The sequence below is a fragment of the Cibotium barometz genome, chromosome 19 (genome assembly GCF_041138505.1).
Source record: "Cibotium barometz isolate CiBa-2024 chromosome 19, ASM4113850v1, whole genome shotgun sequence".
Taxonomy (NCBI): Eukaryota; Viridiplantae; Streptophyta; class Polypodiopsida; order Cyatheales; family Cibotiaceae; genus Cibotium; species Cibotium barometz.
This window is the reverse complement of record NC_141064.1, coordinates 9,307,573-9,379,661: the sequence shown is the minus strand read 5'-3', so window position 1 is coordinate 9,379,661 and position 72,089 is coordinate 9,307,573. Positions and strand designations below refer to the sequence as shown.

The 72,089-nt window shown below is 39.6% G+C and overlaps 2 protein-coding genes across 3 annotated transcripts; both read left to right on the top strand.

The window, feature by feature from the left end:
* Nucleotides 1-16,536: 16,536 nt before the first annotated feature.
* On the top strand, nucleotides 16,537-35,951 carry LOC147628204 (acetyl-CoA carboxylase 1-like). 2 transcript variants are annotated; one of them, XM_086813257.1, is made up of 31 exons: nucleotides 16,537-16,916; nucleotides 17,002-17,208; nucleotides 17,335-17,496; nucleotides 20,047-20,139; nucleotides 23,970-24,065; nucleotides 24,148-24,321; nucleotides 24,405-24,498; nucleotides 24,606-24,793; nucleotides 25,011-25,061; nucleotides 26,645-26,684; nucleotides 26,777-26,901; nucleotides 26,988-27,104; nucleotides 27,224-27,298; nucleotides 27,397-27,453; nucleotides 27,541-27,645; nucleotides 27,767-27,850; nucleotides 28,036-28,227; nucleotides 28,309-28,497; nucleotides 28,681-28,791; nucleotides 29,181-29,273; nucleotides 29,368-29,544; nucleotides 29,741-29,818; nucleotides 29,900-30,022; nucleotides 30,894-31,145; nucleotides 31,233-31,582; nucleotides 31,767-32,004; nucleotides 32,097-32,413; nucleotides 32,507-32,726; nucleotides 32,815-32,997; nucleotides 33,083-35,191; nucleotides 35,446-35,951. In XM_086813257.1, exons 1-31 carry the CDS (start codon nucleotides 16,569-16,571, stop codon nucleotides 35,518-35,520), a joined length of 6,723 nt encoding a protein of 2,240 aa, XP_086669383.1. In that variant the 5' UTR covers nucleotides 16,537-16,568; the 3' UTR covers nucleotides 35,521-35,951. The 2 variants fall into 2 exon arrangements, with proteins under 2 accessions (XP_086669383.1, XP_086669384.1); XM_086813258.1 differs by lacking the exons at nucleotides 16,537-16,916; nucleotides 17,002-17,208; nucleotides 17,335-17,496; ... (4 more) ...; nucleotides 24,606-24,793; nucleotides 25,011-25,061 and adding an exon at nucleotides 26,355-26,551.
* Nucleotides 35,952-50,970: 15,019 nt separating this feature from the next.
* Nucleotides 50,971-53,628, top strand: LOC147628203 (GroES-like zinc-binding alcohol dehydrogenase family protein). The gene is made up of 6 exons (XM_086813256.1): nucleotides 50,971-51,185; nucleotides 51,543-51,610; nucleotides 51,953-52,189; nucleotides 52,314-52,604; nucleotides 52,797-52,984; nucleotides 53,148-53,628. The coding sequence occupies exons 1-6, from the start codon at nucleotides 51,074-51,076 to the stop codon at nucleotides 53,338-53,340; spliced, it is 1,089 nt and encodes a 362-aa protein (XP_086669382.1). The 5' UTR covers nucleotides 50,971-51,073; the 3' UTR covers nucleotides 53,341-53,628.
* The last annotated feature ends 18,461 nt before the right edge of the window (nucleotides 53,629-72,089 follow it).

Genomic DNA, 72,089 nt, shown 5'->3' with positions numbered 1-72,089 from the left:
AGCGTACAAATTGGACTTCCTTTACCCACTTTTGGGATATTGCTTTACACATTTTTAACCATATGAGGTCTCCTAAAGTTTATACATATAAAAACCTTTGCCCAAATAAAATTACTAGTGGGCCTTGTTACATAAAATGACTATGTGCACATTTACACCTATACATTAATCTCGTCCCCACTTGTATATTCCATTAAATTGAATCCTATATAAATTAATTTAAAAATATTTTGTAAGATTATTAATTCATCAAAAATATGAATAAATAATACTTGTAATAGCGGTCAACCTCTACCAAAGTTTACACTAAGAGTTCATGTGTTTAAGTCAAGAGATGAAATCCCTCATTGATTCATGCTCTTGTTGCTTGATATTATGGAGCAGTGCCTCTAGGCGAGTTATCACCACTTCCTATAAAACTTGGCATGAACACATTTTAAAGCCAAGTGAAGTTAGCTTTATCCTCAGGATTCAAGGTTCTACACCATTAGTGAGCCTTCCCATATAACATTAGGAAAAATGAACGAATCTTTGTTAGGTCATCTCATCCCACATGTCTCACAAATAGCCTCAAGGATTTCAATATGTTAATTAAGTCTTCGTCCACCCATAAATCTTTGCATTAGCTTTTCTATGTGATGTGGCTTTATCTATGTTGGCCTTAGTGCATGGGTTGTGCAAAATTCCATAGCACCCCTTCTTATTTAAGTAGCCATTCTTAACACATCAGCTGGGGTTGTGGCTATTAGCAAGTTTAGCCATATTGGCGGGTTCAGCCTTGGAAGAACTATCGTGTTAATTACTCATCTTCCTCTTCCTCTTCCCCTTCCTAGTTCATGCACATACAACGGTGGATGTCCCCAATTGAGCATGATAAGAGTGTGGCATTTAGGTTCTTGGACTTTCTCAACCTAAGCTCTTGCTTAATTTTAAGTCAACACTGCATGTATGTGTGCATGAAACTCTAGGTCAAACAACAGTTTGTTGAAGTCTTCTTTTGAGAGTAACTCGTCAGTTAGTCCTCTCATTGTGCCAAGACTAAGTTGGTTCAAATGATTGATCTCTTCTTTTATGTAAAATTGATCGGTTAGTCCTCTCTTTGTGTCAAGATTAGGCTCCACAATGTCATGTTGTATATCTGTCTCCCAACCCTCCCTAGAGCCTTCTAAAACTAGCTCTAAGAGGAACATTCCCTCTTTTAGAACTTGAGCAAGTTCCTAGTTTTGTGTAGTCACATGTTCTTGAAGTTTTCTCAAAGTTTTAGCTGGAACCTTGCTGGCTCTAGAGATTGTATTCTCTCATTGTTTCTTCATTCCCATTAACTCATCGTGCATCCATTCGTCGCATTCATAGTTGTGCCTCTCTCATTTCACCTTCTAACTCCATTTCCTCCATGGTAGGGTTGTATGTCTTATGTGCTTATAAAACTATTGCCAACACACAAAAAGTCTTATGAGCTTATAGAAGCACTTTGAGAACTCATATCTTTATGAGCTCACATGAAATAATAGGATGTGATGCGCTCTTAGCTTGTAAGTGGCCACTAGAGCTCACATGAGCTTTAGTGCTGATTATAGCGTATTTATGAGCTAATAGAAGGCATTACGAGGTTAAAGGAGATTTTTTGAGGCCAACATAACATTTATAAGCTCTTCTAATATTTTAAGACTTTGTAGAGTTCGTGCACACTTGAAAACCAAGTTGGAAGGTGGAATAGGGTGTGTAGAAATATATTATACCCATGGCTTTAGCATAATCTAGGTACTAATTAGGATTAATAAAATGATTAAAAATAATAACAAGAGGCAAGAGTAGACTTAACACATAAATTTTGCATTAGATAATGTGTAGAAATAAATTACACCCATGGCTTTAGCATAATCTAAGTATTAATTAAGATTAAGAAAATGATTAGCAATAGTGGCAATGCAAGAGTAGACTCAACACACTGATGCCTCTTAAGGAAATGATTAGGGTGTGTAGAAATATGTTACACCCATGGCTTTAGCATAATCTAGGTACTAATTAGTATTAAGAAAAATATTAGAAATAATGACAAGAGGTAAGAGTAGACTCAACACACTGATTTTGCATTAGATGGATGCCTCTTCAATAGACAAGTAATACATAGGCCACTAATTTGGCTCCATAATCAAGCTCCCACTAATCAAGGGACACCTTCCCCCACTTTTAGGTGTATTAAATACTGATTGTTGACCACTTTTAGGTGTATTAAATACTGATTGTATTAAATACTAATTGTTGACCACAACAGCCACTAGCCCACTTGAAGGAGGTGCCTACTTTTGAGCTAGTTTGGGATTGATTCTTGTCCATATTGCACTCCGTTTTATGCATACAAGCTACATCAAATCACCCTTCATCGTTTGTATTCCCAACACCCCACCTCAAGTACTGAATTCCTACCTCTATCATGTGCTAGAGTCTACACCCTAAGATACATACCAATGGACCACTCTAGCTGCCTTTATATAGTAGTAGGCACACTCTTTCTTCTTTGGTGCAATTTGATGAATGTATGCTTCTCTCGATAGTAATGTATGCTTCTCTTGATAGTAATGTAATTAAGGCTAAAACCTTCTCATCCTTACTCTTTCAAACATGACAACAAGATCAAACTTATCTTGGAACTACCACTCCTAATGAATTATAAGGAAGTTCAAAGATTTATAGGCCATGTTGGTATTATCGAAGTTTTACTATATTCAGTGTATTAAAATTGCAAGGCCACTATGCCGGCTATTAATAGTATGTCCTTGTCAAATGTATTATCCCATATAGGCCCTTTCACATTGATAAGTATTTAATCTTGACTTCCCATATGTGAAAACTTCTACAGCTATTTATATGGTAGTGGTGTGTGGAAGTAGACTAATAATGGGTTGGGGTACTTTTTTCCTCCTTATGAGGTTTTTTCCCCGAGCGCATGTACACACTCTTTTATGAGTGTGTGTAAGTAACCTTATCATGTCACTTCACTTATACTTCACTCGTTCTTAATCTACTTTGAGTTTTGTGCTTATCTTTGTCTCTCCTTGCTTATTGTGTTGCATTTGTGCTCGGGGGGTTCACTATATGTAAACTCTCTATAACACGTACGTTCTCAAGGCCTAATTTAAAAACTCCTTATCTATAATTTTTTCATGAATAAGACACAACCTATCTAGATAGTTCATTGGTGTCTTCTCATTGCCTTACTCGATTCTTACTAGGGTTTTGCATCCACACTTTAGCTCATGATGAAGGGTAACCTCAATGCTCTTCTATGTTGACGAGTTAGTTCATTGCAAGAAGATAAATCTTTTAAAAAAATGAACTAGTATGTGTGTGGGAGATCATGTTTTTTCTCCCAGTAAAAAAGGTAAAGGCAAAGCCTTTTCTCAGGGGTGGCTATAAACCAAAGGTAGAACCAATGTTCTAGCAAGGATGCCGAGAAGCCCTGGGGGTGATAAGCCTAAGAAGAAATGAAAATGCAACTATTGTCGAAAAACCAAGCCATTATATCAATGAATGTAGAAAAAGGCTAGAGAAGGAGAAGAAGAAAGAGTCAGGCATGATTGTGGCTGATGCATCAGCACCGAGTGCTAAAAAAAGGAGTTAGTAAACTATGATTGGGCATTCATTGTGCAGTGTAGTTATGACCCTTTCATGATGTATGCATGTTAGTGATAGATCAACATGTTTGGAATTTTGATAATGGTGCTAGTAAGAATATTACTTCTTAACGTGATTTGTTTTCCTCCCTTGAGTCTATAGTCACATGTGTAAAAAAACTCCTCTTATCCAGTGAAAGGAGTTGGGAAGGTTATTCTCACTACTGCAAATTAGTAAGATAATCATTCTCTCAAAAGTCTTGTTTGTGCAAAGCATTAAATTTTCAACCTCTGCCATTGTTAAGGTAGACCTAGTAGTTATATTTATTAATGATAGGTGTACTCATGAACAAAAGAGTGATGGAGACATCACTATGGTATTGGGTACTCTAAGCCATGGGCTTCATATTGTAGACATGTATGAGAGATTAGCACATATGTTTGTTTAATTATTGCCACACATGCTATGAGTGACGCAGAGCTATGGCATGCCCGCTTTGATCACTTAAATTTTTGTAGTTTGTCACACCTTAAAAGGTAAAGTAATCCTTGTCTAAGTGATTAATTTTACCACATAATATGCAATCTTTACCTTTGGCTTGTCCTCTATATGAGTTCTTGGACTTTATAGAAAAACCTTATTTTGTGACAGCTTCTATTGATCTTTGTTTCTTCTTTCTTTCTTCTTCCTGAAAAGAATAGGTCAAATGCTTTCACAAAGCCATATCCTACCACTCCAAATGTACCCAAATTTCCTAATGTCTATGGTAGTGGTGGAAAACCATATAATGCGGGTGCTTTCAAAGGTGGAAATACTTCTTAAAAGTTTTTACAAACGGGTGCAAAGCCAACTAATGATGGGGTCACCAAGATCAAATTTGTGAAGGAAGACCGCATAAATGAGACGAGGGACAAAAATCTATGCTACAAATGTGGTGGGAAGTATAGCAAGGAACATTGAAAGGAGTGCAAGGCCCACAATGTCAAGATTAATATGGTTTAGTCGGAGAGGTGGTAGAGTCATGACACTAATGATAAAGAATTGGAGCCATTTGAAGAGCCATGTGAGTTTGTGGATGCCGACTATTCTTTAGATCCAAATGGGGAGTTTCCTTTTGACCCCGATGGCTCTCTTAGTGATTCATGATTATGATGATGGCTTACCTCATACTTTGGGTGCTACAAATGCATATGAACACAATACATCTCTTTGTTCCATATCCAATAAATCCTATGCCGGTTGCAAAGGGGCACATACATTGAGATTCAAGGCTAAGGTCAAGGGAAGACATGCATTTGTGTTGGTGGACAGCGGTAGTACACATGGTTTTGTGAACTACAAGTCATTGGAAAATCTAAAATTGTACCCGGATGCATTGGCAATGAAGAGAAAAGTGGAAGTAGCAAATGGGGATAGCATGTATTACACAATGATTTGCAAAATGTGGAATTGATGCTCTCAAAAAAATACAATTGCAAAGCTGAATTGTTAGTACTTGATATGGGGCCCATTGATATGGTTTTGGGGTGTGATTGGCTATCAACTCTTGGAACCTTTTCCATGAATTTGAAACAATGCTTTTTAAGGTTTATGCATGGGAAGGAGACCATTACATTGCATGGTTTTGGCACCTCAAAGTTAACCTTGATCAATAGCACACAACTCAAGAGGGAATTGAAGAAGAGTGGCTATATGTATGTTTTGCAACTTTGTAAGGATGAAGACAATGAAAAAGAGAGCAAAGTTACACATGAGGGCATGAAGAAGTTACTTAAAGATTATGAAGATGTGTTTCATATGCCCAAGTGCTGCTACCAATGAGAGGTGTTGATCATGCAATTGAGTTGGAGCTAAATGCAAGGCCGGTCAACAAACCTCCATATAGGTTGTCAAAAGTGGAAAAAGATGAAGTGGCAAAGCAAGTTAAAGAGCTCATTGATATTGGTTAGGTGTAACCGAGTCAATCGCCATTTGCATCACCCTTTTTATCGGTGAAGAAGAAGGATGAGACTTTTAGAATGTGCATCAAGAATAGGTACCAATCCCAAGAATTGATGATCTTTTAGATGAATTGAAGGGTGCCAAGTTCTTCACCAAGATTGACTTACTGTCTGGCTATCACCAAATAAGAATGAAAAGTGAGAATGAGCAAAAGATGACATTTCGTACCGAAAGAGGTCTCTATCATTTCATGGTGATGCCGTTTGGTTTATGTAACATGCACCGGCCAATTTTCAAGCATTGATGAACAAAGTGCTACAGCCATTCCTCTTCAAGTTTGTATTGGTGTTTTTTGATGATATCTTGGTGTACAGCAAGAGTGAAGAGAAGCACTTGGTTCATGTGAAGGAGGTATTTGATGCATTGAGAACCAACCACTTGTATGCCAAAGAAACCAAGTGTACCTTCATGGAAAAAAAGGTGGAATACCTTGGTCACATTGTGAGAATTGATGACATAAAGGTGCACCCCAAGAAGGTGGAATGTGTGAAGAATTAACCTACTCCCACCAATCTCACTCAAGTAAGGGGATTCTTAGGTCTCTTATCATTCTATCACCGGTTCATTGAGAGATATGCACATATAGCAGCTCCTTTGACAGATAAGTTGAAGAAAGAGGCATTCTTTTGGGATGCAATGGCACAAAAGAGTTTTGATGAGCTGAAAAGAATGCTTACTTTAGCACCTATCTTGGTATGCCCGGATTTCTGCAAGCCCTTCACTATTAGAGAGCAGATGTATATGGAAGAGGCATTGGTGTAGTGTTGTATCAAGACCATGGACTCATTGCTTAGAAAGCCGCAAACTTGATGACAAAGAGATGGAGATACATGTATATGATCAAGAGATGATTTCTATTTTGCATGCAATGAATAAATGGCATTACTATCTTTATGGAAGCAAATTCTATGTGCGAAGCGACCATAGGGTTATTCTATTGGAAGCGAATTCTATGTGCGAAGCGACCATAGGGTTCTTCAATTCTTTATGGAAGCAAATTCTATGTGCGAAGTGACCATAGGGTTCTTCAATTCTTCCTATCTCAATCAAACCTCTCACCTAAGCAAAGAATATGGTTGGCTACCCTTCAACAATATGATTTTGAGATCTATGTATGAAGGGAAAGGAGAATGTGGTGGCGGATTCACTCTCTAGAATGTGGGCATGTTCTTTATCGGCCATCATGGAAGTGTATAATGATTGGGTTGAGGAGATTCAAGAGGAATATATGCTTGATGATGAGGCTTCACAAATAGTGAAGAAATTACAACATGGTGTTTGTGATGATTTATCTTATTTTCGATTGCACAATGGTCTCCTCTATTATAAGAAAAGGGTGTATCTTTTACCCCACTCATCCTTCAAGAAAAAGGTCATGGATGAGATGCATTCTACTCCCATGGTGGGATATTTGGGTTTGTTCAAAACCTATGATACCATAAGGAAAAGTTTCCACATTGGAAAGGCCTATGGAGGGAAGTCAAAGAATATGTTGCTAAGTGTATACCTTGTCAAGTCAACAAAGATCCCACACACAAGCGCAGTGGTTTGCTTCAGCCTTTACCCATTCCGGAGGGTAAATGGATGCATATTGCTATGGATTTCATTCCTGGCTTGCCTTTTACCAAGAGGGGATGGGATAGCATCTATGTGGTGGTTGACCGATTAACAAAAGATGCCCATTTTGTACCAACAAAAGTGAGACACTTGGCATCTATGGTGTCACACCTATTCATGGAAAGTGTGTTCAAGTTTCATGGTATGCCGCAACAAATAGTGAGAAATAGAGATGTGAAGTTTATAGGCACATTTTGGCATACATTGTTTGATAGCATAAGCACTAAGTTGCCACCCTATCATCCAGAAACCGATGGTCAGACCAAAGGGGTCAATAAGTGGCTTGAGACTTACTTGAGGCATTATTGTTAATGAAACGCTACATGCATGGGATGATTAGTTGCATTTGGCAGAGTTTGCCTACAATAGCACCTATCATAATAGTATTGGAATGTTGCCTTTTGAGGCTATGTATGGATTGAGACTTACTTGAGGCATTATTGTTAATGAAACGCTACATGCATGGGATGATTAGTTGCATTTGGCAGAGTTTGCCTACAATAGCACCTATCATAATAGTATTGGAATGTTGCCTTTTGAGGCTATGTATGGCTATAAGGTGCATGTACGGATTGTAGCATTCAAGCAAGAGAATGCAAATCCACATGCAAGGGATGAAGTGGAAAGAATGCAAACTCTTTTGCAAACATGCAAAGAGAACATCAAGAAGTCTCAAGAGAAGATGAAGCATTATGAAGATGCACATCAAAGGCCATTGGAATTCAAAGAAGAAAACTTTATGTTCTTGAGGATACCTAAGACTCGATATAGATCTCTCAAAGAAGGTAGTACCAACACAAAGCTTGCACATTGATATTATGGGGCCATACAAAGTATTGAGGAGAGTTGGTGAAGTGGCTTATCAATTGCTACTTCCATCTACTACGAGAATACATAATCTCTTTCACGTATCACATTTGAAGGCATATGTTGGGACGGAGGTGCAAGTATTGGATGAGCTTCCGCCATGAGTGAAGATGGCATGGTGGAGAACATACCCGAGAAGGTGTTAGGAGAAAGAGAGAAGGTGTTACGCAACCGCACTTTGTGTGAATACCTGTCAAGTGGAAAGTTTTACCTTAAGATAAAGCAACATGGCAGCCTGCCTCTATGTTGGAGGGGATGGAACACCTTTTTGATGCATCTGAGGTGCATTCTTTAGCCAAAACAGAAAAAAACAACTTGCTGTAATTTACTGTAATGAGGCATAAAAAAGGCTCAATGGATGCAATTGACATATACACTTCTTAGCCATGATTGGCAATGTGTTGGTGAGGAGCATTTCATGAAGTTTTGGAGGTCTCAAAGGCTCAAATGATTCTCTTTTGGATAGCTTTGGCAAAGAAGTGTGAAGTGATTCATGTTGATGCTTATGCAAACCATCCATGCCATGGTTCTACTTCGAGCATGTTTCGAGGACGAAACATATTTGGGTGGGGATGATTTGTAATGAAGTGGTGGATATAAGTTGTATATATGAGGCCAAGGGCCAAGCATAACTTGTATTGGGCCAAAGGGTCAAGTATAAGTGGAGACATCGGCTTATGGGCCAAAGGCCAAGTAGGGTGGACATTAATAAGTGTGTATGAAAAGGGGGCCATGGTATATAGGCCAATGTGAATAGCTAATCACAATTAACTTATACTAATCAAATTTACAAGCTAATTATCTATCTTGCCCTTGTCCCTACTCATGGATGGTGCTCCTACACCCATGTTGTCACTCCATGCTTTGAGTGGCCATAGCTAGTTCTTTGTAGACACTCTAAACTGTTGTTGAAGGAAGAGTGGTGCGGGGATTTGAAGTGAATAGGTCTATGAGGCAAGGCTACCTTCATGCTCCCTTATTGTTTGCTATTGTATCTCATCCTCTAATAGTGACCTTGGAAGATGCCTATTCAAAAGGTAGGGTGACTAGATTGAAACTAAGAAATGGTGAGCAGTTGGTGATACAATGTTTCGCTCATGACTCATTACTTTCCTTGAAAGCAGATAATAACAATGTGAGATAAGCTTTATCTATTATTCAAGAATTTGCAGAAGGTCCAAGTGCAATATACATAAGTCTAAGATCATAAGCCTATCTTAGGATAATGATTTTGACCTAGAGAAATGGGGATGCGAGCTTATTAAGAGGGGATAAATTTTTAAAAACCTAGGGGTTCCTTTTGGGGTAGAGGTTACAGAGGTTTTGCTTGAAGTTGAAAAAATGGTAGGGCATCAGAATTCCATTTCATGGTGGCAAGATAGCTATCTACAATACTATGCTAAATGCATACATTATGTTCTTGTGTCTTGTGCCAGAGTTCAGGAAGTGTCACCTGGCAAAAGACCACAAACCCCAGAAGGGATTTCTTATGAAGGAATGGGAAACCTAATAAAAAACTTCAGCCTTGCTTGCCTGGGACAAGTTATGTTTACCCAATACTGAAGGAGGTATTGATATTTTGCATCTACCCTCTCAAATCATAGCAAGGATTTCTCTGCTCCTCCCTAAGTGTCTTCAACAAGAGGAGATATGGACCAAGATGGTAAAGGAGCTAGTGGAAGACTCTTATATCCACTCAGATGGCAGCAAGTGGCAGGGACTAGGATGGAAGGATAAGCTGCTCTCTTATGCCCCCTTGAAAGTCATGGGCTTACCTCTCAGTAGGATGCTATGCAACAAATGGAAGGAGGCTTTGGGGTTAATGATCTAGGATGGATGTTGAAGAGCATCATGGAATTCTTTGTTAAGTCTGGGGATATGGTGGAATCACAAGTTCAACCCTCCTTTAGCCCTTCACAACCCCAGATCGGCTAAAAATTTAACAATAAAGGACTAAGGAGGCTGGCAGATTGGTGGGATCCAGCAGTGGGGTGGAAGGAGCTCGAACAGTTAGAAGAGGAGTTTGGATTTTCCCCTAGGAAAGGGAAATTAGTTAGGTAGGTATACTAGATGAGGTACAAAGGGCTGGACGTCCATCTACAGCTTTTGATAAATCCTACTTGGATTAAGGATTAGGCTTGGTATAATGGTATAAAATTGGATAAAGGGGCAACCAAGGACTTGTACTAGAAGTTAAGGAAAAGTGAGATGAATGTAGACTACTATAATAAAATTTAAAGGGTAAACTGGATCCTAAATAGTTGGAGAAGGAGATGGAAAGTAATATGGGAGAGAGGTATCTCTATAAAATTTCAGGTTTTCTTATGGAGGATATGTATGTGGGACCTACCCATTGGGATCAAGTTGCTTTAGAGAAACTTTACTAGTGGATGTTGTCCTAGGTGCAAGACTGCTTTGGAAGATGGGAAACATGCCTTTTGGGATTGCCTAGCCATTAGAGGGGCATGGGATAGAATTGGGAAATGGGTATGTCATAATACAGGAATACAAGACCAGTGGGGGGACTGGATCTTAGGGAGATGGGCAGCTAGTGATGGAGCTGTTGATTTAATCTTCAACACAATCAAGTTCTGCTATCTATGGGAGATATGGAATACTAGAATCTGTATAGTCTTCCAGAAAGAAACCACTCTAGGGTTGGATGTAACAGAGTTGATGCACAAATGTATATACATGTGTTGGTCTGTATATTATGTGAACAAGCTGAATAAGGATGAGATGGTGCAACTAATTCAAGCTTTGCAAATTGGCATAGCTTGACCTCTATATCTTCTTGGGTGACTCTCATGCATACTAGGTAAACCTAATAGGTTCTCTTTATGTTTTAGGGCTATACAGGGTTGGATCTGAAATCAAAATCTATGAAGTTTGGGCCCAAGACAAAGAGGTGGTACCTTAAAGAGAAGCAAACTATCTATAACTATGTGGCCTTCATTGAGAATCCTGTGGGAACTAGACTAGTAGGTTAAAATATGGACCAAGAAAGGGGATGTTTTGAAGAGACAGTTTCCCAAAGCTTGCACAACTGAAGCTATGTGATTGAGACATGTATTCAGTTGAGTATCAGATTTCTTGGGGCAGTCCTCTTTTATGTTGGAAGATGATAGTTGGAATTTACTATGTAGTTTTCTTAACATGGTGATGTAGAGTTTGTGGATGAACTTGGAGCTGGGAGTGAATGTAGCTATATATATATATATATATATAACTGTTGTTCCCAAAAAAAAATGGAGAGGAAGAGGAGCTATCTCACCATTGGAAATGGAAAAGATAAGGCAATGCAGAAAACACCAAAAATGTGCATATACATGAAACATGGAGAGGAGAAAAATGTGGATGGGAATAAATGTATGGAGAGGACGCGTGGCAATTCAATTAACTTCAGTTACATGCATTAACTTGAACTAAACATTATGAAAAAAAACATGCGGGATAAAATAATTAGTGGGATGAGTTCCATACTATAGAGAGACAGAGTGTGTGTGTGCGTGTATCATACAAGAAGAAGTGTGACACGTAACTTGGCACATGTATCGTGTTTTAGATTGCCAAGCCTCGATTTTTCTTGACAAGGGTTGATATTAAGGCTCACATGAGTATTAGTTTCGCCAATTTTGGTATGATGGGTGCACTTGTTTGCTTGAAAAACCTAACCAATTTTGGTGGGCGAAGAAACCTCAGGGCGCTCTTGAAGAAAAAGTGCCTCATCGACGAACATCCGCTATATAACACCTTGCCTTCCACCATTCCTACTCCTTGTCTACTAGCCATCGCTGCGCTTCAGATCAGGTACCATCTTTGTTCAATTTTTGATATGTAAGGTTCCCGTTAGCTTTAATTTGATAACATTTTGCGCTGTCTACAATCTCTACCTCCTTAAGAGCTTTACGCTTTGATTCTCATCACCTTCAAGCTCAACTTGCCTTCGCTGCTTTAAGGCCTTCCACCACACAAGCTTAATGGAAACCTAACCTTTGCCTCATCACCTTAATATTGCTATTACCAAGCTAATATCCCTTTAAGCTAGTTTTTGTTTATCTTCTTAAGAAGGAATGTTGTGTCTTTATTTTAAGCTTTTCCTTGAATTGTGTATGTTAAAACTCTTATTTTTGGGGAATACATATATTTATATTAGTGTCCTATCCAACAACAGTCCGCCTTTTACATATGCCACAGGATCAATTCAGATCTCAACAAAAAACACAACTAGTATAACTCTTCACCATTTGACAGGCCATAACTAGTCCCACCTCTCATCCTCCCACACGGAAGATGATTGATCCCATCTGATATGGTATCTCGGCTGCAAACCGGCCACCAGCACATGCTTAGGGGTGAAGCCCTTGGGGTCTGCTTCTCCATGACGTCCTTCTTGTTTCATATCTTCATACCAGGCCTCTCTCGAATTGCGTTCTCTATCAATGCCAAGAAGGTGTGTACTTGTTGTTTCTCCTTCAAATACCACCTCTGTGTTTTAGGCCCAAACTTTAGCAACCCAACTCTCCTATTATTATGTGTCACCAACTCCTTCAAATCCTTCCTTGCATATACCTACTGCCACATGCCATGAATTTGTTAGGTTTCCCTAGTATGTGCAATTATCCCAACATCTTGTGAGTGGCTCATCCTATTCTAGTTTGTAATGACTACACCAACTCCACGAATGTGTTATCATTCATCTTAGACAAACCAACAATCTGAGAATACCTTTGAATTGTGTACGTTAAACCTTTATCTCGTGCTCGACTTTAATTGATTTTTAAATGGTGCCACCTTCTTGTCCTCCTTGTCCATGACCCCTTAGTCCACAGCCTACTTTTCTTTCTAAAAACTCATCTCAAATAGTAAATTGATTAGCACTCAACTTTAAGTACAAAGGTCAATGTTAGTCAACTCTAATTAGAAAAATGAACTTTGGTCAAGAGTAGTCACAATGCATCCCTATAAAAGTTCACTCTATGCACTGTGGCAGCACCCCCCCTTTCCTCTCTTCTCTTTCCTCCATATCCCCTACATTGCGAGTCATCGCTCATCCTACATAGCATCTTGGCATGCCCGAAAGCCATCGGTCATAAAGCTCCCATGTGCAAACATGTTTGGAGGAAAAACCCTCCCCTCCTTGGAGCCTTCTTGATACCCCCTACCATGCGAGCCTTCGCTCATCCTACTTGGCATCCTAGCATGCTTGAGAGTTGCCGGTTAAAGCTTCCATGTGTTAAAAAAAAACTTTTTATCCATTTTCTTGGGAGCGCACAAAACGAGGGCAACCGATTGGGTGACTACCACTAGTAGGTCAAAACACGGTCTATGGGGACCATGGATGTGAGGCCCATCTAATATATGTGTCTATGGGGATTTACTCTTATAAAACTACGTATTCACATTGAAGCTCCATTGACCCTTGCATATGCACCTTTGTATAGAATTTCTTTCTAGTCCTTATAATTGTTAGTTTATGTTCCCTTGCATCCCTCATCCAAACATAGGGAAGAACTAGAACTTGGTTCCATGGTGAAAAAGCTTCCATAATGGGCTTCTTTTGGAGGTGGGACTCCTCCTTGCACTGTGGTTATTGGTTTGTGGGTTTCTCACCCTTGATGATATTGTAAAAGACATGTCCTGATTTCCACAATTGTGGTTGTTCGACTGCATGACCATGGCCAGCTTGGGGCAAACACAATCGATACCAAACATTTGGAGCAATGTGGCAGTTGACATAGTTTAAGCACTTAGCAACACCATAATTTTGTTGGGAAAAATTTATCTTTAGCCTTATCATTGTTAACCTTGTAATTTTAGCTTATCAACAAAGGTGTACTTAGCATGGCCCATCTAGTATACGTTCTAGCAACCTATGGGGCTTTACTCTTATCTAACACATTGAAGCTCCATTCATTTTTTGAAAGTGACCCTTGTATATGCATCTTTGTATAGATTGTCTCCAAAATAAAGTTGCTTTTCTTTTTCGTGCTTTTTTGGTCATACCTTATGCAAGGTATTATGAGGGGTGGGGCAAATTTTTTTTCGTCAAAGCAATATCAGTTAACATGATTTGATCTTATCTGTCCAATGTTTTTGGTCGTTTTTTATCCAAACATTCCTACTTTTTTTGGTTATTGAAAAATGTGCAATTAAAAATTGGATTGCCATGGATTCAATGTATATTCTTATCTTGTCTACTCACTATACACAATAAAAGCTCTACAAAGTGGGTAGTGGTGGGGAGGTAAATTTTGCAAATAGTTATTTGTTTTTAATCTTTGAAGGACCCATGTGTTTATGATATGTTTTTTTCTCTTTGGACCATTATATTCTCAATGTTCTCTCTCTCTCTCTCTCTCTCTCTCTCATGGGAGAGGCCATCTTGATCGTACAGTCAAGAGACATTCTTCTCTAGAAATTGTACTGATATTCTCCACACATTAGCATGATCGAAATTCTTTCTAGAGTTGTTGATGTGGAAGTTGTAAAGACCATGGCGTGTCACATTAAAATATTGAGTTATAAAAAAGACATGCACTTCCTCATTGTTTTTAGTTCTACTCACCATGACAGACCGAGAAAGGTTATAGAGCAACCTTTCTCCCAATAAAAATTGGGTCGCCCCAAACCTAGCTCCACATTTTTTGACAAGGAAAGGGTTTTCCACAACCATTCCCTACTCTCTCTCTCTCTCTCTCTCTCTCTCTCTCTCTCTCTCTCTCTATATATATATATATATATATATATATATATATATATAAAATAGAGTTTAATTAGAATAAAAGTATTTTAATTTGATTGCCTTTTCAACTAGATTTTTTTTTTTGTAAATAGATTTTAATTACAACTAAATCTTTATTATTTATTATTTAATTCATCTACCTTATTTTTAAAAAATATAGAATCAAAAATCCTAAATTATCTAGAGAGTACCCAAATAATGGAAAAACTTGCAACTATAAAATACACAAAGAATTAACAACAATAAAATAACCCACCCACATGATGCCATGTCATTTTTTGCAAAGGCGATTTGCAACTTGTATACACTTGTTCCTCTTCTTTGATTTCCTTTCATTTTGCCACGCATTTTGGAGTCTTGCTAAATGTGGCACATACATTAAGCTACACTTATTTTAATGAAGAAACATGCATGTATATGTATCTATACTTGCCTATGTGAAAAACATACATGCATATGTATGTGTATGCCATATGTATGTGTATGCTTTTCTCATGTGGCATGCTTGTGACATTTGATGAACTCTTCACTTTCAAAGTGACATTTTACAAGGCTTACTAGTTTAATTAATGCCATCCAACGTCATGTACTTTGCTGTACTTTGTAATCAATACAGATTGCATGTGTATAATCAACATATCATTACATTGTATAACAAATTTCATGGTAAAGAAGCATGGCGCATGACAATCCACAAGTGTTTTATCACCATGCCCTAGTGTCCTTCATAGCCTTTAAAATTTTTTAAACAAGGTTGCAAATTGCCTCTGCAAATGATGTCATGTTGCTAGCAGCTTATTTGCTTCTACTTTATTTTTCTTTTGAGCTCTATTAAATTGTGACCCATTCTCCCGTTCTAGATGATAATTAATGTATGACAGTAGCTCAAGCCAACAAAATTCTATGCAAAATCATTAATTGGTCCACATAAAATAAATGAGCTTGACACCTGGGTAAAAAATTAAAATTTATAACTAGCATTTAAGAGATAAGTTCAAGAAATTAACCTTTACATAAAATTAACTAAAACTTGTACCCTACGACTCATAAAAAGTAATTTATATAAGCAATGAGTATAAAAAGAGTGTAGTAAATTACTTATAAAACTACAAAACATTATACCACCTGAAATACACTACAAAAGAGACACACACAAGTACTTTGAATATATATAACAATAATAGAATATAGTGATATTCAAGGTGGTGGTAGCAATTATGACAACAATTTCATTCTCCATCATCAATCAAAAAATCTGATAGATTTTGTACTACAATTGAAGAAATGCATTATAAGAATACATATATTGATTAGTTAAGGTTGATTTTTTATGATGATCAAGAAAAAAATAGTTATTGAATACCTCTATTATTGACAACTTAATAAATACTAATTAAATCACCTTTAAATACAATACCAAAAATTCAAAAACTACAAAGTCAAAGTCATTTGAAAAAAATTACAAAAATATTCAACAACCCATATTAAAATAGGTTAACCACCTAACTTTAACTCGCAATTTCCACCCCCCACTATATCTTGTATAAAGGAGGACCAATAAAGGACTAACTACTACTCCATCTTAAAGGTGGCCATTTGGTGGTGAGAAATTTCCACCCACTCTAACCAAAAAGATAGAGTTGATCTTTTTAAACAACCTTTATAAGATTGTGTGATTCTTCTGCAGGAGCCCAGGTGTAGAAGTGTTGGTACGTGAAGCGTGATGGGGGAATCTTTGCATATGAATGAAAACTCTAACGGCAAGGCATTCTTGAAGAATATGGCTAGCTTGTCCCCAATTGAGAAGTTTTGCAAAGATCTTGGTGGAAAAAGGCCTATATGTAGCATTTTGATAGCTAACAATGGCATGGCAGCAGTTAAATTCATGCGCAGCATCAGGTCATGGTCATATGAAACATTTGGGACAGAAAGAGCCATCTTGTTGGTGGCCATGGCAACTCCAGAAGATATATGCATAAATGCAGAACACATTCGTATTGCTGATCAATTTGTCATGGTGCCAGGAGGGACTAATAATAACAATTATGCAAATGTGCAACTTATTATTGAAGTGAGTATAGTGGTTTATGCTATTGGCTGCCATAAAATTCTTTAGATAGTCCTTAGATGATTAGATTGCCAATTGCACTTTACAGGTTGTAGAAACCATTGGAGTATCAGCTGTTTGGCCTGGATGGGGCCATGCATCTGAAAATCCTGAACTCCCAAATGCTTTGGATGCTCTTGGCATAGCTTTTTTGGGGCCACCCGCAACAGCAATGGCCGCTCTTGGAGATAAAATTGGATCTTCTTTGATTGCACAAGCTGTCGATGTATCAACGCTTCCATGGAGCGGTTCTCATGTGAGTCTTATTGGACTTGAGCTATCTTTCTTGTTTTGCCTGTGGAGCAATCTCACATGGATGGATTCTCCCTGCTTGCACAGATGGATGGATTCTCACATGGATGGATTCTCCCTGCTTGCACAGATAAAGGTACCTTTTGAGACTTGCAAGGATTCTATTCCTATTGAGTCCTACAAGGAGGCATGTGTATTCACGACAGAAGATGCAGTCAAATCTTGTCAAAGTATTGGATATCCTGTCATGATCAAAGCATCTTGGGGAGGCGGTGGTAAAGGTATACGCAAGGTAAGGGGATAGATTTCTTAGGAGAAAAAATCTAATCAATATTAAGCACACACAAAAGCTCAAAATCCATCTATCAACAAGAACACAAAATTTACATAAGCCAAGTACACCATTATATAGTTCCCAAAAATGAAACCCTCTAGATCTCATCCACCTCCTTCGCCTTCATTTACTCCAAAGTTTATCCACCCATAAGTTGCCAACCCATATGGCCCATGACCTCATCTACTACACCTCACCCATGAATCATCACTCAACTCTAACTTTTGAGTAATCAACCTTTGAGGATCAACATACACAATTTTTGAGTAATCTTTTGATCAACATACACAATTTAGCATTGCTATTTGACAACAAGTTTTAGCACTCCCCCTGAATGTCGAATTGGAGAAGTTTCTATAAACAAAAGACAACATATGCCTAAAGACACTTGTGCTTGTTTTGATGCATTTAGTTGTAAGTATCTCAAATGCATTTACTACTAAGAACTCAAGAGTCAAGTGTTATCCTCTCCCTTGTTGCCCACATCTTGCTACCTGCATCTTGCACGTTACAACAACCAACCTTGGTCTTCACACCAAGTGGATTTTGTTAGCCTAGTTTCCATTAGGCTTGGCTCACACATGTAGGAGGGATGTGTAAGGATTACATTTTGCATCCCTTTCCAAAGCCCAAAAAGCTATCGCTACATGCAAAATAACTCGAAAAGATCAAGATGACACACAAAAGATTTAAGCTATTGTTGGCAATGTTTCAAACATCAATGGTGATGCAACTCTCAAAGTTAGGGACAAATTATGAGACATTGACACATTCTAGAAAGCCATGTGAACACCCATAGATTTTATGCATTTTGCACATTTATTAACACTTAGGTTTGTACACACAACCTTAAAAGACCTCGGGGTCTCAAAGTCAAGGAAAAATTCTGAGACATTGATACACTCAAGAAAGCCATACCCTTGGGCGTGTAGTCGAACTGGTAGAACAATCGGGTCTCATGATGGGGCCCAGGTTCGATGCATGTAAGCTACACGGTGGGGGTTGCTTGTGTGAGCCGATGGGTTATTCCACCTTCCCGAGAGACTCAAGAAAGCCATATAAACACCCCCAAAACCTAAGGATTTTATGGCTGTTGCACAATTAGTAACACATAGGTTTGTAGGCACAACCTTAAGGCCTTGGGGTGGGTTTCCCAAAAAAGAGAATGACTGAAAAGAAGATAATGGTTTTAGGAGGAATAATGCGGTTGTTTCAGGTGCGATGGTGGAGGAGATTCGAGATTGGCTGATGTTAGTCTTCCGGAGGAGCACGTTGTTGGTTTTGATGGTGAGCAGCTACTGCTGCTCGTTGGAGAGAGCCGTCGCCTTTGCTAGCTGAGGGGCGAGCTTTCGCGCTTGGAGAAGAGGACGGCCAACCATTACGGGCGCAGATCAGAGTTGCTTGAAAGAGATGCACACGGCCCACTTTTGCACGTAGATTGGCCACTGTGAAAGTTGAAGTGTGCGCCTCTGAGCTACACTGTTTGCAGTGGTTACAGATCTGAGGGAGGTTCTCAACGAAGGCTGCCGTTGGGAAATTGGCAAACAATGCAGTAGAGCGGTTGAGGCTGCACAAGGCAAGACTCGCTCGAATTGCACTATCAAAGCTTGCCTTAGAAGTCTCTTGCTATGGTCGCTGAGGAGCAGAAGTGAGGGGAGCTGCTATTACCTCCATTGTGGGGTTTCACTGTCTTGTAGAGGTAAAAGACAAAGGGAAGAGAGACGAAACCCTAATGGTAAACCCTACTAGCTTGCTAACCTGGCTAAATCATCTGGTGAGCTGCACTGTTTGTAAGGTTACGTACCCGAGGAAGGTGTTCAACGAAGGCTTCAATGATTCAATCACCCGCTGGGAAGAATCTCCTATCCGTAGCAGATGCCGTTGGGTTGACAGGAGTGACATTGCGGCGACGGCGGCAATGCTATATATATATATGTGTGTGTGGGTGTGGGTGTATTTGAAGAGCTATGCATTGCAGGGTTGATCTTCTCTCTTTCTGTGTTTGCAGGAAGGGCTGATGCTTCTCTCGTTCTTACTATAGACAATGGGAAGATGGAGAAGCAGAAGAACCCTAATGGAAGAAACCGTTAGCAAATATACAACCCTAATCTCCCATTAGGGGGCTATGATATCAAGATAAAATCTTGGATTTAAGCAGGGTCAAACACTAATTGCAACTAGAGTGACTCACGCACCTCAAATTACACAAGCCAAATACATAAATTACATAACACTATTTTATAATCCCTAATGGAACTTTCTCGATCCCATCCACCTCCTTGACCTTCATTTATCTACCACTAACCAACCCATGTGGCCCATGACCTCATCTATGACATCATTCAAAATCTACACATTCAGGATCATCATACAACTCTAACCTTTGAACACACAACCTTAATATTAATTTGACACAATTTTTAACATTATGGATGTTAGCATTTCTTTCCCTTCAAATTAATGTATGGTTTGATGTCTTATCTATGTGTTCTCTATTTTGCGAGGCAGGTGCACAATGATGAGGAGGCCAAAGCTATGTTTGAACAAGTTCAGGTGGAGGTTCCTGGTTCTCCGATATTTACCATGAAAGTGGCATCCCAGGTCTTCCGCCCCTTTGTGTCTCATTGTTGGTGTTGAAGTTGTTGATTTATTTGCACAATCGCATAGGAAATTTGGTTCATATAGGATCGAATATACTTTTTTTGCTTGTCAATGTGTGTGTGTGTGGGGGGGGGGGGCATGTGCATGCATGAATGTATGCACAGGCACACACGTGGAGAACTAAAGCGATTAGCAATGATTTATGCATTGGGCTATTAATGGAGAGAGCCAGAGTTAGTCTGGTTCCTTGCACTTCACTGCAAACATATGGATCATACATGGTCCATTTGCTATGACCTTAAAAGACTTATCTTTGAGCTTCGGATATACTTTTTTTACTTGTCAATGTGTGTGTGTGTGTGTGTGTGTGTGTGTGTGTGTGTGTGTGTGTGTGTGGGCATGTGCATGCATGCATGTATGCGTGGACATACACGTGGAGAACTAAAGCAATTAGCAACGATTTATGTAGGCTATTAATGGGGAGAGCTAGAGATAGTCTGGTTCCTTGCACTTTCGGTGCAAACATATGGATCATACATGGTCCATTACCTACTATGACCTTAAAAGACTTATCTTTGAGTTACACCCCATTAGGCTTTAGAGGACTTCACATATCTTGGTATCTTTATCCAAATGTGTAGTACATTTTAAACAGTGCACCTAGAAAAGTTTTAGATTGTGCCAACACAACTTAAGAGATTTGGTGACATTTGATTGATGCTCTTCTCGAAATCCATGGAGAATTGCTGAAAGAGGTAAGGGTTTCAAAAGGGCTTGCAATAATAATTGGGAGTACTCAATTCAAGCCAATAGGACATTGAAATTGTTTTTTTGGATTAATTTATATGGAAGATGCCCTTTTGATTAAGGTTTTAGAGGTTAAAATATAGAAGATTTAGGAGATTTTTTTGATCATGATGATGTGACATTTGACACATGTTTTTGACACCTTGCAAAAGTTTTTTTTGGATACCATTGGGGGGGAAGGTCAATTAATTTTCTTTTAGGGAGAGATCTCCTAGTCGGTAACAAATTCTTTTTGCAAATATTTTTCTTCCCTGCTCTCTCAGTTGTTGGCTCCTCTCTCTCTCTCTCTCTCTCTCTCTCTCTCTCTCTCTCTCTCTCTCTCTCTCTCTCTCTCTCTCTCTCTCTCTCTCTCTCTCTCTCTCGTTGGTGCCTATGTCCCTCGCTTGCAAAGCACGAGCAAGAGAGGCGAAAGAGGACGACATATAGAGGGAGGTAGCATGAACGGGTAGGGCAAAACTATGTGTGTGTGTGTGGGGGGGAGGGGGGTTGTACCTTCCCCTCTCTCTTTGGATACATGGGAGGCCAGGGAGGAGGGTGGGCGGGAGTGAGAAGAGGCAAACTGAGCGTTGTTTGGAGAAGGCCGATGAGAGAGAGGGGCTATCAAAACCTTACACACAAAAAAAAGTACTTTTTTCACGTTTACTCGGGTTAACATCTAAACCCCCCTTACACATGATGAAAAATATTCAGTTTACTCAACTTGGGTAACTTGATGTCTTGCATCCCATCACAAGTTTACAAGGGGGTTTAGACCCCTCTCTCTCCATGCATATCAACCTTCAACCTTAGCGTTAGCTAAGGTTGAACCTTAACATTAAAAAAATAGACACCTCCAACAATTAATTAACTTATAGAAATACCGAATAGGAGAGTGCCAATAGGCTTATAATTCTGATGTTATGCTGAGGTATAGCTAGTTCGACTAAAGTAGAAGCCTCTTAGGGTATTTTTCCCATGAGCACTATTGAGAAAATCTCTCCTCAACTAGGCCCTTCACTTCTTGGATTCTCTCCAATCTTCATGCTTCTTCTTTTTTAAGGGAACATAATTATATTTATAACCAGAGTAGAAACATATACATTGATCTACTTTTCACTATGGCTACTCAATTTTTATTATAGACTGCTATTAAGTAGGGTGCAAATCTGATCCCACCTCTCCTCTTCCCAAACAAAGTATAAATGTTCCCAAGAAAAGTGATACCCTGCCACAACCAAAGACCCAGTAGTGCATCCTTTAGGAGTCTATTCCTCCACGATCTCTTTCTTGGACCAGATCTTCACATCAATTCCAATTTGTATACTTCATTCGCACGTTGGGAAACTATTGTCATCACCACCAACCATTACAAGCCACGAGGTAGAATCTAACTTCAACCCATAGAAGGTTAGACTCAATTAATTGCCTCGTGTGAGAATGTCATCTAAGGGCCTTTTCTCACCCCCAAGGGTCCAATTAGCTAGGTTGTGTGGTGTTTAACACTAAAATTATGTTGGCATTCCCATGAGGTGAATAAGTATTTGGCCAAGTTTAAGAAAAATTTGCTAGCATGTAGCAAAAGCCAAGGCCAAGTTTGAGAAAAATGTAGAGAAGGCAATATATGAATGTTTTTTTTGCATTTCCATTAAATATATTATGTGAGATTTTCAAGAATAAGAGTGTCTTTCTAAGGTTTCATTTTAGTATATAATGATCAATGGTTGAAAAAGTCAGTGAAATGATGACCCCCATATCCTCTGTATTATTTAAGGTAATAAAATGATGACCCCCATATCGTTTCTATTTGCATACATTGACCCATGTGCTTTCTATTTGCATGCATTCACCCATATCTTATAAATATATATACTTATTGTTCCCAAAAAAAAAGGCTCACTCAACAAGTAGAGGGAGGGAGAGAGACAAGGAGGAGAGGGAGAGGGTGGGGGAACTCATGTTCTAAGGTTGTATTAATTAAATGCCATGTTAGTGGTATTTAATTAATACATATCAAATAATTGTCTGAATATGGTTGCCAAATTTTAAAACGCATTGATTATTGGCTGAGGCAAGAGCGACCTTAGGCTTAGGTTTATTACTGTCAGGGTTTCAAACCTTAGGCGGGTGACGTCTCGAGATTTTCGTGAATCTTCTCATAAAGTGACATTTAATTAATACATATCAAATAATTGTCTGAATATGGGTGCTAAATTTTAAAACACATTGATTAATTGGCTGAGGCAAAGCGACCTTAGGCTTAGGTTTAGTAATTCCTTAGGCTTAGGTTTATTAATGTCAATGTTTCAAACCTTAGGCGGGTGACGTCTGGAGATTTTGCCTCTCACGACGGATATAAAAGCTGTTCGAGTCCTTTTTTCTTCTGGGTGAGAGACACACACAGAGAGAGAGAGAGAGAGAGAGAGAGAGACTGTAGGGTGACGTAGAGAGACTGAGAGACGACGCCGAGCTACCTTAGTGTTGGGCAGTGTTGGGCACTAATTAATTAATATGTCAAATAAATATATATACATATGAAATTATATATATGTCTAATAAATATATATATACATATGAAATTATTTGTCTGAATGTAGAGAAGGCAATATATATTCTGGTCGAATTCGGCTCTTAGTGTGTGCGTGCATGGGAGTACGTGAGAGATCCGCGGAAAAGACCAATCTGTGCCCTTGGGGAGTGGTTTACGCAGCGGGCTCCTACGCTGTCCTATTATATGCACATCCTGATATGGATCATATGAGGTCCGCTGGCTTGGCTATGAGGATTGTGTCATCTTCCTGTCTCTCCGTGAACCCTAGAGTCCTGTGTGGACCAGAGATGGGAGCTCATCGGCAACATCGCGGCCCGCCCTGGCATATTGGGCGGGCCAAAGGCAGGGAGATTCCGTCATCGGAGTCGAGCCTAGAAGCCAATTTACTTTGAAGATGGGTGTTTCGTGATAACCCTGTTTGTTTGTCTGTAATGGGTTGGTTTCCCTCGATCTCGGCCATAGCCTGTTTGCTTACATTGCGTCCGCACTGAAGCAGAGCCGGCATTTGGAGGTCCAGCTTCTTTGTGACCAATATGGAAACGTTGCTGCTCTGCATAGTCGTGATTGCAGTGTGCAAAGACGGCACCAGAAGGTATGTACTTAGAGATTTCTATTTCACGCCTTGTTTGATGAAGCGTCACTTCAAAGCTCCAACTTTTATCTGTTTGCTGCAGATTATTGAGGAAGGGCCCATTACAATCGCTTCTCTGGAAACTATACACCACCTAGAACAAGCAGCACGCCGCCTAGCTAAGTGCGTTAACTATGTGGGAGCTGCAACAGTGGAGTATCTTTACAGCATGGATACAGGAGAGTTCTACTTCTTGGAACTCAACCCTCGTCTACAGGTCATACACTATATGCTTTTTTATGTCCACATTATCAACTTAATTAAGATGCAATCATACCGACAGACTCTGCATTTGCATAGGTCGAGCATCCTGTCACTGAGTGGATAGCTGAGGTGAATCTACCTGCATCACAATTGTGTGTTGCCATGGGGATACCCTTATGGAGGATTCCTGGTATATTTGTTTTCGCTTCAAATCTCACCTATTCTTTTTAGTTTCATACACTGGGGCATTACTATTTTTGTATATCTGAAGAAACTTACACTGTATATATATCACAGAGATCAGGCGCTTCTATGGTAAGGATTTTGGGGGAAGCTTTGATACATGGCAAAAAACAGCAGAACTTGCCACCGAGTTTGACTTTGATAGAGCAGTGCCAGTAAAGCCGAAAGGACATTGTGTGGCGGTGCGAGTAACCAGTGAAGACCCAGATGATGGTTTCAAACCGACAAGCGGCAAAATTCAAGTAGGTCATTGTCTTTGTATATATTTAGTGTGCTATAAGAGGTACTTTTTTTTGGGATGCAAGAGAGGGTAGTGAATATATGCCACTTGGGTAGATTTGAACCCTATACCTCCCTTTTCAGAGGCAAGGGCGCTACCACTGGGCTAAATCCCAGGAGGCATGCCATAAGAGGTACTTGACAATAAGGTTTAATGAGTTGATTGCGATATCTGTACAGGAAATCAGTTTTAGGAGCAAGCCAAATGTGTGGGCATATTTTTCAGTGAAGGTATGTTTGTTTTGGATACAAGTTTACAACTCTTATTTTTTTTTGGGTGAATCGGTTCCATTTTTTGACACTATATGATTCACTGCAGTACACTTTCCATGTGTCATTCTTTTGTAAGACAGGCATATATGGACATGTGCACCCAAACAAAGCTTTTTCAAAACATCGATATATGGCATAGGAGAATGTAAAAGGGTTTATGCAGTTGATACCAAGATTAATACATGGTGATTAGTAGTATTGTGATTGAAGATGCATATGGCATTTCCACCTACTAGAAATTGTAGAAATCGAGAACGATAGCTCCAGTGAGACGAGGGAATCTGTTTTTCATCAGAGACCGATTGGGTTACGTAGTCATGAAATAATCTCCTCTGGAGACCCAAAGAGATCTAACAGTGTCCTCTTGTGCTGGTGGGCATGTCTGACTCTCTTTGGGATGTCTGATAGTGGTCTCCTCAGCTGGGTCTTAGGTCTCTAACATGCAATGCCAGTCACATGTGGGGGCCTATGCAGCAAGCCATCTGGATGTCGCAATGAGGGTTCCATGTGGTTGTGGTTTCTCTACCTGCACCCTGGTTGAACGACTTTGTGATATTCTCATCCTCCTCTGTGCTGACTTGGGCTCTGGAAAAAGGATGTAAGAAGTGTCTTCAATATGAACCTCTCGTCCCCTAGTTTCTCTCTATATTTCTGTATCTTATGTAAGCACAGGGCCAGACATCTTTGACGATGACTTTGGGGAAGGGGCCAAATACCTCATGGAACAAGCCATGACATCTCCCTCGAATTTCATAGGATGCCAGGCATCGCAGGATGGCATGCTGCTCCATCTGTACCTGGAGCATGTCGATCTCTTACATTGGGCATGTTATAGCTCACGGTTTTCAAGCAATACATTGATCTTTCTTTCTCTCTCAATGTGGTCCTTGTGTGATGATATCCTAAGCTGCCCCATTGAGATCATTTAGTGCATGTGACAATTAAGCTGGCATGTGAAGAAAGCCTTCCTCAGCTACTGAGGAAGTGGTTACGGTAGATGGCAGAGCACCTTTGGCTCAATCTATGTCGTTTTAGAGAGAGAAAGAAATAAACATTCTAAACCGATCATAAACATAAACATGGCAACATAAAAAAAAACTCAAAAGGAAAAATAGGTCACATACTATGCGGGCCCCATGAATACAAGGTCAGTTAACGCTGGAGGATGTCCCGTATCTGGAATTGATAGGATCTCGGAGGGCAGGAGCATCTGGATCTTTGAAGGGACTGTGCACGATCCCTGATGACTCCACGTATACGAGGAGCAGCAGATCTCGATGATGAGCTTGGGTGTCTCGTTTAGGGTGTCTGTGTCCATTTGATGTCATGCGAGCTGAGTGTGCCACAATCACCAGGGTGTCCCAAAGATGTCTGTGATGGATTGTGTGGTGTGTCCTGCCTCTTGGCCTGCTGCCTCAGTCACTTATCTCTTTGATGTCTCAGCTCTAGTGAGTAAAATCCCAGACATCTTTGATCTCTGTAGCACATGAGAGAGAGAGAGAGAGAGAGATTTTCTTATTATATGTGATATTATTGGGCAGTCTGATGGTGGAATACATGAGTTCTCAGATTCACAGTTTGGTGAGTGGCAAATGTAGTTATGCTCTACAAAAGTGACTTGATTTTATTGCACATTAATTAGAAAAGTTAACAAACCGGTGGCTTGTTTGCAGGACATGTCTTTGCTTTTGGAGAGAACAGACGCCTTGCCATTGCCAACATGGTCCTTGGTTTAAAAGAACTCCAAATTCGGGGCGAGATTCGGACCAATGTTGAGTATACAGTTGATCTTCTCCATGTAAGAAACCAATCCTATATTACTTACTATGGCTTGGCCGCGGCACCCTTACAAGCTTTCTGATCATGCTCTTCTGATGGTAACAGGCACAAGAATATAGGGAAAACAAGATCCACACTGGTTGGCTAGACAGCAGGATTGCCATGCGAATACATGCAGAAAGGCCTCCTTGGTACCTTTCAATCATCGGAGGGGCTCTCTATGTATGGTGAATCAGCTCTTAAATCATGACTTTCACCATGAGTTCATCTTTTTGTGACTCAATCTGTGAAGTGTCTATTAGGTTTGAAGAGTTGCTCTTGATGCTTGTTTTGCTGTGTAGAAAGCCACATCACTCACATCAGCACGAGTTTCGGAATACATTGGGCACCTTGAGAAAGGTCAAATTCCACCAAAGGTTTGTGGATCTCCCGAGCTGCAGGGTTTTGGTACCTTCTCGATTTCATGTGCCATGCCAAGATCATGTTGAAAGTGCTTGTGCGGTGTTTGTGGCAGAATATCTCACTGGTCAACTTCCAGACGTCTCTCAACATTGAAGGCAGAAAGTATACTGTATGTTCTTCTGCTAACCTTAAACAGCCCTTTCTCTCTGCTTTCTGCTCTTGTAGATTGATTCTGATAACGCTTGTGTGGAGCCAGATTGACATGATACGGGGTGCACCAGGCAACTACAGACTAAGGCTAAACAACTCTGAGGCTGAAGCCAATATACACACTCTTAGAGATGGAGGGCTTCTGATCCAAGTGACTCCCTTAATGGCTTTTATCAACAAAATTTACAGGAAACTGATGCTAGTAGTGTTAAGAGTATTTAGCATGATTTTTCTGCCTTTAAAATACTTAAGTATATGGAACCATTTTGCAGCTGGATGGAAATAGTCATGTGGTTTATGCAGAAGATGAAGGGTGTACCCGTCTCTTGATTGATGGAAAAACATGTTTACTCCAGGTTTTTCTCACTATGAAACCTTTCTTTAACTACTGGATACAGAACAATGCCAGGAGAGACCCAGCCAGGGGGATGGAGGGACAATTCTGCTCATCCTACTCCCTGCCCTAGGGAGTGTCTTGTATCCAGTCGAAATCCTGTCACAGTGGTTTTTTAGTAGTAACTTGTTTCGGGTGCTTTTGCAGAATGATCGTGACTTATCACGGCTTACTGCAGAAACTCCTTGCAAGCTACTCCGCTTTTTGGTCCCAGATGGCAGCCATATTGACACAGATATGCCATATGCTGAAGTGGAAGTCATGAAGATGTGCATGCCTCTCCTGTCTCCGGCTTCTGGAACCATCCATTTCACAATATTAGAGGGCCAAGCAATGCTGGTAAAAGTTGTATTGCAAATTGTGTTACATTCTGTACAGAAGAGCAGTCATCTAATTTTTCTCGTTAAATCACTGCAATAGGCAGGCGACTTGATAGCAGGACTTGATCTGGATGATCCTTCTGGTGTACGGAAAGCAGTTCCATTCGAAGGAGGGTTTCCACCTCTTGGACCCCCCACTCCGGTAGCAAGGAGGGTTCACCAGTGTTGTGCTGACAGTATACAGGCTGCTCAAAGGGTGCTTGCTGGCTATGAACATAACATCGAGGATGTGAGTTTGTGTTCTTATTGTGGAGTTACAAGCTTTGTCACAGTGCATCTTGTAACCATGTGCTTTGGTCAGGATTTGGTTGGTTGTAGTTTCCAAGGTTTAAGAGCCACTAAGAGTGTTTTTGTGTGTGTGTGTGTGTGTGTGTGTGTGTGTGTGTGTGTGTGTGTGGGGTTTGATTTGCAGGTTGTAAAGACACTTCTTAGTTGTATGGATGATCCACAGCTTCCTTTGCTTCAGTGGCAAGAATGTATGTCCGTTGTTGCAACACGTCTTCCGAAAGATCTCAAGGCCGAGGTTAATCATCACAGGCTTCATGTTAAACTTGAGACTCTTCACATAAATGCGCATGTCCACACATGCATGCATGCATGTGGGCGCATGCAGGAGCATGTTCATGCAAATAAATGCATGCAACATGAATACATGAATTGTGTCTTGGGGCGCGTTGACATGTGCATGCATGCATGTAGGACTCAGGAGCGTGTTCATGCAAGTAAATGCATGCAACATGAATACATGAATTGTGTCTTTAGGCGCGTTGACCTGTGCATGTATGCATACTCTTGTGCCCACGTACATGTGCATGTGTGCATACTCTCAGGGAAGTAGCATTCGGCTGTGTAGCATGTGTTTTTGCTTGGGCAATGATACAATCACTGATGGAAAATTCCATTTTTCTGCAGCTTGATGGAAATTTCAGAGAGTACGAAGCTTCGTTTTCTAGCACACTTGGAAGCGTGGACTTCCCTGCAAAAGATTTGCTAATGGTTTTGGAGGTTTGTGATTCTTAAAGTTTGAGTGGATTACTTGTCTCCTTGGGAGGTGGCCCTGGTCTAATATATGCATAATGAGTGCTTTCCTTCTATGCAGGCATTTGTGGCCTCTTCATTAGAGAAGGAAAGGTCTTCATTTGTAAGACTGGTGGAGCCGCTTACAAGCCTTGCCAAATCTTATGAAGGTGGAAGGGATGGTCATGCTTGCAACATTGTGCAGTCCCTCTTTGAAGCCTACTTGGATGTGGAGGAATTATTCAACGAGACTCCAGAGGTGTCTCTTCAGGGCCCCTTTTTTCAGAGGCTTTTACTAATTCGGGAGTCTTCTCAACAAAGAAGCAAATAATTAATTAAACAAACAAACAAATAAAAATTAAATACAAATAGATACAACTTAGTAAATAAATAGATGTGTATGTTTCTTTTCTGGTAATTAAAATCACTTTGATTGTTGTGGTATTCCGTTATAGGACGATGTTATTGAAGGTTTGCGCCTCAAATACAAGAAAGATCTTCTCAAAGTAGTGGACATTGTTCTCTCTCATCAGGTAGAGGAGTTGTCTCATCTGTCTAATGCTAATACATGTTTTAATGGCTAGCGAGTGGTTGACACAAAAAAAATCTTCTAGGGTGTGAGGATGAAGAACGAGCTCATTTTAAGGTTGATGGAAGCATTTGTGTATGCCAACCCTGCAGCATACAGAGAGCAACTGATCCGCTTTGCTGCATTTAATGACACAAAAGTTGCCGAGGTATGTTTTTTTGAAAGGAGGATTTCATGTACAGAACAGCATCATAACAGTCAATTTGAAAAAACACACAAGCCAAAATGCCAAAATGACATATGAAACCAAATACATAAATGAAGGCCATGGATGATGGAGGTCCTATGCTAAATCTGTGGTCCAGAAAAGGAACATCAAATCAAACTATAAAAACTAAAAAGTTTTACCGAGTGTTTACTATGCCCTTGAGGATGCAACTTTTCAACAGTACAAGGTTGGGGATCATCAGATGTTGGTGAGGCTATTCGGACAACAAGTGCCACTTGAAAAGTGGCTGGTTTTGGATTGCAAATTCTGAATAAGAACTTTTGCATCACGGAAAACAGCTCCTTTGCCTTCTTTATGCGCTTCTCGAACTTCAGCACCTTTTTGCTTCAGTTGTGCTGGAGTGAGCTCATTTGCAATCCACTCCTTGATACCCTTTCGTTTCCTTGACTGTTTTAGGATATCCACCTTATTGTATTGGCTTTGGTATCACAGGTGAGGAATGCTTGATTGCCAATCGCTTGAGTCTTGTTATCGCCAACCCTTTGCTTGAACGTCAAGCAACCCCTCCCACAAATCGAGAGAGAGAGAGAGAGAGAGAGAGAGAGAGAGAGAGAGTGTACAATTTAGGAAGCACAGAAATGCCCATTACATTACACTATTCAAAAATCTATAAGTGGAACATTTCGAGTGATGCTCATAGATGCAGCAAACACATCATAACACAAAGATTGAAGGAGGATCCCTTGTGAAATGTCATTTCTGTAACAGCTGGATGAGAGTTTCCCTTGTGTATGGCTATGGTTACTTGTTCCTGAAGCTAACATCGATAACCTTCTTGTTTTGGTTGCAGCTAGCTTTAAGGGCAAGCCAGCTGCTCGGACAAACCAAGCTTAGTGAGCTACAGTCTAGTATTGCTCGGAGCTTGTCTGAGCCGGAGATGTTCGCTGAGGAGGGTGTTGAGGGCAGTGCCATTGAGCATAGAATAGAGGTTCTAGTGAATGCTCCCTTACCGGTTGAGGATGCCTTAGTAGCCTTATTTAATCATAGTGATTACGCTCTGCAAAGGCGAGTCATGGAGACTTATATAAGACGTCTGTATCAGGTTTGTGCTCTGCCTTTATGCTGCACTTTACTTCACCATTTCTTCAAAATTCCATTTTCCTAAGGGCTCCAAGTGTTGCACCTACAGCCCCACCTTATCAACGGTTCGATAAAAATGCAATGGCACCGCACAGGCCTTCTTGCAACTTGGCAATATTGGGAGGATTTTCCGGTTAAAGTAGTTACCAAGGCACTCAGGCAAAGGTTTGAAACGCCAAAGTATGATGCTACTGAGGCCAAACGATGGGGGGCCATGGTTACCCTCACCTCACTTAGCGTTCTTTCCAATGCCATAAATGCTGTTTTGAAGGAAGCTGCAGGTCTCACATTGAACAACTCTGATGCTGACCAGCCTTTGGAAGCACAGAGTGGTTCTGGAAATGCCGTACATGTGGCTCTTGTGGGCATCAACAATCAAATGAGAAATTTGCAGGACAGGTGCTTTTCAATCCTTTTGGTGTGTTCGATTCAACTTTTCAGTAAGAGATGAGTGTGTGCAAGCTTGTTGGAGCTTTTGGTGAAGCTTGTGGCTTAATTTCATCCATTCCTGTTTGATAAGAGACGACCATTCGCAAGCTTGTGTAGATGTCTGTGTAATTACTTGTCTTCATGGGATTGGCAGTGGTGATGAGCATCAAGCTCAAGAAAGGGTGGAGTTGTTGGCCAAGGCATTGAAAGAAGAACAGTTAGCATCATTATTAAAAACGGCTGGGGTTGGGGTGGTCAGTTGGATCATTCAGAGAGATGAAGGCAGAGTACCTACAAGGCACTGTTTTCACTGGTCCCAAGCAGAGCAATGCTTTGTTGAGAGGCCCATCCTCCGTCATGCAGATTCACCCCTTTCTTGTCTTCTCGAGCTGGTAAACATGGATCTTTACTTGATGTTTAACAAGGTTTTATCTAGAAATTATTGATTAGGGGCCAAAACTAACTTGCCTTGAATTGCCCACAGAACAAACTCAATGGATATCGTAACATGCAGTACTCTGCATCACGGGATCACATGTGGCACATCTATTCAGTGATTGTAAGTGGCAAGCCTGTTGTTCGTAGAATGTTCTTAAGGGCTCTTTTAAGACAACCGAGTTCTAGCAATTTGCTTGGAACCGACAGAGAGCCTTTCACCTATGAGAGTGTCAGCCTAGCTTTACAAGGAGCTCTGGAAGAATTGGAACTGCCTGCACAGGACTTGAATGGAAGAGCAGACCATGTGCACATGTTTCTGAGCATTTTGCAACCACAGGAGATTAGAGAGTTGTGTGATCATAGGTGAAGTTTAAAGGTCTTGCCTTTGTGTTTTGGAAGCTATGTTACAAAGTTATATTATACTTGGATGCTAATGTAGCAGCTCTTTTGAACCAGCACTATGAAGGATCTCAGAAACAAAGACATCAAAGTAGAAGACGTGGTCCATATCTTGCAAGGACTGGCAGTCAAGGTTCATGCAAAACTAGGGTTACAGATGCACCGTCTTGCAGTCGCATCCTGGGAGATTCGTGTGATGGTAGATTTGCTTGGACAATATGATGGGGCCTGGAGGATTTTTGTGACGAATTCTACTGGTTACACATGCACTGTGCAGGTAATTAATCTCTTTCTTCTGTATTGATTACAGCTAAATTATTAGTGCTGAAACACTCGATTGTTCAGACGACCTCATGCTTGTGTAGGTTTACATGGAGGCTTTAGATCCAGCTGGCAAAACACCTGTTTATATGTCTCCAGCAGGCTATGCCAAGGGTCCTCTGCATGGTGTGCATCTTGATTCCGAGCATAAGCCTTTAGAAGTAGCAGACTGGAAGCGTTTGGTTGCAAGGAGACACTGTACCACCTATTGCTATGATTTCCCCCTGGTAAGTCTCTGTACCTCGAGTCCTCAGTGTTGATGCAAGTCCATTGTGAATGGAGTCTATGGAATTAATTAACTTCTGGTTGCAGCTTTTTGAGACTGCATTACAGCACTACTGGGGGTCCACTACCACAAACAGTTTGGAGAAAGCAGTAATCAAAAGCTCAGAACTGATCTTTGCAGGAAAACCAAGATGGGGTGGTGCTTTGGTTGAGGTTAATCGACCCATGGCATTGAATGACGTGGGGATGGTTGGATGGACCATTGAGCTTAGTACTCCAGAGTTTCCAGCAGGAAGGAAGATATTGGTGGTGTCAAATGATGTTACTCATGGTGTAGGTGCTTTTGGACCAAAAGAAGATTACTTTTTCAAAGCTATGGCAGATCTGGCTTGTGAAAAGAAGTTTCCTCTTATCTACTTGGCAGCCAACACAGGCGCACGCATAAGTTTGGCAGAAGAAGTCAGGGCGTGTTTCAAAGTTGGATGGACAGACAGCCTCTCACCAGATCAGGGTTTCCAATACTTGTACTTAACACAGGAAGATTACAAGCGCATAAGGTCTTCAATCAAGGCACATGAGTTGAAGCTTGACTCCGGTGAGACTAGATGGGTCATTGATGATATTATAGGGGTGGAAGCTGGCCCTGGCAGTGGAGCTGCTGTTGCGGGTGCCTTTTCCCGAGCATATAGGGAAACCTTCACCTTGACATATGTATCTGGGAGGACTGTTGGCATTGGTGCCTACCTTGCAAGATTGGGCATGCGATGCATCCAACGATATGACCACCCTATGATACTGACTGGTTATGCTGCACTGAACAAACTGCTTGGTCGGGAAGTTTACAGCTCTCAAATGCAGCTGGGTGGACCCAAAATTATGGGGCTGAATGGTGTCACTCATCTCATAGTGGCTGATGATTTGGAAGGTGTTTCTGCAATTCTCAAATGGCTTAGTTATGTTCCACCCTATGTAGGAGGACCACTTCCGTCTATCACGCCCCTGGACCCTCCAGACAGGCCGGTGGAGTACATTCCACGGACTTCTTGTGACCCTCGGGCAGCGATTTGTGGTGTTGAAAGTGGTGAAAAGTGGTTGTCAGGATTATTCGACAAGGACAGTTTCACAGAGACACTTAAGGGCTGGGGGCAGACAGTGGTAACAGGGCGTGCAAGACTGGGAGGCATTCCAGTTGCCATCATTGCTGTGGAAACACAAACAGTGATGCAAAGGATACCTGCCGATCCTGGCCAGCTTGATTCTTATGAAAGGGTGGTACCACAAGCTGGCCAAGTCTGGTTTCCAGACTCGGCATCAAAGACTGCACAGGTGTTGATGGATTTCAACAAGGAAGGTCTTCCTCTCTTCATCTTGGCTAACTGGAGAGGGTTTTCAGGAGGGCAAAGAGACCTTTTTGAAGGAATTCTTCAGGCTGGAGCTAACGTTGTTGAGAACCTGAGGACTTACCAGCATCCTGTCTTTGTCTACTTACCTAAGGCGGGAGAGGTTCGAGGTGGAGCGTGGGTGGTGTGTGACAGGAAACTCAACCCAGGTGAAATGGAACTGTATGCAGAGAAAACTGCCAGAGCAGGCGTGATAGAACCTGAGGGGCTCATTGAGGTAAAGTTCCGGAGAAGGCAACTTCTTGAATGCATGCACCGCCTGGACCAGCAACTGGTGGATCTCAAGAGGGGTATGCGGGCTGCTGACTCTCCTGATACCATTCAGGAAAAAATAAAGGCTCGGGAGGAATTAATGCTTCCTATCTACAAGCAGGTTGCCATCCGGTTTGCAGAGCTGCATGATACCTCTGCCAGGTTGGTAGAGAGGGGAGTCGTTAACAAGTTAGTGCACTGGTCCGATGCAAGGTCCTACTTCTATCGGCGATTGAAACGCCGGCTTGCAGAGGATTCACTTGCAAAAGATATTAGGGATGCTTCTGGAGACACTCTGCCACATTCTTCTGCTCTAGGTTTAGTAAAAGAGTGGTTCTTATCATCAAGTTGTGCTGACTCTAAGGAGGAAACAGCATGGAGGGATGATGATGCCTTCTTTGCGTGGATGGGTGATGCCGAAAACCTTCATGAGCATCTAGAAAAGCTATGGTGTGAGACTGTTTTGAAACAGCTAGTCCCTCTGGGTAGCTGTACATCAAATTTGAAAGCTTTACTGCAAGCACTGTCAACGTTGCTGCAGAAGGTACTCTTCTGAACCCCTTTATACAAATCCAGTCAATGTTAGATGATTTTTCATACAGAGTGGGGATTCAGGCTCATTACATACACGTGCCCAGGCCGACAGCATACTGTCAGCATCGGATGGGGATCTTCCCTGTTCAACCCCTGCGTGCAGTTGGATGGGCAGGGGTGGGTCTGTAAAGAGCCTCTCTGCTGCAATCATAGCGAAGTTTAATGATTGGAACTGGTTTTATTTTCGTTTATTTGCCTGAGCAGGTTGATCCATCTTGCAAAGCTGAGCTAGTGGAGGAGCTTCAACATGTGCAAGCCAGATTGACCTCAACTAGATAGTCTCATTACTGGGAGAAACATATACACCTTGCATCACATTTTCCTTTCCTCTCATCTTTGATGTGCCGCACCCACACTCATGAAGTTCAGAGAGCTGAAGAAATAATGGGCTGATCAAAAGCCTGAATTTTATAGATTGCGAGGCTTAATATATAGGCCCTCACATCAAATAAAATGTGTTTTTAAAAAAACATTCATGCAAAGTCTATGTAGTTGTGAACCAGGTCACATACCAATGTTTCCGAAAGATTATAAACAGAGATTCAACAACTATTTTGGTGGCAGTGGTGATTACTCCATCTTGTTCTCTTCCTTTGTCACCTGTTCAAGGCCTTGATTTAGCCAATATTAGCTCATGTTTGTAACCAACATTAGAATTCTATAAAATCACATCCATGGAATGGTGACACATCTTAACTTTCATTGGTGAATCAATGAGTCGTAAGTACACAGGCTTGGATTGAGAAACCACTCTGATCACTGTTTTTGGTCTCACATAGACTAGATTCTATGGTAGTGCGAGAATTTATCACTGATTGCTTATCCTAAGATGTTGGGATTGTCAATTTTGTTCATGCATTTAAAAAAAATTCATAATTTTTTCATGCGTTATTGGAATTAGTAGCTTAGAAGTATGCTAAACAATAAAAAAATACTCTTGTATAACAATCTCTAATTAGGATAAGGATCATTAATCATCTCATTAAGTTTAAAAATATCATAAAAACCACCAAAGACCAAGCAAAACTAGTCCTCAAGTAGGGGGCGTGAGTCCCTAGTTCTGTGAAAAAGTTGTGAGCTTGGACACATGCAATGTGAGCTTAGAGATGTGAGTCTAGAGGCAGGTATTCCTAACATTGTAGGGACCATATTGCCATAAAGACTCTTCTGGACATGCCTACGTTTTTTTATCAAACAATCGATACTAGTTAAAAATTTCAAGAAAATTCTTATCTTTCGTAGTTATTGGAGAATTAAAGTACAATTATTACTTAATAATTGCATATCAATCTTATCATAGGTCCAATTCTTAAATTTTTGTGTCCCAAGTAGGCTTATTTCATAAAAAGGAAGTAGGGATTGGCAATAGCCTCCTTTTTTGAACATAAGTTGGAAAAATATGGTCGGAACATAGGCATGTTTATAATCGACTTTACCATTTTTGGGCCTTTCTGAGCTCATTTTCGATGTTAAAAGTGTCAAATTTCACACCCATTTTTTAAATCTAATGATTTTGGGATTCCTTGAGTTCTCCTTTTTTTAAAGTGTACTTCTTTTTAAGTGTTCATTGGCGAGAGTCATGGAGATATTGTTCTAAGTGCATGTTGGCTTGAAAGAAAGGATGTTGATGATGCTAGAGTTTCTCTATACATTGGTATAGTAGAGTAGGCTACCCCATATTGGTAGTGTAGATTAGGCTTTATTCACATAATTTGTTATAAGCCTTGGATGCAAAAATTTGTTATAAACCTTGGATGCAAAAAAAAAAGCACTCGAAATTGTTTTTAAAAAAATATCTCATATCCAAGATCACAAAAAAATTCCCTCCAATGATCTAGAGTCTCGCAAATTTTTAAAAAAGCTAGCACGTGGAATTTAAAAAAGCTAGCACGTGGAAGCTCCGGAACAATATTTTCCCCTTCAGTTCAATGGAGCGCTCCCTTTGGTTCAATCAAGGCACGGAATCATGAGAACCTTACTAGGGTTGGTAGTAGTGGGGACGGGACATGAATTTGGATTATTTGTAGTCTCTCTCTATTAAATAGTCTGTGAATATTATGACGTATATTGAAATAGTTATTTACGCAACAAGGGCCCAATATAGGACCTCCCACGTAGTCTTATCACACGCAGCCGCTTGGCATTGGTGGCTCGGGTCTTCTAGAAACTTTTTTGCCCTCAGAAGTTTTGGTACTTCGTTATTTTTCCTTCATCTTTTACTTGAGGGCTTTTTACTTGAGGGCTGAGGAAGTGAACTTATGGTTACCCTTTCCTCATCCCCAATTCTCTCATTAATAGGTCGATCTATGGGCTGAAATTTGAGTTGATTTTAAGCTAATATGGGCTGATTTGTAACACCTTGTTGAGCATTCAATTGTTCCTCATATGGTTGCCTACCATTGTATAAATGTAGGAATGTATCAAAGATGTCATGTGAGAGCATACTTTTTTATGTTTTTTTTTTGCATAAAAGCATGGCCTAAACTGAGTTCTCAACACACAAAAATGCATTTTACTGTCTTATCATCCAACTTATTGCATTGTTGCTTAGGCACAAGAGCATAAGCAAGACAACCAAAAACATGTAAATGAGCCACATGGGGCTTTCTACCATTCCAAGCGTCACAAGGAGTAATTGTTTACAAGACCTTGGTGGGGCATCTATTTACCGCATAATTACCTCCAGCTACTAAAAGACATGAGACAAATCATGGCTTTTAACCACGTAATGTGCCATCTCCATGAGAGATCTGTTCTTCCTCTCAGCCACACCATTTACTGAGGTGTGTAAGGCACCCTGCATTGATGTTTATGCCTCTTCAACTATATCTACATGAAACTCCTTTGACATATACTCCCCCCCTTGATCTATACGAAGGATGTCAACTTTACATGAAGATACATTTTCAGCCATAGAAACAAAGTGTCTAAAGCATGTAAAAACCCCAATGATGGTGTCCTCATAGGACCACATACATCAGTATAGCTGTAATTTTTGGATAGCCTTTACTGATCTATCTTTCAAGAATGATGCCTGTTGCATCTTGCCCAAAATGCACCCCTCACATACATATTTGCAACCCACACACAAATGTAGTAAGCAAGCAAGCAAAGATAGAGAGAAGCACAATAGTCAAATTATATTGATGAGAAGAATGAGTGAAGTACAAGTGAAGTGGCATGACAAGGTCACTTACACACACTCATAAGAGTGTATACACATGGGAAAAATCTCTTAAGGAGGGAAAAAGTGCCCCAGCCCATTATTAGCATGCGTCCACATTGCACAATTTGAGTGTATACATGCTCGGGGAAAAAAAGCTCGTAAGGAGGGAAAAAGTACCCCGACCCATTATTAGCCTACGTCCACACGACTACTGGACAACCATATAAAAGGCTACAAGGAATGGGCCTTTGTATCAAAAGCATTACATCAGTTGCCTGTGTACCATATTGTCAAGGTCTCTTGCTCTCTGTTGTGAGCACCATGGCTTCGAACATAGATGCATAGTCTATGGATGGAACCTGTTCTCAAGATACCCACAGAGATCATACTACTACTGGTATGATGGATCTCAATGTTCATAAGACTCATAGGTCTCTTGTTCCATGGCTTCTATTTCTACATGTAGATTCACTGAGTACTATAGTATCAGTGTCGAGGAACTGATTGAAGTGGTAATACCAGAAGTAGACATAACAACTGTGGTGGTCTATATATACCTCTCGGTAAGGGGTTTTGGTAGGTAGGCATTGGAGCTTGTTCCAGTTGAGGAGTGACTAGTGAGGCTAGCAAAACTAATGGTGGCTGCTGCCTTAACACGGTCGTGCTGCCAAAGTCCACCCTACTGGGTTTCTTAGTATCAACAATGAGTTGTGTCGTGGTTCCTATGGCACTAGCAATGATCATAATATTTTTGTTATCTAGGCTTTAGCAATGGATAAATTGTAGACCACTCCTTGGAAATAAGTGGGGGTATCTGGTTTGAGAAACTAACTTGGGATGTCTTTAGCGCAATGGATAAATTGCACACCACCAAACCATATCTCTCCTTGGAAATAAGTGTAGGTATCGGGCTTGAGAAATTGACTTGGGTTGGCCTTGAGGTTCCCCTAGGGGTTTTCCTTGGCACTACTGGCCTATTTGATTGAGCAGATTTCTTAGTACCAACAATGAGCTGTGTCGTGGTTCCTATGGCACTAGCAATGAGCATAATATTATTGTTATCTAGGCTTTAGCAATGGATAAATTGTAGACCACTCCTTGGAAATAAGTGGGGGTATCTGGTTTGAGAAACTAACTTGGGATGTCCTTAGCGCAAGGGATAAATTGCACACCACCAAACCATATCTCTCCTTGGAAATAAGTGTAGGTATCTAGCTTGAGAAATTGACTTGGGTTGCCCTTGAGGTTTCCCTTGGGGTTTTCCTTGACACTATTGGCCTATTTGATTGAGCATATTTTCTTCCATAACTCGTGTATGCTTTTGTCCCTAACTAGGACTCTTGCGAGTACGGTTGGCACCCTTAGCTACAAAGGCTAAGGATGATGTGTCCCCTATTTCTTGGTTTGGGTGGATGACTTTTCCATCCCTAGGAAATCGTCTACTAGGTATATTGCCTCATGGAAATACAGTGGCAACACAGTCATCAAAGATATAGTGTCCTAGGTTTGTAGTAAAGATAATCATGAAGCCTCTTGCTCTTCAGATGGATCATGAATCGATGGATGAGTGATAAGTCATCTAGCCTCCCATTTCTAGGTTTAGTTGTTCCTTTGATGAATTGCTACATGGTTGATTTCATCCCAAAGCTCCTTGCTTGAGGTAGATCTAAAGGAGTCTTGCCTTCTTAATAAGAAGCACTCTGATGAGACTGAAGGCTAGGTGGATTTTTGAGGAGGTGTAGTTTGATGCACTATAGTCGACTTGATTGTCATTTCAAACAAGTCCACAATGAGTTCACCCATCAAAGGGTTTCTCTTTAATGAATCGGTTTGAAGTAGGTCTGAAATGGATTTTGATTTTTATGAAATAGATAAGGTTGGCACAGATTCGAGCAGGGCTCCAGACCTATAACACGGTTGGTGAGAAATTAATGTGATAATTATGTTTAATGCTATAATAATTAGAAAGAACAAGAATTTTCCTTAGAATTTATTGCTGTTACAAATTGTATGATAGAATTTTTTTTTTGCCAGTATAGATTGTATAGGGAAAACCTTTATAGGTTGAGTAGATATTTTCTTACAAGTCTTCAAGGTAGATATTTTCTTACAAGTCTTCAAGGTAGTTTTAATTCGTTGGTACAATATTAGATATACCTACCTCTAGACTCATGTATTTAGGCTCATGTGTGTAGACTCATGGCTCACGTCTCTTGACTCAACAGCTCATGTCTCCCAACTCAATGACTCATCTCTAGACTCTCATGTCTACTAGACTCACATCTTTTTTTCATAAGGTTATTGAGTCACGTCTTTTTTTTTGTGTAGACTCATGGCTCACGTCTCCCAACTCAGTGACTCACATCTCTAGGCTCTCATGTCTGCTAGCTCACATCTTTTTTTCACGAGGTTGTGGAGTCATGTTTTTTTTCATGAGATTGTGGACTCACGTCTCCTAACCCGAAACTCACATCCTTTTTTCACGAGACTATGGGCTCACATCTCCCAACCCGAGAGATGGTTTGGCCTGATTTTTGGAGTTTTGGACTTGGTGGGAAGTGATTAAGTTTCTAATTCTAATTAATGGTGTTTATGCTTTTTGTTAAATTTTTGTTGACTTTACATACTTCTAAGCTACAAAATCCAAAAATGCATGAAAATCTATGAAATACATGAACAAAAATTAACTTTTCCACTCTAATTCGCACAAAATGGAGCCCAAAGCTTATGTTTTTGGAGTGGATTCCACTTTTAATCACAATTACTAAGCTATTTCTTGATTCAGTGCATTAAAATGAAAGCCTTGTGGGCTTCAAAATCATGCACAACATCAAAGAAATCAGGGTTTCCCCTTCCAAGTAAGAAACTAAAATGCAAATACGCTTTAGAACAAAACAAAAAACAACAAATCTAACACATCTAAGGCTCCAAAATCATATGTTTTTTGGAGTGTGATATCCTAATTAACATTGAGCAATATTGGGCGATCCCAATAGCTTGGAATAGACAGAAGAATGGAGCTCAGCTCCTAGGCTAATCCCTGACAAGCAACCCCAAATATATTCAAGTCAAGAGCTTACCTTAGCCTTTATTGAATCATGTATTGTTTAGTCTTGTCTTTGAGAGTTGTCTTTGAGAGCTACAAAATTGACTTCCCAATGTCGCGGGTGTGTTAGTCCGTCCATTGCATCCTCACTCCATTGTCACACCGGAATGCTCCATGGCTATGGGATGAAGGAAGAGCTCTCTTTGCCTAGGTGGAGGAGGCAAGAAGAGAATGGCCTCTTGGTGATTTTGTCTCTCACAAAATGTGGATATAAAGAAGACTGAGCAAGAATAGAGAAGAGAGATAGCTCCCAAGTATAAATGTGTGTATTGCTTAATGTCAAAAATGACTAGATTTCACACCACGCCAAGGAGTTTCACTTCAAGGTCTTCTAATGAAACATCATATGCAAAGTTGGACACCTAAAACTATAATCTGATCGAATATCCAATAATTGCAAATCTCCTTTTCTTTGGGAACCAAAATTGTATATAGGCCCTATTGGAGGTTTAGACAAGTACACTGAATGTGAGTAAGTTGCCTATAACTTTTACATTATTACTCATATGATGTTCCCACTTTGCATATCACAAATTCAAATAACATAGAGCTTAACTTGATTTATCGAGTAATTTTTTATGTGTTCTACTATTTTTTATATTATTTAACAGGCATTAGAATTGTTTAAAACAACATACTATTTTGTCCTCCCACCACATCTACCATTTAAAATGCTCAATTTGTATGGGTCTAGTGATGATTAGATTGGGGAAGATTAGTAGAATGTGGGTATAAGGTAAAATTACAAATCTAACAATTGGATTTTTGTAGATTTACTTTGGAAAATTTGTTATGACTGTTAGAGACCCATTAAATCAATTATAATTTAATTCTAGAAAATCAAATATTGAATCTTTCAATCTAAAAACTCTAGGGATCAATATACTTGTTGCCATGAATATATTAAAAAAATTTGGCTTAATTTGAGTATGGGAAGGTCCATTTTCAATCCTCTCATGTGAAAATTTCCATATTGTGTCCACTCTCCCCTTTTCAAGCCTAAAACCAATCCTAGTTAGGTTTGGAAATCTAGGCTTGGTAAACTTCAAAGCCTAGATATCATTCCATGTGTGAGGCTTGGGTAAGCACAAATCTTATATATGCATGCCACTTTATGTCCACATCAGCTTTGAGAGGATCCACATAAGCAACTTGCCACCTCACCTTGCCATCTCCAACCTCCATGTCAACATGGTCAACCTAGTTGACTCCCATCTCATCATCCTAGTCATCATTAATGCCACATCTTCTTGCCACCTCGCACTTGTGGTGACATGGCATGCCACATCATGGAATTATCACATCAGTCCCATAATAGTGCCACATCTCAAGACAATGCCACATGTCATGCACGCATGTGACACGTGGCACCTCCTTTCCACTTCCCTATTTTTTTTCAAAAATATATTTAAAAAAATAATTTAGTAATTTATATAAATAAAATATAGAATTTTAAATAATAAAAAATATATAACTTATTAATATAAAAGAATTTAAAATCACTAATTCTAAAGGATTATATTTTGGAATTAGATAAATAATATTATTTTTAAAGTTCATGTTATTTAATTTAAAAAATATTTTTTTAAAATTTAATATTTCTTGAAAATATTTTATGTGTAGGATAAACCTTTGAATAAAATTTGAAAAAAATACATTATAAAAGAAAATGCAGCTATATAATTATAAAACAAAAGATATATTTATATATCTAGTAATGATAAATATTTAGACTTGTTAATAAATATTATTAATAGTTTATCTTTAATTATCTTTATGTTTATCTTAATTATCCAATCAATCTTAGATAGGAAATTCAATGAGATTTGAAGTGGATAACCTATTTTTCCTTTCTAATCACGCATCTCTAGTACTATCCCACACTTATCTCTAGTACTATCCCATTATTGAGCCTTCATAATTTTTACTCTCTTAGCTTCCTCGAGAATGGGTTCTCAAAGTCGTAGGAGTCAGAAACGTGATAGGACTAGACTTCCCCCCGTCCACCACTGAGTTTAAGAGGAGGACAGGAAAAGGGTAGCTCGTGTGAGAGAAAGAGAGAGTGGAGAGCACGTCAACGAGCAACACCTTCCATTGTGGCGATGATCCAAGCCTTGCTCCTCCTCTTCCACTTCCTCTCCCTCCGCCCTCTTCCCCCCCCCCCACTACCCCTTAGTTTAGATAATTCACATGAACCCGCCCTTCTTGAGCCCCCTTCTCTTCCACAAGAATCCACCCCCTCCTTTGGGCGCCCATAGCATGGATAGGAAATAACTATCAAAGTCAGGGACATATCATCGTGCCCATGCAATCTTCCATTCCTATTTCAAAGACCTCACACCTTCATCACAGGCATGCGTGCTTGATGCTTTGATCGATCTGCCCAACATGGCCAACTGCAAGGTGCTTTCTGACATTGGAGGTCAAAGAGAGAGGAGAGCTGGCATGGTGGTGCTACAAAGTGTTGGTCGTTCCTATACAGTTAACAAGAAGAGGAACTCTGCGGACGCTTTGGCTGCTCGACGAGCTATTGTGGTAGCCATAAGTAGCTCCCAAGTGAAGGGTAAGGTGAGTGCCACATCTCGCATCCTTTCCATAGCACCACACACACTTAGAGTTGGGTCTATTAGACGGCAAAGTTTAGATGCCAATAAGGTTGGTGCTTTGTGGAAGAGTAGTGGTTGTGTAGCTAGGCATGATCGCCTACTAGATGAAGCCACTAGAGCCTTGATAGAAAGTTTTTGGGAGGAGAATTGTCGTGCCTCGCCAATTTTCCAAGAAAGCTTTGCATAAGAAAGTGACAAGAGGAGTGTTCATTGAGCACGGTGCTTGCTTTCTTGAAATGACCCAAATAGAGTTGTCTTCTCAGTTTGTGGCATCATATCCAGAGCTTAAAATTGGGCAAAGGTCATTTGAGGGGTGTAAGCCTTGGTTTGTGAGGTACTCACGTGAGCATGACACATGTTGTCGCTACCATGTTAAGTTTAAACTTTTTTATGATGTGTTCCGTTCTCTTAGTGGGCATAGAGAGTTGCCTCGTAGTCCTCGTGATTTCATCCTTTCTTTTGTGTGCACGCATGGAGGATGCCCAGTTCCATAGGATGCCTTGTGTGTGGAGAGCAATTGCACATCATGTGGTTCACTTGCACATCTACAGATGGTAGATCTTGATGCAAGTGACCAATAGATAGTGCCATGGCAACGTTATGAGTATGTGACACACCAACTCCAGAGTGGGCAGCCCAGGAAGTTGCAGCTCGTGGACAAATATACACCACGTTGTTACTTCTTAGGGCACAGATCTACCCCTATATATGGCACAGTCATTATGCCAAGTGGCAGGATCATCAGTTCCAACAAGCATGTCTGGCAGAGTTTCCATCAGGAGCACATGCATGGCGGCCCCCACGATTTACACACGACGGTTTGCATGCTTCTGTGGAGCATGTATGGATGGCGATTGGTCACATTGTGCCTCGAGAGGATGGGTAGATGCATGGATATAGACAGTCCTCTCCCCCAAGCATCCTTCACATCCAGCGTTGTCCGATGAGCACAAATGTCATGTGTTCATGGTGGCCAGCTATGATGACCTGACAGATTTGCTGCTGCAGGAGGGTGATGTATTTGTTGTTATTGCTGGTGAGGGCAACAGCGAGGGAGTAGACTATTATCTGATGAGTTGCACTAGGCAAAAGTGCATCCTTGACCAGGATACAGTGGATGATCATGGGTTTTCTTTTGACGCCCATAGTATGATTGTGGCAGGCCAGTTCTACCAGTAGATTCGACTTCATTGGGGGAGTCTTGAGTTCCAGCAGTGGAAGTGGGAGTTAGAGGCATTTAAGTTCTCTCGTCTAGTGGTACTGCCAGGCTCACTCTTGATCGAGTACAGAGCTGAAAACACAGTTCTCGCCCTCGTTTTCGGCTTTTCGAGTGGATGACCATGAGAGAATTCTAGAGCAATTGATAGATATATTGGGAGTGACTAACCTCAGAATAGATGGGGTAGCTCATTTTCATTATGTCTTGATCTTTTGAGTTAGTGGCTAAAGCCAGAGTGGCTAGGTTAGCTCACATTTTGATGTACTTAGTTGATGTTTTTATCATTAGGAGTTCTCTCATTATTGAAGATCATTGCATTTTAGTTTATGTTCATGGTTTTTTTATTTTTTTAACACTTTGATTATCATATTGTTTGTTGAAAATCACCATCACCATATTAGTGCGGCCAAGTGTGAATTTTTCAAGTCTCTTGGTGCTTAAGAGGCCTTGGAAAATCCGGGTCTTCCCCATACCATCGTACCCAAACATGCTCCAATGGGGACCAAACTTTGCAAGCATGTGGGGGGGACCCCCACATGCTTGTCAAATTTGGTCCCCCCATCGGAGCATGTTTGGGTTAGTAATTAGCGCCCAATGCATATTTTTCAAGTCTCTTGGTGCTTAAGAGGCCATGGAAAATCCCGCTCTTCCCCATACCATCGTACCCAAACATGCTCTGATGGGGACCAAACTTTGCAAGCATGTGGGGGGGGCCACATGCTTGCAAAGTTTGGTCCCCATCAGAGCATGTTTGGGTTAGTAATTAGTGCCCAGTGCAGATATTTCAAGTCTCTTGGTGCTTAAGACGCCATGGAAAATGCGGGTCTTCCTCCCCGTACCATCGTACCCAAACATGCTCCGATGGGAACCAAACTTTGCAAGCATGTGGGGGTGGGTCCCCACCCCCACATGCTTGAAAATTTTGGTCCCCATCGGATCATGTTTGGGTATGACCCACCCCCACATGTTTGTAAAGTTTGGTCCCCTTGGGTATGATGGTATGGGAAAGACCCAGATTTTCCATGGCATCTTAAGTACCAAGAGACTTGAAAAATTCACACTGGGTGCTAAGAACTAACCCAAACATGCTCCGATGGTGACCAAACTTTGCAAGCATGTGGGGGTGGGTCCTCCCCACATGCTCATAAATTTTGGTCCCCATCAGAGCATGTTTGGGTACGATGGTATGGGAAAGACCCGGATCTTCCATGGCCTCTTACGTACCAACAAGAGACTTGAAAAATCCGCATTGGGTGCTATTTACTAACCCAAATATGCTCCGATGGTGACCAAACTTTGCATGCATGTGGGGGTGGATCCCCCTTACATGCTTGCAAAGTTTGGTCCCCATCGGAGCATGTTTAGGTATGATGGTATGGGGAAGACCCAGATTTTCCATGGCCTCTTAAGCACCAAGAGACTTGAAAATTTCGCACTAGGTGCTAAGAACTAACCTAAACATGCTCCCATGGGGACCAAACTTTGCAAGAATGTGGGGGTTGGGTCCCCCCCACATGCTTGCAAAGTTTGGTCCCCACCATCAGAGCATGTTTGGGTACGATGGTACGGGGAAGCCATGGCCTCTTAAGCACCAAGAGACTTGAAAAACTCACACTGGGTGCTAAGAACTAGCCCAAACATGCTCTGATAGTGATCAAACTTTGCAAGCATGTGGGGGTGGGTCCCCCCCACATGATTGGAAAGTTTGGTCCCCATTGAAGCATGTTTGGGTACGATGGTATGGGGAAGAGCGGGATTTTCCATGGCTTGTTAAGCACAAAAACACTTGAAATATCCACATTGGGCACTAATTACTAACCCAAACATGCTTCGATGGTGACCAAACTTTGCAAGCATGTGGGGGTGAGCCCTGAAAAATCCACACTGGACCCAAATATGCTCCGATGGTGACCAAACTTTGCAAGCATGTGGGCAAAGTTTGGTCCCCATCGGAGCATGTTTGGGTACGATGGTATGGGGAAGACCCGGATTTTCCATGGCCTCTTAAGCACCAAGAGACTTGAAAAATTCACACTGGGCGCTAAGAACTAACCTAAACATGATCCGATGGTGACCAAACTTTGCAAGCATGTGGGGGTGGGTCTCCCCCCCACATGCTTGTAAAGTTTAGTCCCCAGACGATTGGCCCTCCTCGCATAACTCCATGCTAAAACCTAAGCCTAACACAAACGGGCAATGTGTAAGGTCCAATGTGGAAGGCTAATGTGAAAGGTCCAATGCTTAGTGCTAAGTAGCACTAATGTAGTTATAAACAATGCTAATGTAGTTATAAACAATGCTAATGTAGCTAAAACCTAAGCCTAACACAAACGGGCAATGTGTAAGGTCCAATGTGAAATGCCAATGTGAAAGGTCCAATGCTTAGTGCTAAGTAGCACTAATGTAGTTATAAACAATGCTAATGAGCCCACCACTAATGCTAATCCAAATGGTCCAATGCTTAGTGCTAAGTAGCACTAATGTAGTTATAAACAATGCTAATGAGCCCACCACTAATGCTAATCCAAATCAAGAGAGCAAGGAGAGTGAAAACGACTTGTGACAATGAGACGAAAAAAAAACTTTCCGGTTTTATAACCTCGATCGAGGTTCGGTGGCATGCACTTTACGGTTTGCAAGATGTATGCTCCAGATGTATGTGTGATTTTAGGGTTGTGAGACAAACGACCAAGATACGCATTTGATTTTAGGGTTGGTGAAGGATCGACGGCTGCGATTTGAATTAAGTATCTCATTCGAGGTACATGGACAGCTTAGATTTTAGGTCATTATCACGATCGAGGTATGTTTGACGGTCGAGATTCATTTCATACCTCGATCGAGATATTTAAACGGTTGGGATCGCATCTTCAAATGTGCCTGAATGGACGGGTCGGATTGTGTAGATGTATCTCGTTCGAGGTTTTTGAACGGCCTAGATTTCATCTTGCTATTTCGAACGAGATATGTGGACGGATGAGATTACATCTCTATACCTCGAACGAGATATTTCAATGGTCAAGATATTTCAATATCTCATTCGAGATATGTGGATGGTGGAGATGGGCTGATTGAATATATTGAATGTACATTTGAGTGGGATGTCCAAGGGGATCCATCGTGGCATTGACGTGGATACGAGTGGCATGCATATCTCGATCGAGATAGTGTGGTGGCGGTGACCTGTACTGGTGACATGGATGGTGACTTGAAACTCGAACCTGCTGGCATGGCATTAGTTGGTATCTCGTTCGAGATATATCGCTTTAAACTCGAGGCACGTGTCGTGTTTTAATTGATGGCGATATCACGATCGACTCCGCCCAATATGTGTCGATGTCCCAATTTTAGAGAGAGTGAACGAAAGTGAGTATCCTCATCTTGCAACCACCCATCACTTCCCCATTTGGCATTAAGCTCAAGGTAAGACTACTTATAAAGTCCAGTGCCATCTCAGAAGGATTGGGCTTCCATTACATGCGAGTAAGATGACAAAATACCTTACGGTAGGTCGGGCGGGTGAAACCATGTCAAGTTGCAAAAGTGGTTAACAATTTTTCTCCTCTTTTTCTTCTTGAATGATGGCTTGGATATACCTATTCTCCTCATGATGTATCTTTGTCAAGATAGATATTGACCATTGTAATAATTTGTTGGAAGTTTGCCTCACATAAACATCAAAACATAAGTTTAGCCAATTGGTGAATCAAGTTGGGATTTTTAAAATGTGAACAAGCCTTGTTAAAAAAGTGAAAGTTGGAGGTAATGTGCATAATTTTTTCAGGCCTTTATAGTATGTGCGTTTAATGATTTAAAGAGATGATTAAACCTTTAAGTGTATAGTTTTATTAAGGAAATTCAATAAGTGTCTCATGAGGTTCTAAGTCTCTGTTAAATCTCTTCTTTTTGAATATGGTTGTTATTACAATCATCAAGCTCCACTTTTCCTCTTATTTTTTTGATCCTAGTGTTTTTGTTGCATAGCAAATTTTTAAAGCAAGAATCTTTTCTATTAGAGGAGCCATATAATTTTACTATCATGAAGATTATAGTATCATTGAAATTTTAAATGCACAACAAGAAGCAACATAAAGAAAGCATGTTGCTTCTCTTCCACTTCATTCCAACCTTCTCACATGTTGGATAGTTGTTCCAAAACAAATAACCAAACCATTCATGCATGTGTCTCCCAAAAACTAAAGGTAGTGTAAACATTGGTCACTAGCATAACTTTCTAGTCAAAACAACAACAATTTAACTAAGGGTGTATTTAGATACATCTAGTGTCGACACCTTGTGCTATTCACTTGGCAAAAGTTAGCTCATGCAAATAGGATGTTCAGAGTTCACAATCGACACCCCATTTGTGGTTTGCCAAATGAGGTTGAGGGCCAATTTTCTTAGAAAACGAGGTTGAGGGTCAGTTTTCCTAGAAAACCTGCAAATTATATATAATGAACTTGTAACACTTTGGTTTTTACATGGAAATTTCATTTTTTTCAATTTTGAAAATTCTATTTTTGTTACAGTTTTGCTCAAAATTCTCCAAATTCTCAACGAAAACCTTCCACTTTTAAAGGTCCAAGTTTTGTGATTTTGTTGAGAAAAATATTATCTCTTGATATGGTGCACACACGAGCGCTTTGCATTGTTGCCCGTTGAGTTCTTGTAATATTCGAGTCTACAAATTGCATGTATAATCTTCTCCTTTTTGTCATATATAACATCTTAAGGATTAAAGCATAAAGATTATAGCATCAGTTTTTTATGCACCAGAAACAACATAAAGGATGCATATGAAGCATGTTGCTTCTCTTCCACTTCATTCCAGCCTTCTCATATGTTGTGCTATGAGATAGTTGGTCCAAACAAATAACCAAACCATTCACGCATGCATCCCCCAAAAATTAGATAGTGTAAACGGTGGTCACTACTCTAACTTTCTAGTCAAAACAACAATGGGTTTATGTCTTTAGACGTGTGGTGGGGGGACACCTTGTGCTATTCACCTAGCAAAAGCTAATTCGTCGAAAAAGGATGTTCAGAGTTCATAGGTTTGCCAAACGAGGTTGAGGCTGAGTGTTCACAAAATACCTGCAAACTATATACAACGAATATGCGGACGCTTTTGTTATTACATGGAAATTTTATTTCCCTAGTTTTTTAAAAATGTTAAAAAATGAAAACATTTTTGTTAGAGTGGATGGCTAGTAACTCGAGGTAATGGGTTCGATCCATGGCTGCCTACATTGCATGGTGCTACCTCGTAACTCCTGAACCTGTAGGTAAGGTGTGTGTGTGTGTTTGTAAAAAGGGTATGGGGGACCCTGATGTAATAGAATCCGCCCAACTTTAAAGGTAGAGGTTTTTGCTCAGAAAAAATTCTTCAAATCCATCAACGAAAACCTTATGGTTTTCAAAGATCCAGGTTTTGTGATTTTTGTTGTTGCCAAAATCGACATCTGCTCGCGTCTAAGTTTATCTGCTTATCTCGAGCGCACAGATCGGCAGTCCACGTACGCAGATTCCCGCTAATCTACACGCGGCCCACCCATTTTTGCCTGCACACTCAGCATGTCCACTCTCATTGTAGCTTCTAATTAGCCATCACGGTACCGCTTTGCGCCGCTCTCTTCTTCCTGCTCTCCAGCTTCTGGTCTTTTAGGGTTTCTGCGTTCTACCGTCTTTCAGGCACGCTTGCTTTTCACTTTCCCTTTCCAAGGTGAACAGAAGCCATGGGCAAGGGCTCCGCCGCATCGTCTGCTCCGGCCTCCGCTGAGAACCTCGCCGCATGGCTCATGGCGGCCAACAAACTCGAAATCAGGCCCTTCAACTTGCCCCCGCTTGGTTAGCCCTCCTCTCACCTCTGATTTCCTGCTTAAGACGGTTTGGAACCTGTACTTGAATCGAATTGTTTGAGAGTCTTGAACTGGAACCGCATAGTAGATCTCAAAGAGAGAGAGGATGTACTGGGATTTTTGAAAAGATTGAGAATCATTACTTCAATTGAACTCTCTGAGAGAGAGCTTAGAGTTTCTGCAGCTCAGACGTCTCTTTTGGAGTAATGGAGCGCCTTAAGAAAGCCTTAAAGCTATGAAAATGTTCTGTGGGGTTAGATTTGTTTCTGTTGTGTGGAAAAACCTCCATACCTTTGATCCTTATCAGTCCGCAACAACCCAAGCTCAGTCTGAATTCCTTTTCCAGGGGAGAGAGATGCAAAGATTAGAATGAAAGCTGTCGGCATCTGTGGCAGCGATGTTCATTACTTGAAGGTGAGTGAAACTTAATGGTTTTTTAAGGTCTTAAGCTTCTTCTTGAAATATGATGCATCAGGAACTATCGTTGCTTCCCCACCATGTATAGCTCGCTCATGATGATGAATCTATCCATGTTGGTCATGTCATCACGATGAATAGTTCGTACATGGTATCTCTAGCTATGTAACCACCATCCATATAGTATATCGCTACCATGCACGGTTCATACATGATGAAATCTACGCATGTCATCACTCATGACACCACCATGCATAGTTTGTATATGATGACTCCGTTTCCTATTCCATACATCTTGGCTAATTTTTCATTTTAACTAACTCCATGGGATGGGAATAGCATATGCGGTGTGCAGATTTCATAGTGAAGGAGCCTATGGTGATAGGCCATGAATGCGCCGGGGTGGTTGAGGAGGTTGGCAGCAAAGTGAAGAACTTGTCTGTGGGAGACCGTGTTGCTCTTGAGCCAGGTGTCTCCTGTGGACATTGTTCCCAATGCAAGGAAGGCCGCTACAACCTCTGTGATGAGATGAAGTTCTTTGCCACTCCTCCCGTCCATGGATCTTTGGCAAATTATGTATGTATTCAATCCTTTTCTTAGGTCTTAGTTGCATGACAACATGGTATGTGAGCATTTTGAGGTGTCTTTAGTGCTTTATAAGTCATGTTTCAACTACTTGCTCATACTTCATGTGGTGCAGGTTGTCCATCCAGCAGACCTGTGTTTCAAGCTACCAGAAAATGTCACTCTTGAGGAAGGTGCCATGTGCGAGCCTCTGAGTGTGGGTGTGCACGCATGCAGACGGGCTGGAACTGGGCCCCACACCAAAGTGCTCGTTCTGGGGGCTGGTCCCATCGGCCTAGTGACCTTAATGGCTGCAAAAGCATTTGGATGTCCACGTGTGATTGTGATAGATGTTGACGAGGACCGGCTTGCGATGGCAAAGAAGCTAGGAGCCAATGAAACAGTTCGTGTTTCAACCATGGTGAAGGTGCTCGTTTTGTCTCTAAAAGCTCAAAGTGAGAATGCTTGTCCAGAGTGAGAGGTATGTGAGAGGTAGAGAGAGAGAGAGAGAGAGAGAGAGAGAGAGAGAGAGGAGACTTTATGATGGAGTTCCAGTATAGTGAGAGAGACTCACATTACTTGTATAAGTAAACTCTACTTTTTGTACTGCCTAGAACAGGATGTAGAAGAGGAGGTAGTGCTTATTCAGAAGGCCATGGGAGGAAACATAGATCTCGCATTTGACTGTGCTGGGTTTGAGAAGACGATGACAACAGCTTTGAAGGCCACCAAGTCTGGAGGTCAAGTCTGCTTGGTAGGCATGGGACACACAGAGATGCATGTTCCTCTAACACCAGCTGCTGCCAGGTAAGTATTAATGGTTCACTGCATTTTGAGTAATGCATGTCTTAAGACTTCTCTTGTTCTTCCCAAGATGCCCTTGCTGAGCATTTTGTTTGCATTGCAAGAGATATTATGGCTAATGATTTGAGGGATAATGTAACACATGGTGTGTGTGATGATGATGCAGGGAGGTTGATGTGCTGGGTGTATTCAGGTACAGGAACACATACCAGCTCTGCATTGACTTGATTACTAGTGGCCAGATTGATGTCAAGCCTCTCATCACCCACAGGTTTGGATTCTCTCAGAAAGAGGTTGAAGATGCATTCGAGACAAGTGCTCGAGGTGGCAATGCCATCAAGGTCATGTTCAACATTTAGTGAGCTAAAGGTTTCTTGATAGGGTGTATGTAAATTCTACCACCTCCAAAAGACAATAAAGGATTGCTATAATCTTGGGCTAATCATGCCATGAACTTGGATCTAAAATAATCTCGTGTGTGGCCCCTTCTAGTGGACGATTCCATCGGATTGTTTCAATCTCCACATTTTAGTAAGCAACATTTTGATAGCCAGTTTCAGCTTGGGGTTCAAGGCAAAACATAACTAATATTCTAGTGTTGTGTATAATTTTCTCTCTGATATGCTATTACCTATTTTAATTTCCAATGCATTAATGCTCAGACACATGGCTTGGACTTGCATTCGGGTTTACAAATTGCATTTATGATTGTTCTTTTTTGTCATTTAGAACATCTGCATCTACATTTTGACAGCCAGTGGATGACGTTAGTGGGGATGTCGTAGTATCTAGTCCATACTATGCATGATGGAGTCGATGGTTTATTTTCTTGTCAATGACTACCATGAGGTTATAAATTGCACTTTTTTATAAGGTGAATTTGGGCATGTTCGTGGATTTATCTAGGTATATATATATATATATATATATGGTGTGCAACATGCTTGTTTCATAAGAAAGTCACTTTAATAGTGGCACACCGTGTAGAAGGGTGCCACTTTTCTTGCTGGACTATTTGCAAAAACAAATCGTTGGTCAACTTCCACAAGCATGCGCTTTAGACTATAAGTGCTAGTATACATAGCTCTCACATTGTTCAAACTTGTGCTGGAAATTTTTGTATATATCCACTCTTGAACGAGGTTTTTGATCTGAAGTCAGAAATGATTGAAACATAATCAATACTTCTGAAGCACAAATATTTTAGTTGCGTGCCGCCATGCATTGCTTCAAGAAAAGCCTCAAATCTCTCAGTAACAAATAATGTAAAAAAGCAATGCCATGGCTACAGCTAGTGCTTTAATAGAGAACTTATTATAATAACTTAAATTGTTAAAAGCTTAGCCATCGAAACTAAAATTTCATCCGTTTTTTTACAATCTCAGCGGTGCTAATGCGCTCAAGGGCATTGGCGACGGCAATCGGTAACATAAAACTAAAATTGCTAAGTTTCAAGGCCAGCAAATTCAACCTGTTTTTTACAATCTCAGCAGTTGGCCACAGAAATCCGTAAGCTGAAACCTGCAAAGAACAAATCGCACTAAATAAAGGGACGACTTGACACAGACAAGTTAAAACGCCCACAGCAAAGGGATGGCTCCAATAGATATGGACACGGAGCGCATCCAACAAGAGAGGATCAGGTGAGTGAGGAGGGGAGGAGATTTTCACGTACACATAAACCAAATGACATTACTTTAGTATATTATATTATATTATCTAGTGTATTTATTAATAACAAGCTAGAAAATTGCCATATATAACATATATCATGGCAAATCACGATTACGTTGTACAAAATTGCAAGGATAAGTTAGGGCATAAAAATAATATTCATTGAAGTTTTATAATAAATGTATTGAAAATTATATCATTCTTTATATTGCATATGTTATATTGATCTAATTGTTTAGATTGTTATATAAATTTTATACAAAGTACATGTATACATACATACATATGCATACAAATATGTATTCAAAAATGTTGTGTATATTTAGGAATATTTTGCTCATTTATATGTTATCTGTATTACATTAAATAATTAAATGTATACAGATTTGTATTCGGAAATATTATGTTTACAAGTAGAGTATCTATTCACGTGTGTGTTTGAGAAAGGCTCACCCCTTAACACTTGATCGAGATCATTGTCACCACATATTAATTTATTTGATGGTGATCAAGATAGGTAGGCTTTTTTACAAATATCAATGTTGCGGATCAAATCCTTTTTAATGGGACCTTGGAGTTTGAGCCTATTGTTGGATGATGTGTGGAAACACCCATTTCTATCTTTCGTTTTCTCTTTCTTTCTTTTTTCTTTCCCATCTTATTCAAAGTTCCTTTCCTTCGTGCCCTTTCAACCTCCAATCTAAACCTTTTCCCTTTGAGCCTCCCCCACCTTATCTTCTCCTTAAGGGATTCCCTTCCACCTTATACATATACATTTGTGCGTGCACGTGCGCGCGCACACACACACACACGTGCAAGAGAGAGAGAGAGAGAGAGAGAGAGAGAGAGAGCGCTAAAATCATCGTCATAAATAGAGTTATGGGCAATGGCTATCTGTTTCATTATATAGGGTGTCTATGTGTGTGTGTGTTTTTTTTTGGGGGGGGGGGGGGTGGGGGGTGGGCGGGGGGCTTCAAATATGGAGGGCGGTGTGGTATGTGTGGAGGGGTTGTGTGTGTGAGAGAGGGGGGCACCAATGTTTGAAATGATGGAGGGGACTAGGAAATGTTTTGAAATTTCGGGCTTGAAGTGCCCAAGTTGAACGTGTCTTATAGGCCTTTTCCACTCGCCTAACTTACTTGGCCATGAGATTCCCAAATGTGCCAAAGTGGCACAATTGTCTTTTGTTTGGAAAGTTTTGCTCCATTGCATGTGGGAATGGGCTCACACCTTGCATATTTAATGAGAATAAAATGCTTTTGGCCAAGTTGAACTTGGCTGTGGGAAAAGCCCCTTAGACAACGTTGATGAACGCTCTCTCTTTAGCAAAGTCCTTTTTTTACATCACCCAATAAAGAAAGACTCTAGATTTACCTTAAAAAATGTAGCATATTTTATAGAAAATAATGTCTACCTCCAAGGCATTTTCTTTTTCATGTTCTACTTCTCTTGAGTCGATTAGTTGGGTTTTTTATGTTGGCACTGCTTACAAAAATCATTGAAATGCCATGTTTATAGTTACCATCCTTACAATATAACAAATGTAAGGAGGTTTCTAGTGAAGGTTATTACCATGTTTACTATTACCATCCTTACAATATAACAAATTTCAAGAGTGATCTAAGACAAATTAACATAAACAAAAATGCATGGACATCAATAAAACACATAGCTCAAATATTCAACATAAACTAGAGTAAAGATATAAATTAAATAAAATAATACAACACACAAGAATGGGTACAATCTTCCCGCCAAATATGTGGCCTTCTCCCACATACTGGTAGTTATATATTATTCAAACTAAGCCACTCTAGACACTATATATTTATTTTTACAAAGGAGTGGCTTGCATGTGTTCCACTTTTGTATGCATAAATATGAGACTTGCATACATTATCTTTTACAAGTCCAAGCACGACTCTTGCTTTCCAAAAAGAAAAGATAACTACAACTTATTTTAGGCTTAGAATTTAAACTTGAATGTGCAAAGGGTATTATTGAAAATTACAAATATACTCTAGACTAAGGTTAAATTATTATTCACTAATGTGCATATGTAAACATTTGCTTATTGTGTAATGCCTTAAACTTTAATTTATATACACGTGTTAAGCACTCCATAGGTTAATATAGTTTCACCTGCTTGACTTATCGTACGACGGTGCTTTGCCATCTTACCTGCTCTCGAACATATACTTAACGGTGCTGGAACATATAAAGTGGCCTTACAAAATGACAAAATGTTTTCTCTAGAGTAATTTTCTCTCTCCAGCTTTTTACCTGACAAAATGCAAGAATGTAGGCTTGGGAGGGATCTTACAACATAGTAGGGGCTATCAGCTAGTGCACAAAGGAGAAGTTTTTAGATAATTAATTTTTAAATCAAGGATCATCAACTTGATAGAAGATGATTCAGTTAAGTGCACAGTTGGGGCTGTCAAGTTATTGAAAAAGGAAAAGTTATTTGACAACTGAGCTATCCAATGGGGTTGGAAAACAATCATGAAAAAGGTATTTGAATGGATCTTTTTAAAAATACAAGGAAAACTAAAGAAGTGGGAATATGTGCTCCTCCCTTTTCTTGCTAAAATCATAGTGATTAATTCTTCCATTATGTTGACTTACCTTCACTTTTGGATGCCTATTGTGAATTTAAAAAAACGTCACTAGCTAAAGCTCCTAAGAACTATTAAAGCTTTTCTCTGGAGGAACAAAATTGCTAACAAACTCCAACATTAGATTACTTGGGACAAAGTCGCAATGCGTAAAATGATGGGGGGGTAGGGATCTTAAACATGTAGGAATAAAACTGCTAACAAACCCCAACACTAGATTGCTTGGGGCAAAGTCACAATGCCTAAAATTATGGGGGTGTTAGGGATCTTAAACATGTAGGATTACACCAATGCCAAAATTAGTACTAAGCTGGGGGATGCTCTTTCCTTTACCTCTGATTGGAATGTAATGTTACAAGAAATTGTTAAGGTGTCCTTGGTTAAAGACAAGTGGGAGTGGAAATTTTTGGACTGGAAGGATAAAATTTTCTCACAATTCCCTTTAAAGGTTGTGGGCTCACTATATGTTGCCTTTCTCATTAAATCTTGGAAGGAGGAAATTGGGTTCACTAAATGGAAAGGTTTTTGGATATTTTGGGTAACTCCCTCCTTGATTACTCTATTTGGTGGTCACATTTGTTTAAACCCCCTCTAGCTCAAAAAAATTACCAAGAGGCTTAACAACAACAAAGGCATTTCTCATCTAAAGGACTTTAGAGTGGCATGTTAGAGGGATCTTCATTAGGTTAAAGAGGAGTATAGAGTGAATAATGAAGATTAATGTTGAAAAGGGGGGTCACCCTTGTGCAAATGTAACACAAAATAAACTTTATAAGGGGAATTGGGTTAAAGATTAGTGTTGAAAAAGGGGGTTACCCTTGTGCAAATGTAACATAAATAAAATTTATAATGAGATGGTTTACTCTTTATGCAATGTAAATAGTGTGAATAAAACTTGGAGACTCAACTGGGGTTGGCAGGTGTGGAGAGGGAGAGGGAGATGGGATGCTATTTGGGGGCTTGCAAGTACCACTTAAGTATATTGTGTTCTTGTGGAAATGTATGATGGGAGATCTTCCTACTAGTGAAAATTTATGTAGTGGGAGATGGGTAAAAGGAAGATGCCTTGAATGCTTGACTACTAGGGAAAACACTTTGGGGATTCCCTACTAACAGGGGTATGGACTAAAGTGAACATATGCATTTCTCCAGTGATGCAATTAAAAGTATCATGATCTCACTGGGTTTTATGCAAGAAGGTTGGGCCAGCAAAGAGAAAGAATAGAGAAGCTTGCGTCAAAAGATAAATTACAAAAGCTTTATATTAAATCTCTATAGTATAAAGCTTATACTATAAGCTTTTTATAAATAACCTATAAGCTCTTATAATTCTTTTTATTTCTCTTTGTGCGGCTACCCTTCAAGCTTTATCTTTCCCATTGTTAAATGCCTTGCTATTAAAAGATTAGCTAGTAAAGCTTTTAACGTTTGTAGGCTTTCCTATTAAAAGCTTTATTATTAAAGGCTTCATACCCGAAAAAAAAACCCCGCAAGTTTCTCTTGTTTTCAGTATCGGTCTTTACATCTCAAAGGCTTATTTCAAACTTTCCAAAAGTACACCTTGAACGAGCTTCCGAATTCTTGCAAATTGCTGGTGAAAGCTAAGTATTATTATTATTTCAGCAATTTTCATTTCTACATTTAAAATCTACATCCTTTATCTTTCCACATCTCTATTTCATCATGAATCCTCTACCTCCAACCATTCAAGAGCAAATTCAGTCACTCCAAAATCAAAGTCTAGTTTTAGAAGGAGTTGAGAATGAATCTAAAGGAAAGGTTATCCCGCAAGAAGAGGCATAGACATGCTAGTGATGCATCTTCAGACTCCGATGGTGTCCAAATTCAAAGAACCGCGCAAGCTACTCTTAGAAATCAGGAGTCTACAAAAGAAAAGAAGATTAGCCAAGCTTTTATCTTTCAAAATTTTGATGGCAAGAAAGATTCTTGCACCATACTTGCTTGGCTTAGTCAACTTGATGATTATTTTCGGAGGAGAGATTCTCTGAGAAGGACAAAATCAAGTGTGTTACCAATCATTTGATGGAAAATGTAACATTGTGGTAGGACATAATTAGAACCAGTAAGCACAAACCAAAGTCTTCGAAGAGATTTCAGAAGCTCATCAAAAAATATTTCTTACTTTCATAATACAAAGCTAGGGCTAGACAACAATGATCTATTGAGAAAGAGAATATATCCGCTTATATGGATAGATTTTTGCAAACCTTGCTACAAATACAGATAATTGAGAAAGTTTGCACCAAAGATAAAAAAAGGAAGTTTATAGTAGGTTTGAATTCCACAATTTGATCAAAAGTGAACATATTTTGACCGCACTCTCTTAACTTAGCTATTTCCTTAGCCTTGAATTGTGAAAAGAAAAATGGCTTTCCTAAGGAAGCAATGACACCGCAAACCTTAAAATCAATGTTTTGGAAGTCTAAAACCTTTCCAAAATCATTTGATAAACCTCTCAAGGGTAATGACACATGTATTGACACCAACGTTGATGATTCTCAACAAGCTAATAATGATGATTCAAAGAAGTATTACAAGTGCAATGAGATTAGACATATCACATCGAATTGTCCACAAAGTCAAAGTTTATTTCACTTGGAATAAACATGATCGATGATGAGAAGACGAATACCCCTACTATGATGAGTGTTTCGACTCTTAAGGTAACATATTCATTTCATTTCATTATTTTTACAACAAATTTTATGTAAAACTTTTTGTAAATTTCAAGGAGATTTTTTATGTATCAAAAGTAGAACTTCTTGGAGGAACTGGCCCTTCCATCTTGAACTATACTTTATGAATTTTTTACTACATATTAGTCTTGTGGTATGGGACACAAAGATTAATCATGTGTGAAGGATTCCAATACATAATTATCTCTCTATTTATGTGGGATAATTTCTCGTGGTAGAATTTATTACACATAGAATTCCTTGATAGAATGTCTTTTTGTCCTGATTAGGGAATTTATATATTGTAAGATAATGATCTCCTTTGCTTGGAATAAGCAAATGCACAACTGAGGTCACAGTTGCTTATCCAGGGATGTTACATAATGTCCAACCTTTATAGCTGAATGGGAACACTCGGACGCTAGTGTGCCATGCTAGTGAATTCGTATCATGGGTGAACCCGCATTAAATACTGGTTACTAGTGTTATTGGTATAGCTTGATACCTTGCTTGACGGGTGTATGTTGTTGAGGTGTAATAAATACTGCCATGCTTGACGACTATATGTGGTCAAAGTGAAACAGGTGGACTACGCTAGACAACTGCACACGGTCGAAGCGTAACAAGTGGTTTATGCAATTGATGTGCCATGCTAATTGAAGTGTAACAAGTGGTAATACACGCCATACTAGATGACGTGTATAATGATACTCTCATCGTAGTATAACAAATGGTGAGTGTATGTTGTGTTTGTGCCTATCAACATTTCATATTGGGATTAATTATGGAGACAACAATTAATTGGAATAACTAATGTGTTTACATTTGTGAGATAGGTGATGAGTAGTGCATGTGTCGCACATGGAGCATCTTGTCAATATTATCTCAAATTATTATTATTATGTGGCCATGTGCCAAATGATTGTACAAATTATTTATACATGCTTGTGTGTGGCGTTGCTATATTACTAGCACATATGTTAGAAGAGTTTTCGTTATTTACACTTAGTGTATGAACAAGGTCTAGTGCTTGAGATTATTTTGTAAAAGTAGAAAAGAAAGTCCTATTTTGTACACACAACTATTATTAGCTCCTTGGCCTATATATATTGAATACAAATCTCAAAATACTCATGTTGTGAGGAAAGGAGGAGCTGCACGCATGAGGGGGGATATTGCACCCAATAGTGTATTGATGGTGATGTTTACTCTATTTTTTTGTTTTATGCTATGTTTTAATCTTGTCAATTTTAATCTTGTCAATTTGATTCAAATCTATGGTTTAATCCTTGATGTAGTTGTGAGTTTGATTAACTTTTCGAGAAGTACATGAGGTCCCGTGAGACAAATTGATAGGAGTAGACGTAACGAGACGAGGTAACTAATAGGAGCAACCACAACAAGACAAGGATATCCCCTCTACATCCATTGTACAAAAAGAGGCACCAAGTAGTTTATCCAAGTCTGATAAATCCTTGAAGAGACAAGGATATCCCCTCCCCATCCACTATACAACAAGAGGAACCAAGTAGTTTATCCAGGCTTGAAATCCATTGATGAAAAGCTGTCACAAAGTAACCTTACCATAAATTACCTGACCTCACCATTACCCTTCACCAAACCACAACCACAAACCGTAACCTTGCCATGCCTCTCCAACCCTTGCCCAATCTCACCAAACTCTCAAGCCTTGCCTATGGTCTAGGAATAGGTATAAAACCCTCATTTACTAGAAGCATTGACTATCTTTCAGAAGTCTAAGTCCAACTAAAGTCACACCATCATGCACCATTGGCTGTGTGGGTTATCTTCATAATGTAAACTGTAGTCTCGCAACTGCTTCAGCCCAATAACTATGAGGCATGCTCTTCTGAACCATCAATACACAAGCAACCTTTAAAATGTGCCTATTCTTCCTCTCAACAACACCATTTTTTAACTACAAAAGAGTGTACTTACATGTGAATTACCTCTGAATTCCATGGTTTCTCAAGTACTCCTCATTGGAGAAGTACTCTCCCACTTCATCTAAACTTATGCAGTTAACCTGTAAACTTGTTTGCTTTTCAGCCAACATTCTGAAATTTTGAAAGTGAGTAAACACTTTACTTTTCTCTTTCATGAAATAAGCCCACACATTTCTTGTGTGGTCTCATCAATAAAAGATACATAGTAATTATATCCTCCCATTGATGTTGTCTTTATCGGCCCCCATACATCTGAGTACACCACATCAAGTGCTCTCTTACATTCTTGTCATGTAGAAATACATTCTTTGTTTGATTTCCAAACTGACATGATTCACATACTTTATATGCATTCTATCCACCTTAAACTTTGGCAAACCTGTAACAATTTTTGAATTCTACATAGACTTCAATTACTGCTCATTCACATGACCAATACGCTTGTGCCAGATATCTATATCAACCACAACACCTACATCAATTGCTACTCATTCACATGACCAATACGTTTGTGCCAGATATCTATATCAACCATAACACATACACCTTGTGCAAACATAGCAGATTTCACCTCAGGCATGCTTACATCCAGAGTAAACATTCTGCCCACTCTTTTTCTCTTTTAATAACCGAACAACATTTGTTGTTGAAGTCCTCACGATACATTATCCAAGTACCCCATCTTGCCATCCTGCAAAGGCAATGGCACATTCCTGATGTGAGCAATAAGATGAGCGTGTCATCCCCATCTCTACATAACCTGGTTTTTCTATATTGTTGACATCTCTAAACCGCTTGCACCATGATAGGTCGTGATTAGAGACACCCGAATCCACATACCATGATAAGTCATCTCTAAACTGCTCACACCATGATAGGTCGTGTGGTTAGAGGCACCCAAATCCACATAGCATATATCATCAATGTTTTGTGGATACATCTATAGTCACTAAATTCAACATGTGCTGAATAACAAATAAATGCTCATATCTAATAACAAATAAATGCTCATATATATCTTCAACTGCTTGCTTAAAGATGCATAATTGTTTTGTTGCATTTTGCCACTTTTTATCACTCTGCTTCTTGTGATATTCTACTGCAAAGTGACCTAGTTTGCCATGATAAAAGCAATCCTTTGAACCTAATCCTGATTGCTGTCTTTATCGATTATTTTCTTGGCCTCTTTGGCTCCCCCTACCTTGAGACTGGCCTCTTCCACCAATGTGTGTATGTTGCTGTTTGTGAATCATTCGACTAATGTTTTCCATCATTCTAATTTCTAAAATGGCCACCACCTTAGCCTCGACCACTTGACCTTCACCTGATTTGAGTAGAAGGCATGTTCTGGAGTGTTCTTGCTCTGGGAGAAAGAGTTCTCACGCAGAGAATTCTCTCCTATGATTAACATAGATACCAATTCTCAAAAGTTGGGAGGAGTCTCTCTTATAGCAATAGAGGTCTTGAATGGCTTGTATTCTTTGTCAATCCCATTCAAATAGATGGTCACTAAGTTATCATCTTCCACTAAGACATTAATAGATCCAAGGGATTCAACAATACCCTTGATCTTCAATGCATACTCATTGATGGACATGGTCCTCTTCTTTGCTGTATGCAGCTCCTATTTTAGTGGTAACTTCCTTGCCTTTATGTTTATCTGAAACATCTTCACTAGGTTTTTCCATGCAACTGCTAGAGTGTTAGCATCCTATATGTGCCCTATCCTAGTGTGTCACACTTGCTTGAAAGCCAATGCATGACTTTCCTCGTACCCTAGTAATTCTTTGAATGCCTTTATCTCTGCTTGAGTAGCATTCTCTTCAAGCAATTCTGGAGGCTCCTAATTGTCTCTGGGGAAGAGATGATGATTCTCTTACTCATGTAACTACTTGCTTTGCCTTTGTAGCTTCCTTTACTTGCCACTTAGCTCCTTAGCATAAACTAGGCTTTGATACAATGCAAATATTGAGGGAGGAGAGAAATCCTGAGCTCTTGCAAACACACACACACACACACACTCACACAATAATAGATAAGATGTTGCTCTAAAAAAGATCTACAAAAGATAAGTGAAAACCAACATAATTACTAAAGTACCCTGTATAAGCGATCCATAATGTGAACACGCTAAGTAGGTGAGCGCAAGATATGTATACCATAACTCGGTTGGACTAGGTAGGTGTAGTACAGATGTAGAATCATTGGCGAAGATCCATCGTGTTTACTACTAAACATGCCAGTGGTATAAAGGTGAAATAATCACCTAGAGCTTCACATCTCAACAGGCTTTGAGGTTGCATAGGCTTGTTATGGTAAGGACATGTTATGTGAATGCTCTAGTGGATCCTTTTATGTTAGAGTAGTCCTAAACACTAGCTCTTTACCCTTCCCATGTTCTATGTTCCTTGTCCAAACAAAGAAGAACTAAAACTTAGTTCCATGGTGATGACGCATCTTTAATGTGTTCCTATGGAGAGTGAGACTCTTATTTTTACGATGTGTATGCACTTGCTTTTGGGTGTATTGAGGAACACTTGTACGTTATGGTGTAGGAAAAGAGACATGTCTTTATTTTCATAACTATGGTTGTTGGGCTACTTGGTGGTCATGGTCAACTTAGAATAAACCTAGCTCAGGATTGATACCCAAAGTTTGAAACATTGTGGCATCTGGCATCATTTGACCACTTCCTGAGGGAGTGAATCTTGAGGGTCTTGGCCCTGCCCCCACTCCTTCACTCGAGCTTTTTCCAAAGGTAGGGTGGTTTAATGCCCTTTTCACATGAACTTCATTGCATTGTTTAGAGCTATTTTGTGAATTTGAAGCTCGGAGGACCATTGACGGCACTTGTTTTCAAAGTTTTCCACTCTTCCTCCACTCATGTCATTTTGTTGGCTCATTTCTTCCTAAAGATCCTTGCTTGAGGTGGATTCCAGGAAATCTAGCCTTCTTAATAGGGGAGCATTTAATGAGTGCTAGTTGTTTACTAGGATCAAAGGCTTGGTGGGTTTGAGGAAGTGTGGTTTGAAGCATTGCAGTTGACTGTATAATTTATCATTCCCAATAATTAGTCTAGATCAGGTTTGCATCAAAGGTCTTTAGTGCTTCTGAAGCAAGTCTAAAAATGATAGACACATTTTTTTTTCTAGGCTCATGTCTATATATGTCTATAGGCTTACATCTCCAAGTTCACATGTTCAGACTCACATGTCCACCAAGTTTATGCCTCTAGGCTCACATATACAAGCTCATGTCTATAAGCTCACCTGTCCAGTTTCATGTCTGCAGGGTCATGTGTCCAGGTTCACGTATTTAGGTTTATGTCTTTTTGGTATGAACTAGGATCATGTACTTTTTTTTTAAATAAAATAAGCCTGCTTGGGACACAGACTTTTAGGATCTAGGCCTGTGACAAGGTTGGTGTGCACTTATTGGTGGGTAATAATTATACTTTAATTTTCCATTAATAATTATAAAGGATAAGAATTTTCCTTGGAATTTTATAGCTAGTACATATTGTATAATGGAAAAGTCCTCAAAATCAACAACTCTAGCCTAGACAATCAGAAAGATCAACCCACCCCACTAACGAGGTTGACATATTAGAGAGTTGGTAGCATGAATAAAAAGATTAAGAAACCAATGAGGTTGACATATTAGAGAGTTGATGGCATTAAAAAAAAAGTTTTAAGAGCCTAATAATGTAGTATGGACAGCTAGTATGTTGCAGGTACATGAGCCACTTGCCTATGAGGATGCATGTGATAATCCTCCAATGGGTGATGAGAAACCATGAATGATGAGTAGTTTTAGAAAGGAATGGATTATGGATTATAGTCATTTAAACATTGTTCATAAAGAAATAACTAGAGATAATTTCCCAAGGCATAATCAAGGAATAGAATGAACTTCTTGAATAATGACACTGATGTGACCGATCAAGTAGAATACTATGATAAGCTGTAAGTTGAGGTAATCAGAGGCATAATCAAGAAATAGAATGAACCTCTTGGAATAATAACTCATCGGAGATATCTAATAAACAAACCTCCCAAAGTAAGGAAATATCCCAATAAGTAGGATTTAGGAGTCCAGGATAAGATCAAATTCATGGGACAAAATTTTTTTATCAGTAGAAGTGTTTTATTACCAGGAATTTCTCATATCTATCGATACACTATCCTTTTCATTGAGTTTGAGAAAATGGGAATCATAGGAAGGTGAAACCCTTAGTGGTTGGGTATTAATTAAGCTCCTTTTAACATTCATGAAATTTTCAATACCGTTACATCAACCTAGGGAAAATGCTTTTCAAGGAAGTGGAATTAGTCCAAAACTTGACCACACTGCTCACATTTGGAGATCCTACTAGGGATTGGAACTGTTGAAGGAGGGCAGAGAAAGACCAGACAATTTCTAGGAGATACAACCATTAACATGAAAGAGTTAAGAGACGATATTTCTATGACCACTCAAGCTAATAGAGAAGAGGTGAAGAATAAATATGACCTAGAAACTAAATATCACATAATCTTATAATACTTAGGATAGCACTATGGTGGGAATAGAGCAGCTGAGAATAGGAAATCAAAATAGGAATTAATATGCTTAGAACAAGAAGGCTAGCTAGAAGTCAAAGTGGAAAATTTGAACATTGACATCTAATTCATACCCACTTTCCAAAATGCAAGCATGCAGTCATCTCCCTTCAATGAGTGTTGTTGGGCTATTATACCAATCCCAAGCACTGCTATCATTAACTCCATTTAAAAATTATATTCTCACTTTGTTTGACTTAGCAACTTCCTAGACATGTTTGAGACCGGTTAGTATCAAAAACCATGTAACTTGTTAGAAAGATAGTGTATACACAACTTGACTAATAGGAAACAAGAAATCAACACTTTCTCATTTGTAGAGAGATCATGAAATTACATAAAATAAAGTTTCACTCCATCATTTTATTAAATAGGATCTATGAATCCTTATGGATACCACATCTATTATACATAAGATGAGGGAAATCCCCACCTAATATGTGACGACTCAAATCCATTCTCAATGATGCAAGCATGTCGGCTACTGCCAACAAGCCAGTGTTGCAAAAACCTCAAGGATGCAAATAAAAGTCACTTGTTTACCTCCATACCATTTTTTCATTTTATCAAACAAATGAAGTATTGGCACACTCTTGAGTATACTCTTAGCACACTCTTGAGTATAGCATGCAATCATGATGGTCCATGGCACCTCATTCCACATGGGAATGTCTTCAATTTTTGTGTGCATCGTGCAAGATTCCATACTTTCCATGCATGCTGATAAGGTAATTCTCAAGATAACATCCACTTCAAACATAGTGACTTGAATGTACATGGGCATGCCCTGCATTTTTTTTTGTGCATTATGCCATCTCCCAAACTTACCATTCATGGTGATAAGGGTAGTGAAAACCTACGAATGGAATAAAGCAAACTACTTAATCATTAAAATGACAAATTTAACAACAATAACCATTCACATATGCACAAAATCAAATAATTGCATGAGATCATTGACACCAGCACCCCCCCCCCCAAAAAAAAAAACCCAATGTAATCTTTATTAGAAAGTGAGTATTTTACAATGTACAAGCATGAGGGTACCCTGAAAATTCAACAAGTCTCCGAAGTATAATTACAATATGAAAAACCAAAAATAAAACATCTTATGGAGAACTTGGGCATGTTCATCGAGAGAGGCCCTAGAAATATAATCTTGGAGAGTGCTCGAATGGACAAACAATCTTGGAGAGCGCTTGAATGGACAAACAATCTTGTGAGCTACAATCTCCAAAAAACACCACACACCTGCTCACCCACACCCCAACAAGGTGGTACTTTGTCTAGCCCTAGAGTAAATGCCATGTCACTATGGGGTCCAGATTCTCCACACAATGAACTATACAAATGGTTTCCAACTCAGAGTTATTGCCTTAGATCATTGCAATTAAATGCCATGTCACTATGGGGTCTAGATTCTCCACACAATGAACTATACAAATGGTTTCCAACTCAGAGTTATTGCCTTAGATCATTGCAATTAACCTTACTAATATTTAGCATTATGTGGCACTAAGTGTTGGTTCATGGCAATCCCTAGCTCTATGTAGACCCAAGACCTAGCAAAGCACAAGATCTTTGGAAAATTCATCTTGTAACAAAAAGTGTTTTCTAGTACAATGATATATAACCTTAATACTACCTATACATATAACAACAAGTACAATGTACAAGAGTGTTATGCAAATTGTATGTACGGAGGATTGTTGGGACAGAAAATGTACGGCAACAAGTATAGCAATATGGGCATGTGGTGTCTGGGCTATTCATCTCAACACTCTACACCACTAAGTGTTCCCATAAATAATTTTCACTGAACCTTACATCAATCCTTCTCATCATGAATTGAACCAGTTTTTTCTTCATATTTAGATCTAATTATGACTCAATCTTGAAAAATTTTAGGATGTAGATTTCTTTCTCCCCTCAATTTGAGAAGGTTTTTTAAGAAATCAAACAAGTTTTAGGCTAAGCTAAACACAAGTGTCTAGCAAGTGTCTTATTATGTGTATAAGTGAGAATAGAGCAAGTCAATTTACCCCCCAACAAACCTCCCAAAATCATAAGTCTATTTCAAAATATGGCTTATACATAATTTCATTAGACAAACCACAAAAAATAAAGCTCTAAATCTTGGCACCTTCATTGATTTATTGGACGACCTTGTAGATTAAAGTGATCGTCTTGCACATAATATATGCATACACTATACCTTATAAGTGTATACACAAAATTTGATAATTGAAATACCATTGAACACAAGTGGAAACACAAATGGAGGTTTTCCTAAAAAACCTTATGAAAAAAAAAATTCATAGTAGTGAAAGCATTGTGGATCTTGCAAACTTAACCTAAAAGATACTTTGTTGATCTTCTTAATCACCTGGGAAGGCCCATAATACATGGTGGAAAGCTTTGGGCAAAGCCCTTTCTTGATTTATTAGACTTAAGAAAAACCCACCACCTTTCTTAAGGTCCAATCTTCTTATATTCTTGTTGATAGTCCTTTTATGCTTGTTGGTAGTCCTCTTATTCTTATCTTGTGACCTCACAATGGTCGTCTGCACCTTAGCAAAGGCATCATCCAAGTCCCTAATAAACTCATCCATGGTAAATATTTCTTCCTAAGGATAAGTATAGGAACTACCTTACCATAGATAATCTCAAAAGGAGCTTTGCCTGTGGTAGAATGCATCATATTGTTGTTTGCAAATTCCACCAATGGCAAATACTTATCTAACAAATTATTTTGATCTGCCACAACACTTAAGAAAATCAAGAACAACTAACTTTACGGCTTCACTTTTCCCATCCATTTGAGGATGATAAGCAAAGTAAAAATTCAGCTTAGTTCCCATGTTGTCAAAGAGAGCTTTCTAAAACAAGCTCATAGTCTTGGAATCTCAATACTCCACAAGGACTTTGGTATACCATGCTTCTTAAACACGTGCAAGAAAGATGTGTATCATATATGATCAAATTATATGGTCTTCTTGACCAACAAAAAATGAGATTACTTGCTAAATCTATCCTTGGATAGTCAAAGAGAGCTTTCTAAAACAAACTCGTAGTCTTGGAATCTCTATATACCATGATTCTTAAACACATGTGCAAGAAAGATGTGTATCATATGTGGTCTTATTGACCAGGAAAAGATGAGATTTCTTGCTAAATTTATCCTTGGATAGTCAAAATTGCATCATTCCCATATGTGGTGCTCTCAATAAATCCACAATTAAGTCCAATGTAATACTTTTCCAAGTTTCATTGGGAATAGGTAAGGGCTAAGAAAACTTGTAGCCTTATGCCTATCAAACATCACCTTTTTGCATATAATACATTGCCAAACTTATGCCTTAATGTCTCGATGCACTGTAAGCCAAAAAGAAAAATCTCTCAATCATCTATGATGTAGTTATATACCACTATGACTTATGATACCACCATGACCACCAACATAGGGAGATGCATGGCATCACTTTCCCTCTCAAATCCTTAACCACACATAAAAGGTTATTATGCATAAGATTACCATATTTGATCACATAGGACACATTTGTTGTCTCGTCTTGTAAATCAACCCAAATGGTTGCAAAATCCTACAGGTCAGCATCATCGCTAAGTCTTAATGTGAGGCCACTAAAAATGTAGCCACAAATCATTTTTGAAATAATGTATAGGCCACTACATTCTTCTTTCCTAGTATATGTGTAATTTGAAAATGAATCTTGAAAAGAAATATGGTCATCCTCGTTTACAGGCTATGTGATAGCCACTTTGGTTTACTAGAGTTATGACATAATTATAGCACCAGTGCATGTAGTCGAGCTCACATTATCAACTAACCTTCATAAGTTACACTAGGAGAAAGAGTACTTTCCCTTATATTATGTACTCTTATCTCTTTAGTTTATAGTTATAGAGAAGAGATAAGAATAGAGAAGAAAATTCATCCATCCATCTCTCTTATGTGCTTGTCTATTTGTGTGTGTGTTTGCTTACAAGGAGCTCAAGATCATCCTCTCCCCCGTATTCTTCTCATGGTATCAGAGTGCTGGTTCCTATAAAGAGCTCAAGAGGCAAGCAAAGGAAGATACGCGGCGGGTAGGCGTAATTCCAGCTCTTTTCCTATTTGATTTTGGAGCAACACCTTTGGGTAGCTGTGAGAGCTTCAGCTAGATAGGGAAGTCATTGTCTCTCAGATTAAGACAACCTCCTAGGTGAAAGAAGAATACCCTATTATGTGTAGTTAACTTTGTTAACTAAAGTTTTACGTGCTTTGGGGCATTTCAAGCTCCGTTTTAGCTCTATAAGTTTTTCGTAGACACTCTATAGTGACTATATATCCCAATTTCTAATCAGAGTAAAGTTATGGCAAAAATTTGGTTATAGGTAGGTCTATACAGAGATTTTAAGATTTGCAGGTTGTTGGTGAATATATGTTTGTGTGACGGTTCCATATATAGTTATAGTATAAGACCTATACGGTACCGCCCTGTTGGAGATTGTAAGGTTAATATAAGTGTAGAAACATTTTCAAGCACTATTTTGGTAAGTTATTTTAGGTAATCATGTCTGACAGTCTATCTCAAATTGTGAGTAAGAAGCTAGACAAGAATAACTTCCAAGTATAGAATTTCACGATGACCAATTTCCTTATGAGAAAAGGATATTGGGAGTTCATCCAGGTAATGAAAAGGAGGTAGAGATTGCTGAAGAAAATCTCACCTCGTAGATTATTTGTTAGTGTGATAGACTCTATGATTGTGCATATACAGGATGCATGAACACTTAAGGAGGCTTGGGACACCTTGGTGAGGATGTACAGTAGAAACACTCAAGCTCAAAAGATGCAACTAAAGTAGTCCTATAATGGTGTAATTAGAGCATCCTCATGATCCAAATATCCTTGAATATAAGTATGCATTAGATTGACTTTCACATCCTTTCCTTCAAAGACAAACATGCATGTATCTCTAGACCCATATCATCAACAACCCAAGGCAACAACCATTTGTGTAGAGATAAAATTGTATATAGAGAAATCATAAAAAAGAAAGAGTCTTGGCCCCATGAATTATATATCATCCTATCATATGGTGCATTAGTTATGTTCCCTTGCGCATCAAGAACAACATTCACATGTGCTATGTCTTCTTGACCTTTCTCTTTAGGTGCCTATTTGGAACTCTCTATGGTGTTTGCTACCACAAATAAAGCACTTTCCTTCCTTTAAGTATGCATCCGAGCATTGTAATTCTCTATGGTCCTTGCTACGACATATAAAACACTTTCCTTCCTTCATGTAAGAAACCTTTTACTCATGGACAACCCATAACTATGTAGATTTGCCCCTACGCTTCTTGGTCCATGATTTTATAAATTTTGAACATGATTCCTTGTTTATGCTAGAATCAATCTTGTTTGTAACCAAAAAATGTGCAAGTTCTCGATGGTAAAAGAAAAGTTTATTATTTTTGTGGAATAGTGGCGTGTTCAAAAAAAATTCCCTCTTGAAGTGAGGTGCAAGAGTCATGACTCAAATTTCA

Coding starts and splice junctions, on each gene's coding strand:
- LOC147628203 (XM_086813256.1), top strand. CDS start 51,074: ATGGGCAAGGGCTCCGCCGCATCGTCTGCTCCGGCCTCCGCTGAGAAC. Junction 52,190..52,313: donor ATGGATCTTTGGCAAATTAT/GTATGTATTCAA, acceptor CATGTGGTGCAG/GTTGTCCATCCAGCAGACCT. Junction 52,985..53,147: donor CTAACACCAGCTGCTGCCAG/GTAAGTATTAAT, acceptor ATGATGATGCAG/GGAGGTTGATGTGCTGGGTG.
- LOC147628204 (XM_086813257.1), top strand. CDS start 16,569: ATGGGGGAATCTTTGCATATGAATGAAAACTCTAACGGCAAGGCATTC. Junction 17,497..20,046: donor GTGGTAAAGGTATACGCAAG/GTAAGGGGATAG, acceptor TTTGCGAGGCAG/GTGCACAATGATGAGGAGGC. Junction 24,499..24,605: donor ACCCTTATGGAGGATTCCTG/GTATATTTGTTT, acceptor TATATATCACAG/AGATCAGGCGCTTCTATGGT.